Source organism: Schistocerca serialis, chromosome 8 (assembly GCF_023864345.2).
Source record: "Schistocerca serialis cubense isolate TAMUIC-IGC-003099 chromosome 8, iqSchSeri2.2, whole genome shotgun sequence".
NCBI classification, from domain to species: domain Eukaryota; kingdom Metazoa; phylum Arthropoda; class Insecta; order Orthoptera; family Acrididae; genus Schistocerca; species Schistocerca serialis.
In genome coordinates, this window is record NC_064645.1 from 248,808,604 (window position 1) to 248,880,692 (window position 72,089).

Here is a 72,089-nt window from a genome sequence, read left to right on the forward strand (position 1 = left end):
TGCGGGAGGCCGGGTGGACGTACCGCCGAATTGCTCAACACGTGGGGCGTGAGGTCTCCACAGTACATCGATGTTGTCGCCAGTGGTCGGCGGAAGGTGCACGTGCCCGTCGACCTGGGACCGGACCGCAGCGACGCACGGATGCACGCCAAGACCGTAGAATCCTACGCAGTGCCGTAGGGGACCGCACCGCCACTTCCCAGCAAATTAGGGACACTGTTGCTCCTGGGGTATCGGCGAGGACCATTCGCAACCGTCTCCATGAAGCTGGGCTACGGTCCCGCACACCGTTAGGCCGTCTTCCGCTCACGCCCCAACATCGTGCAGCCCGCCTCCAGTGGTGTCGCGACAGGCGTGAATGGAGGGACGAATGGAGACGTGTCGTCTTCAGCGATGAGAGTCGCTTCTGCCTTGGTGCCAATGATGGTCGTATGCGTGTTTGGCGCCGTGCAGGTGAGCGCCACAATCAGGACTGCATACGACCGAGGCACACAGGGCCAACACCCGGCATCATGGTGTGGGGAGCGATCTCCTACACTGGCCGTACACCACTGGTGATCGTCGAGGGGACACTGAATAGTGCACGGTACATCCAAACCGTCATCGAACCCATCGTTCTACCATTCCTAGACCGGCAAGGGAACTTGCTGTTCCAACAGGACAATGCACGTCGCATGTATCCCGTGCCACCCAACGTGCTCTAGAAGGTGTACGTCAACTACCCTGGCCAGCAAGATCTCCGGATCTGTCCCCCATTGAGCATGTTTGGGACTGGATGAAGCGTCGTCTCACGCGGTCTGCACGTCCAGCACGAACGCTGGTCCAACTGAGGCGCCAGGTGGAAATGGCATGGCAAGCCGTTCCACAGGACTACATCCAGCATCTCTACGATCGTCTCCATGGGAGAATAGCAGCCTGCATTGCTGCGAAAGGTGGATATACACTGTACTAGTGCCGACATTGTGCATGCTCTGTTGCCTGTGTCTATGTGCCTGTGGTTCTGTCAGTGTGATCATGTGATGTATCTGACCCCAGGAATGTGTCAATAAAGTTTCCCCTTCCTGGGACAATGAATTCACGGTGTTCTTATTTCAATTTCCAGGAGTGTATATTGTAATTTCACAGTATGTTCGTCCTGAATATGGCCCCTACGATGGGCTGAAACCAGTCGGCACTAAATAAACAAAAAACGCGATTAAGACTGTTTTCTTAATACCAAAAGTTTGATATTGCTCACAGCGTTGTTTCTCGCATATGGCGAGCGTTCCAAACTATAGGTACTGCTGCCCGAAGGAGATTAAGTGGTCGACCGCGGTAAACACAGCAGCAGGTGACCGCTGGATTGTGTAACAGGCAAGAAAGGACCCACGTCCAACAGCGGGTTACAATTGGGGCCATATTTGATGTGACCGGAATCCCATGCTCCATAGTGGCTCGGCGACTGCATGGGGGTGATCTCTTTGCCAGGCGACTAGGGCTTTGTATTTCTTTGACATCCGCACATCGACGGCACCGTCGACGATGGTCCCAAGACCATAGGGACTGGATCAACGAGTCGAGAGCTCTTCTCGAATGAGAGCAGATTCAGTCCGAATAGTGATGATGGGCGTACTCAGATCTGGCAAGATGTGATAACACGCAACGCACCCAGGAGCACTGTCGAATGTGGTCGTCTGCTAGTCCAGGTGGTATAGTATGGGGAGGAATAATTCTGCATGGGCCTACTGATCTCCAAATATTTGAACACGGTACGATTACCGGTCAATGTTGTTGAGGCGTTGTGCCCCCTCCCCACAGCCATCTTTTGAGGGGTAAATTTTGCCATGACTTCATTTTTATGGATGTCACTATAACAGCACAATCACACATCGCTTTGCCATTGGAAGTAAATTTTGCGCCTGCATGCCTGCGTGCTCTTGGTTTGAATAGAGATCGACTTAGAATCCCATGATAGGCTGCTAGTTCGCAGCAACTGACCAGGTTCCGTTGTCCGCAGGCCGGCACGAGTCTTAGAAGTCAGAGCATAGCCACCGCAGGTCCCCTGAGTATTGCTGGTATGACAAATATGCACACCCTGTGGGCTGATGGAAACAGGTGACACCACCATTTTGCTATCTACAGTGTGGGAAAATTTCAGAATCTTACATTCCGGACTTTGTCGGCCAATCATACGGCTCATCAAGATAGGTGCTGTGGCACGAATATCTGAATCAATGAGTGACGACATAGCAAATACAGAGTAACAACCTCTGGTCAGTTAACAGACATAGAGTAAACGATGGTGAAGAAATTCTGAGTGGCTTCCTCTGCGTTTTAGCGCAGAAATTCTTGCTCGTCACTGTGGTGGAAATTGTGAATCTTCGCCTCCAAGCCATGGATTCCTGAGAGCGGGGAGAAATGTTGGGACGGCAGGAGACGGAGTGGAGACGTGCGCCGTGACGTCATACCGACAGACAAAGGCGTCTGACTGCTACCTGGTGAGATTTTGCAGAGCCCTTTGAGCAAGTACCGCTTTTTATCGTTAGCGCTGTCTTTGCTCTGAGCGAATCACAATGTGCGAAGTCTATTCCGCAAGTTGTGTGGCTTCTCCACTGATTTTATTTTTTAGGACCTTTGAACCAATCACGGTTCTGTAGCAATCCTCCATATCGTCTGAGATATGGACCAGTTATTAATAATACAGTCTGTACCTGCATGAGCTTGACTCAAGGTTTCATTTATTGTACTTTTGCGCACTTCAACGTGCATCCCGTTGTGAGATTGAATTTATTAAACTCAGTTTTTTTGAAGCACGTAATTTTGTTTGTGCTTCAAAGAAGCAGTCTTTTGAGGTATAAACACATGAGTAGATAATCACTTTTTGTACAAATAGGCCGGCCGGAGTGGCCGAGTGGTTCTAGGCGCTACAGTCTGGAGCCGCGCGACCGCTACGGTCGAAAGTTCGAATCCTGCCTCGGGCATGGATATGTGTGTTGTCCTTAGGCTAGTAGTTCTAAGTTCTAGGGGACTGATGACCTCAGCGGTTAAGTCCCATAGTGCTCAGAGCCATTTGAACCATTTTTTTTTGTATAAATAGTCACTTGCACGTTATCCAATTGTGATTCAATTTCAAGAACTATACTAACGTTAAACCTTAAAAATGAATTTTTTTCCCCTACAACAGGCCGGGAAACCCTCATAAAAATATAAATGGGATCTGTTTCTTTTGCGTAACTGAACTGTGTTCTCACTGTAGCAACGTTCCATCGTAAAACAGGCAGCCCTACGTGGAACGTTTAAAATATGCGAAAGGAAATTTACTTCATTTACATTACTACTGATTAATAAGAATTGCTCTCATTTTGCATTTATCACAGTACTGAGATCACAGAAAATTTCAATTACTGTGACTAGCACTTTGTTTGTTTAACGTTATACAAGGCGTACACTAGCTTGTATACCATTTCTGTGTTGAGTTTGTAAGCGTGGAAGGGAGTTTGCACACTCCACTGCCGACCCCCTTCAGGTCAAGCTCGCTCGCTCTCTCTCTCTCTCTCTCTCTCACACACACACACACACACACAACCCTTAGCGCAAACAATTCGACATGCTCGACCGTATCGAACTGCGCGGGTAGAGGAGCTCTTCGGACGAGAGTTTATCGGCAAATGGACTGCTGTGCCGGTTACAACGACTTAAATCCCATCGAGAACTTGTGTAATTGGCTGAGGGACGTACTGCAGCACACCCATATGCACCTTCGACCATCCAGCATTTATCAACCACGCTAGTTCAGTTATGGAACGCCCTACTATAAGAACTCCTCACCGACCTTATGGCCAGAATGTGAGGATGCACTTGTAACACTACGCTACTGCGCACGATACTTATTAAAGCCTGTACTATGGTAAGTTAACGGGCTTCACCTTATAAGAAAGGATTTTGGTATATATGTTGACCGCGTGTACCTGAATGGAGACAAAATCAGACTTTCACCCACTCAGTAACAACAATGATACGTCAAGCAAGTCTGAAGTGCAACTACACGTTAGGACGGACAAGAAACAACACCTCAGATGCTACCAAATTGTTAATAACACGGTCGCCAGCCTAATTAGGCATTAACTGAGTTTCTTCCCAGTACAAGTTGATGTACGTTCATACAAAACAACACGTAATAACACTGCATACTATGGTAAATTTTAGAACCAGAAAATTTACTGAACTAATGATTTCACTTTCTGTACTAATATGGACGAGCCATAAATACACAACAATACACTATAATGTTTACTACAAACTTCGTACTGTCTATTGATCTGATTAAATTCGGGCATAGGTTACCCTAGCAATAGCACTTTCGAAACACACATACAATGTCAATTTTGAAAAGGGTAAAACACTAATAAATTTTGGTTTTATATTGACTTTAACTTTGCTGGTCAAATCAGTACAGTACACTTCAGAATTTAAATGAATAGAAAAGAAAAAGGGGGGGGGGGGACCCTGAAACTGTTATGATCACTGTATTGAAAATATTGATTAAAGGATTCATTAAGCACTCAAGATTTCCAATAGGTGAGTTACTACTCTTTTTAGCTTATTTCCTGCTCATTTAATTACCATTTTATCTGCCTCTAATAATTAAACTTCATTACTAAACCAATTTCAACATTATCTTCCAACTTTGCCAGACCTATATATTCATTAACAACAAAGTTCTTTAAACATCATTCTAACATAGATAGGTCTGCAGGTAAGTATTATTAACATAAACTTTAAATCTTCATTTCGGGGCACTCGGATTGCACAACATGTGGAAAGGACCCTGTCTAGGTTAGTGATGAGGATAAATAAACGATAGGACAGTTCTGGTAAAAGTTAAGTTGTTATTGAACAGTCAGGAACAAAGTAACACTGGTCCACACGAATACAGTACTAAAAGTTTCAACCTGTTCGTATCGAAGCGGCGGTTGGCGGGCGGCGAGATGACGAGGCGCAGAGCACAAATTCAAGCACAGCTATGGCTCTTGATGTATCGGCACTTTACTTCTTCATAGCGTCGCACTATTTTTCCGTTTAGTGCCAATGGAATACTGCCATGCTTATAGGCGTCGGAAACGGCACATCCGAGGCTCAACGAAATCACGTTTTCCAGGAGGGTCTCCTCGATCCAGAACGTGTTACTCAAACCGATGCCCAACTCAGACTACTACTGCTACGCTCGTTATGCTGTGCCGCGCCCGCGTGCATTTTCCCGCGCTCGCCTGCCATCCACCTTTTGCCGCTCCCCTACAGACAGGGTATTCACCAAAGGTTTTGCATTCTACATATCCTAATACATTGCCTACGTATGGACCAGGCGCACAATTACAACTTTAACATCTTACAACAGTTTCAACATTTCTTACATTTCCATTTTGTTATAATATTGCCTGCAATTTGACATGAACATTAATGTTCACATCGACAATTGTTTACAGTTTCTTTAACATAATGACATGAAAAGAAAAAAGAAATGAAATCAGAACATCGCTTACACTAACTTATCGAAAATCAGAAGAAAAAATTATTATATGTACAGTTGTTTTTGTTACACACTGACGTCCGTGGTGATTATATACCCTATTAAGAACCGTATCCTCTCTTTTGTAATGTTTAGGGGACCATCATAAATCGCGATGTCTGCAGTGCATTTACCGTTTTTGAATGAAGATGTCATTTCTGTTCGTCTCTGTGCGTATTTTCTTCACTCACCTTCGGTAGTACAATGTAACAGTGCTTTCTATGTATGTCCCAAGTTCTACCCATCTGTGTTAGTTGACAGTAACACATCATGCGAAAGTTACTTTCGGCCGTAAGTTTTGCACACCAATGTACACTACTGGCCATTAAAAGGCTACACCAAGAAGAAATGCAGAGATAAACGGGTATTCCTGGGACAAATATATTATACTAGAACTGACATGTGATGAGATTTTCACGCAGTTTGGGTCCATAGATCGTGAGAAAGCAGTACCCAGGACAACCACCTCTGGCCGTAATAACGGCCTTGTTACGCCTGGGCATTGAGTCAAACAGAGCTTGGATGGCGTATATAGGTACAGCTGCCCATGCAGCTTCAACACGATACCACAGTTCATCAAGAATAGTGATTGGCGTATTGTGACGAGCCAATTGGTCGGCCATCATTGACCAGACGTTTTCAATTGGTGAGAGATCTGGAGAATGTGCTGGCCAGGGCAGCAGTAGAACATTTTCTGTATCCAGAAAGGCCCGTACAGGACCTGCAACATGCGGTCGTGCATTATCCTGCTGAAATGTGGGGTTTCGCAGGGATCGAATGAAGGGTAGAGCCACGGGTCGTAACACATCTGAAATGTAACGTCCACTGTTCAAAGTGCCGTCAATGCGAACAAGAGGTGACCGAGACGTGTAATGAATGGCACCCCATATCATCACGCCGGGTGATACGCCAGTATGGCAATGAGGAATACACGCTTCCAATGTGCGTTCACCGTGATATCGCCAAACACGGATGTGACCATCATGATGCTTCAAATAGAACCTGGATTGATCCGAAAAAATGACGTTTTGCCATTCGTGCACCCAGGTTCGTCGTTGAGTACACCATCGCAGGCGCTCCTGACTGAGATGCAGCGTCAAGGGTAACCGCAGCCATGGACTCCGAGCTGATAGTCCATGCTGCTGCAAACGTCGTCGAACTGTTCGTGCAGATGGTTGTTGTCTTGCAAACGTCCCCATCTGTTGACTCAGGGATCGAGACGTGACTGCACGATCCGTTAAAGCCATGCGGATAAGATGCCAGTCACTTCGACTGCTAGTGATATGAGGCCGCTGGGATCCAGCACGGCGTTCCGTATTACCCTCCTGAACCCACCGATTCCTTATTCTGCTAACTGTCATTGGATCTCGACCAACGCGAGCAGCAATGTCACGATACGATAAACCGCAATCGCGATAGGCTATAATCCGACCTTTATCAAAGTCGGAAACGTGATGGTACGCATTTCTCCTCCTTATACGAGGTATCACAACAACGTTTCATCAGGCATCGCCGGTCAACTGCTGTTTGTGTATGAGAAATCGGTTGGAAACTTTCGTCACGTCAGCACGCTGTGGATGCTCTGAAAAGCTAATCATTTGCATATCACAGCATCGTCTTCCTGTCGGTTAAATTTCGCGTCTGTAGCACGTCATCTTCGTGGTGTAGCAATTTTAATGGCCAGTAGTGTATATAACTGATCCGCAGAATCAGCTCAACTCTTGTGCGACTTAGAGTAATGTACGGCAGACTTCACACACATCCTGAAAGGAACGGGAAAATTTACAGCTCGTCATTTCTAACAAATATTCACATTCAGTTCAGGTTTCCCTGGAATAGCACCGATGTGAATTTTGGTCCCATTACATATTCGCATATGTTTATTGTTTTTCAGAGTAACACCACCAACGATATTGCGGCACACAGCAATTTGGCTCTTGAATTGCCCATTCAAGAGTCGCTTTTGGTCAGAAGTACATTCGCAAAAGACCACGCTTATATGGCCTTAATTAGCGTGAAAATCTCAGAAAGTGTTGCAATTCGTGAACAACGTAAAAACAGGATTAAATAAAAGCAAAAAAGAAATCTCTGCAGGCCATATAGTTTACGCGAGCGAAGCAGCGGGCTCTAAGCAAGTAGGTATACATGTTTGTATGTGTATGCAGATGCGTGTCAGTGCCTCGTTTAACGGTCATTCCAGTATTAATACAGCTGCATCGATAGTCCGGTTGGGCTCCATCATCAGAACAAACGCCGCAGTCTCTGAAACAGCGTTACAAACTTATTGCTTCAGACGCATCTTGACATCAATATCTGTTCTAGGTTTCCTTATAACCAAGTCAATGAAGACCAAAAAATGTCGATTGGGGGAAGAAGTTTGTGTAGTCGCAAGTTTTTGTACGCTGCCGGAGGGACTGCCATGACCAACATATTTAATCCTTCACAGTGTGAGCTTGCGGGGGGGGGGGGGGGGGGGGGGGGGGGGTTGGGCAATGGGGAGGCGTTTAAAGAGTCACTTATTTACAGTTTTTCTAGATTGTCTCGAAAACCGTGGCTTCTAGAGAAAATGTTTCTCAATACGGAATGAAACTACATTACATTTCCTACAAAAAATGTCTTATTCATTTTTTCTCAGCAACTAATAGTTTCCGCGTTGCAGGGGTGGAAAATAAGCAGATTATTAAAACCCCAGTTTCAATGGCATAAAACTGATGTTTATTGTCAAATGAAGGGGGTTAAGAAAAAGTATTAAATGTCTGTACCATACGTAAGTGCAATAGAACCGTAGTAAGCCATAAATTGTGTCACAGGCACGTAACATGGTGGAAAGGTGGTAGTGGAGGGACGTTTTAGTGAATGTACGTCGTCGGACTGCAGTCAGGCACATCTCTCCTTCAGAGGTCTGCAAAATGAAGAGTGAGTAGGCAGTACTTTAGTAGTCACAAAATGCAACTGCAGGGCGTTTTACAGAGTTATGCCGAACCTTCCGGAGCTCGCCTCGTGAAACATTGGCGACACAGTGTGTATACAGCCCCAAAAGGGATGAGGGGGGGGGGGGAGTGTTTATTTTCCAAACAGTGTGTTAACACTACACTGAATACGGAATACGGATATGAGCTGTTAATAATACAAACGCAAGAAAAGCCTATGGAGAGAATCTACATTAATCTCTGCACACTATTCTACACTGCTACTGAGGAAATTGAGTCTTGGTCATCCTGCACATATATAGCAGCTGCAGTTTTCTTCATCTTCCACGAGCGCTGCTCACTTTTCAGTTTATAGACAGCCTATATTTCTCCACCATCTACTGTCCAGTTCTTCTATGTTAGTAGACAATTTAACTCCGTATAGCTCATGTTCATAGACTGAAGTCGTTTTCAGTTTATTGAGTATTTATTGGCAGGTATTAAGTGAACTTCTAAGTAAAACACATTCCTACAAAAATGGCACTGTTATCCTTATTTGGTAAATGTAATATTGTCAGTGACCTATGTAGTGTTGGTGGAAAAGGGATTGGATTGCTAAATGACGCATCTTGCTGCTTTCTGTCATCGACAGCATATTGTAAAGCTGTGCTACCATTTTGTCACTCGTTGATGATTTCATGAATGGCGAGGAGGTTACAGCACTTCTCTCACTATTAACTGTGTTACTGGCAGACTGTATAAACCTCTTTCCCATTCAGGAACTGCTGGAACTTGTAGATTGTGCTGCAATCAGTGGGTGTCAATATATCTCATGGAATACGACTCACCATGTTTAAATCTAGAACAGCAACCTGCTGTAATGCTTTACTTGTGTTGACATATCTTAACTTCCATAACACGTAGGTAACCTACTTCTTTTATAGAGAGAGCCAATTCGGCCTTTGGGTTTCTTCAGTTGTTGGAAGAACTGAGACTGGAATGATGCATTTGATAACCTCGAGCTGCCACAAGTACACTGATCACCCAGAACTTTATGACCACGTACCTAACAACCGGTATGCCCATCTTTGGCATGGATAACAGCGTCGACGCGCTGTGGCATGGAAGCGGAGAGGTCTTGGTAGGTTGCTGGAGGGAGTTGGCACCACATCTGCACACACAAGTCACATGATTCCCGTAAATTCCAGGAAGGGGGGCAATGAGCTCTGACGCCACGTTCAATCACATCCTAGATTTGTTCGATCGAGTTCAGATCAGGTGAGTTGGGTGGTCTGCACATCAACTGGAACTCCCCAATGTGTTCGTCGAACCACACCATCGCACTCCTGGCCCTGTAACAAGGCGCACTGTCTTATCGAATAAATGCCAGTGCCATAGGGAAACATTATCGTCGTAAGGGGGGTACGTGGTCTTCAACCAGTGTACGATACTCTTCAGCCTTCATGACGCTTTGTACGAGCTCCACTGGATCCATGGGTGCCCAAGTTAATGTTCCGCACAGCATAATGGAGTTGTCGCCAGTTTGTCTCCACCCCGCAGTGCAGGTATTAAGGAGCTGTTCTCCTGGAAGACGACGGATTCGCACCCTTATATCGTTATGACGAAGAAGGTATCTACATTTATCAGACCATCCAACGCTCTTCCACTGCGCCGACGTCCAGTGCCGATGGTCACGTGTCCATTTCAGTCATAGTTGCCGATGACGTGGTGTTCACAGTGGCACATGACATGCATGCTCTGTAGGTTGCGGAGGCCCATCGTCAGGAATGTTCGGTGCACTGTGTGTCCAGACATACTTATGCTCTGCCCAGCATTAAAGTCTGATGTTAGTTCCGCCATAGTTCGCCGACTGTCATGTTTTACCAGTATGCCCAACCTAAGACGTTCGACATTTGTGATGAGGGGTGTCCGCCCAATCGAACGACGTCTGGACGTGGTTTTACCTTGATTTCGCCACGTGTTGAAGACACGCACCACAGCAGTCCTCGAACACCCAACAAGTAGTGCAGTTTCCGAAATCCTCGCGCCGAGCCTCCGGGCCACCACAATTTGACCTCGGTCAGACTCTCATAGATAACCCGTCTTCCACATTCTACACACTCACTGATACTACATGTGCTGTGTGTGTGTCTGACTAGCAGACAAGTTTATATCGATAGTAGGTGGGTGGTCGTAATATTCTGGCTCTTTATTGTGTTCGAGTGTTTGATAGCAGAGACAATGAAAACGACGTTATCAAATACATTATGACAGCATGTTACAGTTAGGACAGGCTGTTGAGTGTGATAGACAGTTAACAGCTCCAGAAGTTAAGCTTTTTTACATAATACCTCATTTAACAGCAAATGAATACGGCTTAATAAACTGAAAATAACTCCAGTATATAAACTTGAGCTCAGTCAAGTTATTTTGTTTACTCCCATGAGATAACTGGACAGGAAATGCTGGTGACGTACAGTCTGTCTATAGATTGAAAAGCGAGCAGCACTCTTGATTGGGAGGTTGCCTTTCCCAGGAGAACAGCACAGATGCCGTGTAGGATGACTAAGAATCCATTTCCCTTCATCATTGTGGAACAGTATGCAGATATTTGAGTAACTTCTGTTCATACGCGTTTTTTTTGCTCTACTGTTATCACCAGTTCATAAGAGGCTACCATTTTAACGAATTTTGCGGAATATAAAGACACCCCCCTCCCCCCAGCATATCTGCCACTGCTTCGCCAGTGATTCAGAAGGCGAGTTACTGAAATGTCAATTACGACTTTGTGAAACACCCTGTAATTGCATTTTGTGACGTAGTGCGGCAGAGAAAACGAGGAATTGCCTGTCAGATCTTCATTCTACAGACCTATGAACGAGGGAAGTGCATGACTACAATCCAGGGACTTTAATATCTCACTTGAATCTAATCTCCACCCCTCCCCTTCCCCCCTGTTACATCCCCAGAACACAATTTATCCTTTAATACGGTTCTACCGCACTTAGATGTGGTACAAAGATGCAAAATTTGTCCTTTACCTACGCAATTTAACAACATACATCAGTTTTATACGATTAAAACTATTTTTAATAATCTGTCATTTTTCCTTCCCCTGCAACGCGGAAACTATTAGTCACAGAGAAAAAATGAATAAGACCTTTTTAAAGTAATTTATAGTGTACTTTAGTTCTCTACTTCAAAACATTTTTCTAGATAGTCTACAGAAACAAAAAAATGACCTTTAAACGCCCCACTCCCCAATCCCACCCCACCCTCAAACCTCACCGGTCAGGATTTTTAGTATGTTATTCATTACACTCCTCTCTACCATTGCACAAAAATGTGCGATTACAAGAATTTTCACCTAATTTTCTTTCGTTGATTGGACTATAATGACTCTACTATATTGTAACAACTTTATGAAGAAATTCAGTACAGCCCAAATTCTTCACCCTAGAAACATGTGTATGTCTTACTTTTATGAGCTATGTTACACTTAACTTCGCATTTAGTAATTTACTCATTTAAACAATTCAGATGGCTGTAATTTCTGAGATGTAGGGATGAGATTCGCAAATTTTAACGGAGAATGAAGGTGTGGTAAAATTAAAGTATTCTGCGGAAAAGGATACTTAATCTGCACGGTTTGAGACAAAATCGGGGAAAATCGATTATTTCAATAATTGTCCATATATTGTAAACTGAATTTAAACTGATGTTTTCTTGTGATTAGAACTTGACTGTTCTACATTTGTTCTCAAGCCGATATAAAATTTCAATAAAATATCGTGTTTATGTGAAACTATCACCCTCAAACAACCAGATGTCAACAGTGATATTATGCTATATTATATTCCTAGATAAACACTCAAGCATGGTTACTGCCTGTCTAGCGTGAAAAATTCTATCTATGCGAGCACTGTACAAACGCATTGCTCCAGTCGGGAGTTTGTCTTACGGAAACAGCTCCACGTCTCTCCACCATCAAGATGCTACGATAGATCCCGAGCTCAACTGCTTCCTCACACAGTGGATATAAACTTTTAATTAAATATATTTCTATGTACATTCTTTGCTAGCCGTGACAGCGTTTACCCAGTGAAAAGAGTGAAACATGGCGCTTTTAGTATTTCAAAGAACCTCTAGATAACAAAAGTCGTCAAAGTCTTATGTAATGGGAAGAGAACTATACAAAGTGGTTAGTATAAGCTCAGGTAACCAACAGCTTTCGCTTTATAGAAACTACTGTTCCTTAATGGAAGAAATTACTGAAAATTAAAAATCTTGCACATTACGCTAGAAATGGTAATTTTAAAAATAAAGCGAAAACAAGGAGAGTACTGTGAAGGGAAAGTAGAAAGTCAAGGAACAAAATTATCTAGTAATTAATGGTAACGACCAATTAAGTTATGATACACTTAATTGGAGATAAATTCACACAGGTGGTCTGCGACTATGAGGTAAGCTTGAAAGGACTTACGTCAATGCTCAATAGGTTTGTCAGAAATGAATTGTTCGCTTGTTCAAAAAAATTTGGTACGTTGGCGCATTTCGGGCGAAATCCATTGTAAGAACGTCTGCTACGACAAAAATATAGTTATAAGCACAAGCGTATTCACAAAAACCTTCAAGGATTAAGATACGGAAGTTATTACAGCAAATGTTCAAAAAATAATCATGTCAAATAGAATAGCCTTTATACAATGTGTAGGTCAATGAGTCCGCCCTCACCATCAGTATTCAACTGACAGTGTTGTCGATACAAAGATAACTTCCGGAAACTGCCACCAGGTGACGTGGCTGTATTGGCACAGTGATACAGATATAAATCAACAATTTGATAAATTGAAAATAGTTCGGAAATAGGTATAGAAATATGAATATAAAACTAAATACAAAAATTCAAAAAAGTGTAGCGGCAGTGCACAAAACATACAAGATTCAGTTACGGTCGTTAGGGAAGAGGTCTATGAGTAGCGTCTTTCACTAATAACCAAAACGTCCTGAGTCCCGGGTTCGAACCTAGCCAGTACTTAAATATTGAGTAAAATTCATCAGCGATGGCGACCGAAGGCTTCCGGCATAAGAATTCTCCTCCATTCTGCCAACGGACGCAATTAAGAGGACGTAAGGATGGATTGAGGTTCAACGACTTTCTTATCGTTGCGGTGGCAAACTGCTAGTAAAAGATGAACAAATCAGCAATGATCAACGACATGACGATGCAGAAGGCAACGAAACCACTGCATTAAAGACACACAAGAAAAATGTATAATGGGAATAGCATTCGTTGTGACTAGGAAAGTAGGACAGAGAGCGAATTGCTGCGAACAGTTCAGTGATACGGTGGTTCTCATCAGAACTGATATCAAAACTAACGCCGACAGCAATAGCTCAGTTATACATGCCGACATAGCAAGCAGAAGAGAGATAGAGAAAGTATATGAGGATATTGAACGGGTAATTCAGCGCGTAAATCTAATAATCATGGAGGACCTGAATGCGGTTGCAGAGAAAGGAGTAGGTTAAGAGAGAATTGGGCTTGGTAGTAGCAAGGGAAGAGGAGAAAGAGAGTTAAGCTTGACAACTCATGGATCCAACTTGCTCACAAGCACACTATACAAAAGACTGGAAAAAAACTTGAAGAGTTGTTAGGTGAAGATGAGTTTGGATTTAAGAAAGGCCAAGGCATTTACAAATTCTGAGAAAAATGGGAATAAGCTGTAGGGAAAGATGTAGTATGTGCTGTGCACAAGAACGAAGAGGAAACATTAAGACTCAAAGACCGAGAACGAATTGCTCGGATTAAAAAGGTTGTAACACAGGGGTGCAATCTTGCGCCCCTTGTGTTCAATCTACACATAGAAGAATCAATGACGGAAATAAAAGAAAGTTTCAAGAGTGGTATTAAAATACAGGGTGAAAAGATACTAGTTACAAGAGACGCTGATTACACTGTTATCGTTAGTGGAGGTGAGGAAGAACTACAAGATGTTTCTACATCTACATCCATACTCCGCAAGCCACCTGACGGTGTGTGGGGGAGGGTACCTTTAGTACCTCTATCAGTTCTCCCTTCTATTCCGGTCTCGTATTGTTCGTGGAAAGGATTGTCGGCATGCCTCTGTGTGGGCTCTAATCTCTCTGATTTTATCCTCATGGTCTCTTCGCGAGATACACGTAGGAGAGAGCAATATACTGCTTGACTCCTCGGCGGAGGTATGTTCTCGAAACCAACAAAAGCCCGTACCGAGCTACTGAGCGACTCTCCTGCAGAGTCTTCCACTGGAGTTTATCTATCATCTCCGTAACGCTTTCGCGATTACTAAATGATCCTGTAACGAAGCGCGCTGCTCTCCGTTGGATCTTCTCTATCTCTTCTATCAACCCTATCTGGTACGGATCCCGCACTGCTGAACAGTATTCAAGCAGTGGGCGAACAAGCGTACTGTAACCTACTTCCTTTGTTTTCGGATTGCATTTCCTTACGATTCTTCCAATGAATGTCAGTCTGGCATCTGCTTTACTGGCGATCGACTATATATGATCATTCCATTTTAAATCACTCCTAATGCGTACTCCCAGATAATTTATGGAATTAACTGCTTCCAGTTGCTGACCTGCTATGTTGTAGCTAAATGATAAGGGATCTTTCTCTCTATGTATTCGCAGCACATTACACTTGTCTACATTGAGATTCAATTGGTATTCCCTGCACCATGCGTCAATTCGCTGCAGATCTTCCTGCATTTCAGTAAAATATTCCATTGTTACAACCTCTCGATATACCACAGCATCATCCGCAAAAAGCCTTAGTGAACTTCCGGTGTCATCCACAAGGTCATTTATGTATAATTTGAGTAGCAACGGACCTACGACACTCCCCTGCGGCACACCTGAAATCACTCCTACTTCGGAAGACTTCTCTCCATTGAGAATGACATGCTGCGTTCTGCTGTCTGGGAACTCTTCAATCCAATCACACAATTGGTCTGATAGTCCATATGCTCGTACTTTGTTCATTAAAAGACTGTGGGGAACTGTATCGAACGCCTTGCGGAGGTCAAGAACCACGGCATCTACCTGGGAACCCGTGTCTATGGCCCTCTGAGTCTCGTGGACGAATAGCGCGAGCTGGGTTTCACACGATCGTCTTTTTCGAAACCCATGCTGATTCCTACAATTTCTAGTCTCCAGGAAAGTCATTATACTAGAACATAATATGTGTTCCAAAATTCTACAACTGGTCGACGTTAGAGATATAGGTCTATAGTTCTGCACATCTGTTCGACGTCCCTTCTTGAAAACGGGGATGACCTGTGCCCCTTTCCAATCCTTTGGAACGCTGCACTCTTCTAGAGACCTACCTACGGTACACCGCTGCAAGAAGGGGGGCAAGTTCCTTCGCGTACTCTGTGTAAAATCGAACTGGTATCCCATCAGGTCCAGCGGCCTTTCCTCTTTTGAGCGATTTTAATTGTTTCTCTATCCCTCTGTCGTCTATTTCGATATCTACCATTTTGTCATCTGTGCGACAATCTAGAGAAGGAACTACAGTGCAGTCTTCCTCTGTGAAACATCTTTGGAAAAAGACTTTTAGTATTTGGGCCTTTAGTCTGTCATCCTCTGTTTCAGTGCCATTTTGGTCACGGAGTGTCTGGACATTTTGTTTTGATCCATCTACCGCTTTGACATAAGACCAAAATTTCTTAGGATTTTCTGCCAAGTCAGTACATAGAACTTTACTTTCGAATTCTTTGAACGCCTCTCGCATAGCCCTCCTCACACTACATTTCGCTTCGCGTAATTTTTGTTTGTCTGCAAGGCTTTGGCTATGTTTATGTTTGCTGTGAATTTCCCTTTGCTTCCGCAGCAGTTTTCTAACTCAGGTGTTGTACCACGGCGGCTCTGTTCCATCTCTTACGCTCTTGCTTGGCACATACTCATCTGACACATATTGTATCTGTACAAAATATGTATTGAGAGTAAACCGAAAATGCGAAACTAATGAGGAATATCAGAAATGAGACGATAAATAAGTTTATATATGGATGACAGCAGTAACCACAAATAAACGTCTATTAAAACGTCCATTAAATGATGTATACAACCAATGGGTTTTATAAAGTTTATTATAATAAGTCCTATAGCCTTACTACAGTAAACTTTATGCAGTCGAATGGCTATATACTTAATTTATTGAACAGCGATAAACTTAACATCAGATCTGATGACCACGCATTAGACTGAGTTAAGGAAATCTGCAACTTTGGAAGCAAAATGACCCATTGAGGACGGAGCAAGGAGAACATAAAAAATAGACTAACACAGACAAAAATGGTATACTTGAGACGGAGAAAACTACTAGTATCAAAGATAAGCCTTAATTTGCGGAAGAAATTTTCAGAATCTACATTTGCAGCATAGCAGTGTATGATAGTGAATCATATATTGTAAGAAACACGGAACAGGATAAAATCGAAGCAACTGAAATACGGTGCTACAGAGGAATGTTGAAAAGTAGATGGGCTGGTAATGCAAGTAATGAGTAGCTGCTCCACAGAATCATCAAAGAAAGAAACATATGGAAAACACACCAAGAAGGGTCAGGATGATGTGAAATATGATAAGACAACAGAGAATAACTACCAGAGTTCCAGAGAAACCTGTAGAGGACAACAGTTCTAGAGGAAGACAGAGATTAGAATACATTCAACAAATAATTGAGAACGTAGGGTGCAAGTGCTACTTTGAGATGAATAGGTTGGCACAGGTGAGAAATTCGTGGCAGGGCGCTTCAAACCAGTCACAAGATTGGTGATTCAAAAGGCTCCTATCACGTTCTTGACAGCCAAAAAGTTGCATTATGTTACATCATGTAGCAACACACTGCAGCGCACTGCAGCGGCCTGAAGCGGAGTTACATCAATGGGATGCGCATATATCCCTTATTTGGCTGCAAACGTCTAACCAAAAACAAAAACAATTAACAACTCCCATATCTCTCTCTCTCTCTCTCTCTCTCTCTGTGTCTGTGTGTGTGTGTGTGTGTGTGTGTGTGTGTGTGAAGTGACAATGCTGCTCACTCTATACTTTTGCTACGGAGATTTACAATAGAAAGGCATTCACACTCAAATTAGCAGTACTGCCCAAGGGAAATACAGTGACCATCTTTATAATCTTTTTGCTTTTTGTTGTAGATTTCAGCCTCAGATCAAACAAATAGTACCATAAGCAGAATCGACTGATTACCAAGTCGCCATCGGATGATTTCATAGCAATTCGTCAACACTTTTTTGACCTGAGTTTGAAGTATATAAATTAAAAAAAAGGAAATTCTTTTTTTGCCATGTATGGCAATATTTTACAATTCATTGTACCTTATCCGAGAAATGAAATTTCTCAAATGTTAAGACATGGAGGTGGTTAAACACATAAATACGCATAGTAATTAATAATATTCTGATAATGTACACGTTTACATTAACACCCACATATATATGATCATTTCACAATTTACAGTTAAGTGCTTGGCAGACGGTTCATCGAGTCAACTTCAAGCAATTTCACTACCGTTCGATTCTCGAACGGAGAGTGGGAAAAATAAGCACTTACATATTTTTGTGCACGCTCTGATTTCTATTATTTTATCATGTTGATCATTTACTCCTATGGCCGGCCGCTGTAGCCGAACGGTTCTAGGCGCATCAGTCCGGAACCGCGCTGCTGCTACGGTCGCAGGTTCGAATTCTGCCTCGGGCATGGATGTGTGTGATGTCCTTAGGTTACTTAGGTTTAAAAAGTTCTAAGTCTAGGGGACTGATGACCTCAGATGTTAAGTTCCATAGTGCTTAAAGCTATTTGAATCAATATATCCCCATGTTGGTGGGTGCCAACCGAATATTTTTGCAATCGGAGGAGAAAGTTAGTGATTAAAATTTCGGCAGAAGATCCCGCCGCAACGAAAGACGCATCTGTTTTAATGATTACCACCCCAATTTACGTATCCTGTTCCTGGCACTCTCTCCCCTCTTTTGAGATAATACAAAAAGAGCTGCCCTTTTTTTAACCTTTTCTATATCCTCGGCGAATCTGATCTGATGCGGATCCCACACCACGCAGGAATATTCCAGAAGAGGGCAGACACGAGTAGCGTAAGCCCACGCTTTAGTAGACCTGCTGCATTTTCTAAGGGTCCTGCCAATAAATCACAGTCTTTGGTTAGATTCCCCTACAACAGTAAGTTATTCGCAATCGTTATTCGTAAATATTTAGTTGAATTTACAACCTTTAGATATGTGTGGTTTATCGTGTAACCGAAATCTGGCGTATTTATTTTCGTACTCAGTTGGATGACATCACACTTTTCATTATTTAGGGTGAATTGCTACCTTTCTCAACATACAGATATCTTGTCTAAATCATTTTCAATTAGTTTTGACTATCTTATGACTTTACAAGACAGTAAATGGCAGTCTCATTTGCAAACAACCTAAGAGAGCTGCTCAGATTGTCTATTGAGTCATTTATATAGATAAGGAATGGCAGAGGGCGTGTAACACTACCTCGGGAAAAGCCGTAACTCACTTCTGTTTTACTCGATGACTTTTCGTCAGTTATTACGAGGTGTTCACTTTCTGACAAAAAATCACGAGGTCACTCAATTTGATTGTGTGAGAAACGGCGTCAAAACCTTCTGGAAAAAAAATATGGAGTCAATTTGACATCCCTTATCTATAGCCCTCATTACCTCGTGAGAATAAAGAGTTAGTTGGGCTTCACAAAAATGATATTTCTGTTTCCGTGATGACTATTTGTCAATAAATCGTTTTCTTCGAGGTATTCAAAATGTTCTGACACGGTATATGCTCCAAAATCCTATTGCAAACTGACGTTTATGATATGGGTCTGTAACTCAGGTGATTAACACCATTTGCTTTCTTGGGTATTGGTGTGACTTGTGCAACTTTCCATTCTTTAGGCACTGATCTTTCGACGAGCCAGCGGTTGTATATGATTGCTATATATGAAACTGTTGTATTAGCATACTTTGAAACAAACCTGACTGGTATACAATCTGGACCGGAGACCTTGCCTCCATTGTTTTAAGCTGCTTCGCTACACCGAGGGTATCTGCTAAGTTACTTATGTTGACAGTTGTTCTTGATTCGAATACTGGAATTCGTCTTCTTTTTGAAGGAATTCGGAAAACTGTGTTTAGTAAATCTGTCTTAGTGGTACTGTCCTCAATAACATCACCGTTGTTATCCCGCTGTGAAGGAATTCATTGCTTCTTGCCGCTAGTGTAACATACGACCAGAATCTCTTTCGGTTTTCTGCCAGATTTCGAGACAGAGTTCCGTCGAGGAACCTGTTAAAAGCATCTCGCATTGGATTCCATGCTAAGTTTTTAGCTTCTGTAAAACTTCGCGAATCCTGGGCATTTTGCGTTCTTTTAAATTAGCATGCCTTTTTCGTTGCGTCTGAAACAGTGTTATGACTCGCTTTGTGTAGCATAGAGAATCAGTATCATCGTTCATTAATATATTTGGTATATATCTCTTAATTACTGTCGATACTATGCCTTTGACTTCAAACCAATCTAATCTATTCTTATATAGTCGCAGAGAAAGGAGAGGAGTCAAGCGAATTTTTATCTGCTCTTTTTTTAAAATAGATCAACTTTGTGTTTACTTTTGATGATTTATGGATGCTACGGTATTCATTTATTACGAACATAATATGAACTAACGCTGTATACGTTATAGTAAACTTGACCTTGAAGATTACACTGTGCTTCTTTCAACTTCTTAAATGGGAAATTTCCAATTGATCTCTTATCTAACAACATACACTTTAATGAGGAGTAACATCAGATGCGTACATCCAGAAGGTGGCAAGAACAACAGAAGCATAGTAATTTTAGACTAGTTTTTATGTTCTAATTATTAGTAATTCTTGTGAAACAGTTATCACTTTAAATTTGTATTAAAGGGAATAATGGTTCCATTCGAAACAAGGAAGCTTTTATCTCAATGAGCAGTCAAGTTATGAAACAAGTTCCTTATTATACTAATCCGTTGAGTCTATTCGTCAAGGTGAGAAATACCACCACTATCATTAACAGCCAGTATATATTCCACGTTACAAATTTGAATGGGACTGAATTTACTTACATTAGCGCGAAAAACGAATAGCGAGCTTGTGATTCACAACGAAGCGTGTAAGACATGGCGCTATTTTAACGGAAACTTGATCAGGGTCAGCAGTTTCAGCCGGGCCGTTAATTAATCTTCGCATAAACGTACACGTAGCACATCTGCGGTATTTCCTGGCGCAGACCATCTTTTTAGAGCTGAGGAATGAAGGAACTTTGTTATTACGTTGCAGAAATTTTCTCCTGAAACATCTCAGACTCCTGAAGGTTAATTACCTCGAAAAATAACTTTAAAGTTCTTGTTTCCTTTTTTTGCCTTCGAATTTTATTGTCAATGTCTTTTAGTCTTACAGTTAGCAGGCTAAATCCAGGATTGAAGGGTATGTGACATTTTCTTTGAAAATTTTAACCGGCATAGAAAACAATATAGATTCTCTTAAGTTTTATCTACAATTGTAGGGTCACTACACAATTTTGGTTGGCTTGTGTGATCCTTAGTAACGATGGCTCGCAAATGATAAGCTGTGGTCGGATCACACTACCTAATATCTGTTCTACAAATAACAGCACACAACTTGTAAGAGCATATGGCACAGCGTGAAAGCTCGAATAATCGAATTCGTTCGTAATTTTTATCGCTGCAAACAATTTCTAATCAAATAAATGTCATTACCTATATTTGGTTGCAAGTCTGTAAGCAGTTTGGTCGGATTATACTAAGTTACGGTTAAAGAACCGTATTCCAGAACACCCAGTGAGCGTCACTTTTGTAACACGGTGTAAAGTTTCTGATGTAGTCACAAACCAGAGTGAAATCCCTGGGCTAGCAGGACAGAGCGCATGCGGTCGTATTTGTGAAAAAGGGCCGACATAAGTTACTGTCAGTTGCACTCATCATATAAATTTTCTTTCTTTAAACACACAATCACACAAGCAAGAATCAAACTCTCAAGGTTTTAACGAAAGACCTCCTTTGATTTAATTTAGATCGTCTGAAGGCCACATCGAAAATCCAAGGCGCAAGGCCTAAGCAAGGAATTGAGGTACAGGAGTTCTTCTAGAGGTTTCACTTCCTTAGAAAAAAATTTATCTTCAATACGAGGGCTATCCAGAAAGTAAGGTCGCGAAATGGAAACGACTATGAAAATCCGATAAAGCTTTGCAAAGATGTGTTGGGCAGTGTCTCTAGTATGACTCTAGGTAGAATTATGCAGCTCTTTTCATTCCTGAGCTCTTAGTGAGCGCGTAAAGATGTTATAGAAAATAGTGTCTCCCGCCAAGTACGAGGGCCTGGTGAGAATTTTCCCCTGAAGCTATGCAACCAACATTACATAACTGTCGTGCGGTTTCTTCTTCAAGACAATTCTCAGCCTCATTCTGCAGGGGCAATGAAGATGTTCCTGCATCGTTTCAATTGGAAATGTTTGGTTACCCACAACACAGCCCATAATTGTCTCCCACTGAGTTTCATCTCTGCTCAAACGAACCGCTGGCTATGAAGACAACATTTTGGCACAGACAACGAGCTTTAGGCCAGCGTAGAGAATTGGCGGAAAGCACTGGCGGCTGCCTTCTATGATGAGGGTATTGGAAACTTGGTACAACGTTACGACGAATGTCTGAGTCAGAACGGCGACTACGTAGAGAAGTAGCTGAAATGTGTAGCTAACTGTTACAAATGAAACATTTCTGATTTTCATTTCGCGATCAATCGTAACTTACTTTCTGGACAGCCCTCGTATAAATAGGCTAAAAGCCTTAGCTTAAATTTCTCCCATAGAACTCGGCGGAAGGACTCACATTAATCAAGAACAGTGTTGTGGCTTAAGGCCGAGACAAAGATTTTCAAAGTTTAGTTTAGATAGGCTGAAAACTCGGTTGAAGGCCGCATATCAACAAAACAATTGAACGGCTTAAGGCCTAGGAGGAACGGCTTTCAATTTGCAATGGTTGAAGTCCTTATCTTAAAATATTTCGTGTGAAAGACGGCTGAAGGCCTCATACTAAAGAATAACAATCTTATGACTTAAGGGCAAGACAAGGATTTTGAATTTTTCACTTAAGAGAGCATAAAACACTGCTGAAGGCCACACACCATGCATAAAACAATTTTACGGCTTAAGGCCTAAAGGGAAGAGCTTCTAAATTTCAACTAAAAAAGGATAAAGGCTTTATCCTAAAATGCTTTACATAGCTCTGGGATGAAGTCCACATACGAATCTCAAACAATCTCATGGCTTAAAGCCCAAACAAAGAAATTTCCAATTTTTAATTTAAGCTGGAAAACTCAGCTGAAGGCTACGTAACGCGCTGATAACGGACTTTGCAGTCACCAGCGAGAAATAGTTACATTTTCAAAAAAATGGCTCTGAGCACTATGGGACTCAACTGCTGTGGTCATAAGTCCCCTAGAACGTAGAACTACTTAAACCTATCTAACCTAAGGACATCACACAAGTTACATTTTCAGCAAGTACACAAAGTCCTTTGATCCATACATGTAATTTCTCATCATTAGAAACTTTCCTACAAGAACGGGTATACAGAGTAAATCGAGCGAAAAAGCGAGAAAGCATTATCCCGGACGCGTGCAGTAGACGTTCTAGCAGCACGTGTCGGCTGGTGCGCCGGCCAAGCGCCGAGCCAAGCGGGTTGCATAACCAGCCGTCTAGGCGCCCAGCGGACAGTGCGGCACTATGCTTTGTTAATTTTTTCAAACTATTGCATCCTTGAGCCCCCGGTTCGCGATGTACACTCACCGGTTAATGGCTGACGCTACAGATCACACTTTATTAATAATTACAATACAGGGTTACATTACCAGTTACAGTTACATTTTCAGCAAGTACACCAAGTCCTTTCAACCGTACAAGTATTTTCTCATCATTAGAAACTTTCCTACAAGAACGGGTATACAGAGTAAAAGACATATTACTATAAACAAAACTAGGTCTACTTTGCGTCTTCGGGTCGATTCCACAGTGCTATGCCTTGTATGCGATCTCGGTCGGCAAAAGATTCTAGTCCAGGTAGAGATGCATTCTCACAGCGGACAATTGTGAGTGTAAACCACCCACTGCCAGCTGCCCCAGTTGCAACATCGAGTGAAAAATTAACTCGACATCCACCGCATGCCATGCTCAAGGATGCAAAAGTTTGAAAAAATCAACAAAGCATACTGTCGCACTGCCCGCTGGGCGCCTAGCCGACAGCTTACGCAACCCGCTTGGCTCGGCGCTAGGCCGGCGCACCAGCCGACGCGTGCTGCTAGAACGTCTACAGCACGCGTCCGGGATAACGCTTTCTCGCTGGTGCCCGCAGAGTCTAAGTCCATTATCAGCGCGTTACGTAACGAAGGTCACGCGTTCACTATATAAGCGGGCAGTGCACGCCAGTGGAATCATTCCGCTGTGAGCTCTATCTGCAACAGCATTGAAGCAATATGCCTCGTCGACGTCTCTATCGTCATCGCCGCCACCGCATGCCAGTTTACAAACACATAATAGAAAATATTTCTTCCTGCTTAAGGCCTAGACAAAATTTTTCAACTTTTGATTTGAAAAGGCTGGAAACTCGCCTGAAGCCCACATACCAATTTGAAACCAATTTACGGCCTAAGGCTTAAGGCACAAGGAATTTTCAATTTTAACTTTGAAAGGTTCAAACTCGGCTGGAGGCCACACAGAGTACTTAAGACTAAAAAGGAAATCACTATGTAAAACACAAGAAGCGGCGCTCAGAAGGTTACAAGGATCGGCCTGGGAAGGTAACACTAACGCACGTTTAGGTGAGACAGGCAGCCAGACCGACAACCTCTTAATCGGAAGGCAACCCAACCGAAAACCAGCCAACGGACCAACCAACAAGATTATTTCTGCTCCACTCGACCATAAAAACGACAATAAGAGGTCAATAGCTCAACGTTCTGGATACTCGTGCCCAATCCAGCCAAGTCTGAATAAATGCCCAAAACTACAACACCTCAGCTGTCGAACTGCACGCCGTGCTGGACAGCATCAACACGACGAGGAAAATACACTGCCAAAAACTACTTCAGCGACCAGGGCAGGTCACTGGAACGTCAACGGCCATAAGGCAGAAGATACCGCTGGTACACTTCATTAATGAGGGAATGAATTAAATTAAGTTAAACACATGAACATCAAGAGCTCAGATGGAAACCCAGTTCGAAGCAAAGAAGGGAAAGCAGAAAGGTGGAAGGAGTATATAGAGGGTCTATACAAGGGTGATGTATTTGAGGACAATATTATGGAAATGGAAGAGGATGTAGATGAAGATGAAATGGGAGATACGATACTGCGTGAAGAGTTTGACAGAGCACTGAAAGACCTGAGTCGAAACAAGGCCCCTGGAGTAGACAACATTCCATTGGAACTACTGACGGCCTTGGGAGAGCCAGTCCTAAGAAAACTCTACCATCTGGTGAGCAAGATGTATGAAACAGGCGAAATACCCTCGGACTTCAAGAAGAATACAATAATTCCAATCCTAAAGAAAGCAGGTGTTGACAGATGTGAAAATTACCGAACAGTCAGTTTAATAAGCCACAGCTGCAAAATACTAACACGAATTCTTTACAGACGAATGGAAAAACTAGTAGAAGCCGACCTCGGGGAAGATCAGTTTGGATTCCGTAGAAATGTTGGAACACGTGAGGCAATACTGACCTTACGACTTATCTTAGAAGAAAGATTAAGGAAAGGCAAACCTACGTTTCTAGCATTTGTGGACTTAGAGAAAGCTTTTGACAATGTTGACTGGAATACTCTCTTTCAAATTCTGAAGGTGGCAGGGGTAAAATACAGGGAGCGAAAGGCTATTTACAATTTGTACAGAAACCAGATGGCAGTTATAAGAGTCGAGGGACATGAAAGGGAAGCAGTTGTTGAGAAGGGAGTAAGACAGGGTTGTAGCCTCTCCCCGGTGTTATTCAATCTGTATATTGAGCAAGCAGTAAAGGAAACAAAAGAAAAATTCGGAGTAGGTATTAAAATCCATGGAGAAGAAATAAAAACTTTGAGGTTCGCCGATGACATTATAATTCTGTCAGAGACAGCAAAGGACTTGGAAGAGCAGTTGAACGGAATGGATAGCGTCTTGAAAGGAGGATATAAGATGAACATCAACAAAAGCAAAACGAGGATTATGGAATGTAGTCGAATTAAGTCGGGTGATGCTGAGGGTATTAGATTAGGAAATGAGACACTTAAAGTAGTAAAGGAGTTTCGCTATTTGGGGAGCAAAATAACTGATGATGATCGAATTAGAGAGGATATAAAATGTAGACTGGCAATGGCAAGGAAATCGTTTCTGAAGAAGAGAAATTTGTTAACATCGAGTATAGATTTAAGTGTCAGGAAGTCGTTTCTGAAAGTATTTGTATGGAGCGTAGCCATGTATGGAAGTGAAACATGGACGATAAATAGTTTGGACAAGAAGAGAATAGAAGCTTTCGAAATGTGGTGCTACAGAAGAATGCTGAAGATTAGATGGGTAGATCACATAACTAATGAGAAAGTATTGAATAGGATTGGGGAGAAGAGAAGTTTGTGGCACAACTTGACCAGAAGAAGGGATCGGTTGGTAGGACATGTTCTGAGGCATCAAGGAATCACAAATTTAGCATTGGAGGGCAGCGTGGAGGGTAAAAATCGTAGAGGGAGACCAAGAGATGAATACACTAAGCAGATTCAGAAGGATGTAGGTAGCAGTAGGCACTGGGAGATGAAAAAGCTTGCACAGGATAGAGTAGCATGGAGAGCTGCATCAAACAAGTCTCAGGAGTGAAGACCACAACAACAAGAACAAACACCACACAGGAAGACGGCTGAAATTCTAGGTGACTTCAATGGACACATGTTGTTGCTCACGGGAATCTTTCAGAATTTGACAATCAGGATCAAAATAAAGGGATGTGACAGCAATTGAGGCTTTATAGTAGGTTAAGTGAGCACTCAACTTTAGTGTCCAGGATCAGTGGGCGACGAACTTCGAACCCTCAGAAGAACTCCAACCACGCGTGCGCGCCACCAGCGGCCCCGGCCCGACTGTGCACCATGGAGACTACCTCGCTGCTCTGCCCCAACCGACCACCTCCTCTGCTGGTCCGTCCGCGACTGCTGGTCCGTGCCAGACTGCACGTGTGGTCCGTCACAACTCACTTCCAGACACACGTTGGCCCGGAAATACTACCGGTCGCTCCAGAGATGGTACGTCAGTGCACTATTGATATGCACTGCTGCTGCCACTCACAGGCAAGTAAGGCAGGAAGTTAGCGACGCCAGTAAATGGAATAAGAAAACGAGGCGGCAGTACCGTAATAGAAGATGACAAACAATAAGTGGCATGAACACGAGCCATGCACGGATCACAGAGCTTAATGTCAAGTGTTGTACAAGTTCACCTGCACCGGTGCACATTGTTCAGTACACCTATTAGCATCTAAGAAGCCATGTTCTACATTATTCTACAGAATTCTACACAGTCAAGTCACATTAATGTTATCACCTGTCAAAAGCCAGAAAAACCACCTTTTGTAACGCAGATCACTGCAAGACATACAGGAAGAGTGTCAGTGAGATTCTAGAAGGTACCGCAGGCCTGTGGAGCCGTGCTGACTCTCAGTGTCGTGGTTCAAATGGCTCTGAGCACCATGGGACTTACCATCTGAGGTCATCGGTCCCCTAGAACTTAGAACTAAAACCTAACCAACCTAAGGACATCACACACATCCATGTCCGAGGCAGGATTCGAACCTCCGACCGTAGCGGTCGCACGGTTCCAGACTGTAGCGCATAGAATCGCTCGGCCACCCCGGTCGGCTCAGTGTTGTGGTGCCGACAGCCCAGCCCAGTCGAGGTGATCCCAAACTTTCTCGATTTATTTTGAATTCGGGTAGTCTAGTGGCGATAGGAGTACAGTAAAGTCGACCAGTGCTTTTTGAAACACGCACTAGAGCCGTGTGACACGTTGCACTGTCCTGCTTGTAGATGCCATCGTTCCAAGGAAAAACAAGCTGCGTGTAGGGATGGACATGGTCGCCGAGGATAGATGCCCACTTGCGTCGATGTTTTCTGCATTCCAGACTGACGGGCTCACCCAGGGAAAGCCCATCGGCCTGGACCATTCCGACGATTGTTGCGTATTGTTTGCTTTCAGACGGTACACGTCGTACACGCCAACAGCCATCTGTCCGATAAAGTGTATGAATCCTGGTAGTCAAGGGAAGGAAGGATTCGGTTACGATTGTGGACGGGGTTGTAATCAGTTACTATTGGTTGCCTTTTACAGTTACACACAATTTATTGAAGAGTACTGAGGCAGATTACACCCGCAAAAGACGTGGGCTAAAGGAACGTTACACTGAACTACTGGGCATCAGACCACCTTTTAGAACACACATGTCTTACAAGAACCAAGGGCCACAGACGGTGCTCCAGTAATCGACCTCTGAGAAGGGCCGGCAACAAATACTTTCACGAGCGATGAGATAGGCAGCCAAGAGTTGCATTCACTTCACAAGATGGTAACTCAGACTAGTGGCAGTCTAACGAATGACTGATGATAATCTTGCTGAAGCTAGTAAGGTCCGATAAACCAAATGCAATTATGCAACAATACGCCAAAGCCAGAAACAGCGGTCTGCACTACGTCCCCAGAATACTGTGTTCAAAGCCCCCAGAGTGAGAAAGGAATCACTACCTCCAGAGTAGAAGAATCACCAACCGGCCTACAATAAGCTGTCAAAACTACACACCTTACCGGACAGCAGCGGCAAGGCGAGGAAACGTACACTGCCGTTACATACACTAACTCCTAGGGCAGGTAACTGGGGCGTTATCGGCCACCAGGCAAGAAAAATTACCGCTGGTTGAACTTAACAAATTGTAGTAAGTTGAACTCAGTAAATAGTAACAAGAAGTCGAGGAAACCTAATCAGATCCGCCTTCCCCCAAGCACTCTAGTGGCTGCTCCTCGCCTCAGCGACACTACGAGCAGCAACACGAACCCAAGTCACTGGAGAATGGCGAGATATCCCATGGTGGAGGTTTCTCCACTTCGATTGAAATGCACTCATCTTAAAGCTTGCTGGATCCGGTTTACAACGACGTCGTGCACCTTCGTGACTACAGGCCTTCGATCCGGCAGTCCATGCGAGCCACCAGCGGTCCCGGCGTGTTCTGGCACTGTGAGGACCTGGCTCCGCCTGAGTTCCCAGCCGAACTGCCCCCCCTCACCCGACGCGGAAAAACAACGACGTCGCCCCAAAGATAGGGCAACAGCTACTAGACATCGATAACCGCCGCCACTAGCGAACAGGCAACGCTTGCGAAACCGAGTGGTGCCAGTCAACACGAGAAGAAGACAAATAACCGCAACCATGCCAACTAAACGATACCGTCTGGCCTCCAACAGAGGACAGAAACCTAGAAACAGCACCAATACGAGCCGCAGCACGGCTCAGTGTGATTCATCCGAAAGGCCACTTGTCACCACTCAGTGGACGTACAGTTTCGGTATTGGTGTGGAAATTCCAGCCTTCGTCGCCGATGAGCAGCAGCCAGCTTGCGTGCATCAACCAGGCGCCCGCTGTCGAGGCACATACGCAGCAACGTTCGCTGAACGGTTGTTGATGAGAAGCTGTTGGTAGCCGCTTGGTTCGACTGTGCGGTCAATTGCACGGCATTTCCACGTGTGTTCGCCGGTACTCATCTCCGCAAGCCGACGTTCACTCCTGACATCTATAGCCGGTGGTGCACCATTGATGCATCGGCGCCGATTTTGGATTGTACCATTTACCCATGTACGCCGTATTTTAACCACGGTGACATGCGAACAGTTTACAAATGTAGCTATTTCGGAAATGCTTCCATTCTTGGAACGAAAGGGAATGGCTGTGCCCTCTTGGACGTCAGATAAGTTCTCTGTTTCCGCATTACGACAACGACTGCATTGTTTTCGACGTCCCCCCCCCCGCTCTCCGAAATGCTCCATACATCATCCACCGATAGTACCGCAACTTTCCGTCTGTGAGTGGCCATTGCAGGCTGACGTCGAACATTGTGAGTGGTCACATTAATATGACTGCACCATTTATTTTCACGCCCTTAGCTGATGAAGTATGTGTTCCTGAAACAAAAGGTTCTCAGCTACAGTTTGTTTAGATTTCACGCGTCATGTTGTTCGCGTCTTGATTTGGGGGTCGCAGTTCCATCTTCCGGCGATTAAGAAAGGGGCTGCGACTCCTATACTATTAGGAAGAAACAAAAAAAGAAAAAAATGTTAAATAAAATTCAAACGAACTGTGACTGGGAACTTCCGTTTCCATGGAAGCCACAACTTTTGTTTTCTGCCTGCGAGTGTAAGTCCAAATCCCTGTATGAAAATACAGGTTCCCACACATGATACAGATTGTTGCCTACATGAAGTCCATCTCTCGCTAAAACTCCACAGTTCAGCAACCTCACACGATGTTACAAGCCTATGCTCAACTACGACACTCTGGAAAAGTACTAAATTGAACCACCCAACAATCAGACCGGAAACAGAGACTGTGTCTGCCTGTGACACACGCTCCAATTTTACCATATCCCGTAGCCGAACACATGCTGCCACTTACAAATATGTCTTCCTCAGTGAGTGAACATGGTCACGCCGTGAGACAAAGAACGGAGCCCATTAAGTATGCTCACTTCCTACCCACTGCTGGCTTGGTTCCATCGACCACTGAAACTTAGCAGAAGACCATTGATTTAAATGTAGAGAATAATTACATTAAGCCTACTTCCTTCCCCTCTCCACAACGGTCATTTTGAGGCTTTGCCTTCTATTCTATATCTACTGGTCCTCTTTTAGCCAAAAACTGGTAAATTTTCGATAAATGACGTATATAGTCAATCGCTTGCAAAAAGTTTATTGCAATAAGCTTTGATCGGGCTTCAGTACTACTAAGAGTACCTTCTTCAGAAGACCTGGTTAACAGAACTCTTGAAGATACACGTTCACTGTGGATATTGTATCACACACACAGTCCCTCTTACTGTTCAGAGATGTCACTAAACCCTCCCAAGGATGTAAACAACCATACGTGCGCAACTATTAGACGGAGGGGTCCGACGGCCGATCAGTTCCAGTCATTTCACCAGGAAGGAGGTACACGGCTGGTGTTGTCCGCAGTACAACCATGCCCAGGCGGTCAACACCGCGGTTCGATCGCGTCCGCTCTGTTACTTTGTGCCAGGAAGGGCTCTCAACAAGGGAAGTGTCCAGGTGTTTCGGAGTGAACCAAACCGTTATTGTTCGGACATGGAGGAGATACAGAGAGACAGGAACTGTCGATGACATGCCTCACTCAGGCCGTCCAAGGGGATAACCGCTACCTACGGATTATAGCTCGCAGGAACCCTGACATGGTGATGTTGAATAATGCTTTTCGTGCAGCCACAGGACGTCGTGTTACGACTCAAACTGTGCGCAATAGGCTGCATGATGCGGAACTTCACTCCCGTCGTCCATGGCGAGGTCCATCTTTACAACCACGACACCATGCAGCGCGGTACAGATGGGCCCAACAACATGCCGAGTGGACTGCTCAGTATTGACATCACGTTCTCTTCACCGATGAGTGTCGCATATGCCTTCAACCAGACAATCGGCGGAGACGTGTTTGGAGGCAACCCGGTCAGGCTGAACGCCTTAAACACATTGTACAGCGAATGCAGCAATGTGGAGGTTCCCTGGTGTTTTGGGGTGGCATTATGTGGGGCCGACGAATGCTGCTGGTGGTCATGGATGGCACCGTAATGGCTGTACTATACGTGAATGCATCCTCTGATCTATAGTGCAACCATGTCGGCAGCATATTGCGGAGGCATTCGTCTTCATGGACAACAATTCGCGTCCCCATCGTGCACATCTTGTGAATGACTTCCTTCAGGATAACCACATCGCTCGACTAGAGTGGCCAGCATGTTCTCCAGACATTAACCGTATTGAATATGTCTGGGATACATTGAAAAGGGTTGTTTATGGACGACGTGACGCACCAATCACTCTGAGGGATCTACCCCGAATCACCATTGAGGAGTGGGACAATCTGGACAACAGTGCCTTGATGAACTTGGGGATATTATACCACGACGAAAACAGGCATTCATCAATGCATTCATGACGACGTGCTACTGGGTATTAGAGAAACCGGTGCGTACAGAAATCTGGACCACCACCTCTGAAGGCTTCGCTGCATGGTGATACAACATGCAATGTGTGGTTTTGATGACCAATAAAAAGGGCGGAAATTATGTTTATGTTGATCCCTATTCCAGTTTTCTGTGCAGGTTCCGGAACTCTCAGAGATGGCGCTGCCATAGAGACGGGCCAAATTCTGCTTCTGCCGATTCGCGCATTAATATGTAACTCAGCCAATGAGATTGCTGCTAATGTAGAACCTTTTCTCCTCACGGATCACACTCGCGCAGTGATACATGAATGCGCCAGGTATTATAACGAGTGTACAGACCTCCGATTAGTCAGTCTGTATTTGTCTGCACGAGTCTGTACCAGTCTGAATTTGTCTGTACCAGTCTGTACGAGTTCTACATATGTCTGTTCCAGTCTATAGTCAAGTTTCAGTCTGCGCCTAATAAGATTACCATATTCCTGTACATAGCTATGAAGATAAATGTATAGACACTTTTGTCAAGTATCAGAGATATATGTGAGACTAAGATTAACGTAACAGTACCAAAGAAACTTCAGATTGACAATTGTAAATAGCATCCAGAACCAAGTTAAGTAATTTTTATGCTAGTTATTATTTTAATAAATGTGTGTGAAAATTAATCAAGTTCTGTTTAAAGTTGGTCACCGTCAATCTGCTACTCTAAGCGTGCAAGTGGCATTTCCATCATCTGACCAAACGGCAAAACATAAACACGCCACGATAAGACCACGAGACATATTGCTGACACTCGCCTACTTCGTTAGAGCGACATGTCAAATAATCTGATCGTGTGTGTACTGGAGGTCTTACAGTATGCACACCACAGCAGATTGGTCCCTTAGGAATTAACCCACATTTGAACGTTTTGAAACGGAAGAATATTATAGAATACTGAAAGTGGCTGTTTAACAGGTGCTTTCCAACAGTAAGGCGCTAGAAATAAGTAAAGCGAACTCCGGGAATAGGTGTAAATGAGACAATGGATAAATGTGGCCTGTGTCGCTTCGATAAACATGTTATAATGACAGTCCCTTTCCTACTAAATTTGATTTCCTTCTCTGTGCTGACATATAAATAATTCGTAGGCGAAAGAAAAAAATGGAAATAAAGAAGAAAAGCTATGTATGAGGCCAACAGAAATCATAGCACACGGGAGATGAAACGTGGATAAATAACTACTCATATGTCTTCGTGACAAGTCCTTCACTTGTAGCTACAGTGGCGCCAGTACGGTGGTCTACTAATACGTCAAAAGGCCTTCCTCTTCCTGTGTTCTCCGGAAGTGAGGACTGCTTCGAGGCTTCGGGGAGAACGCGAATCACATTAGCGGCAGGCAGGTCGTTGTAAAGGGAACGGCAGGATATTTGGCTTGCTTCGGCGGCTAACGCATCCTACTCTCGCCCCGCTCGTCCATCATGTGTGTCAGAGGCACGTTCCGGGAACGCGAGAGAGCTTTTTGTGCCACGCGCGCGGATGCCGCGGCCTTTCACGTATCCATTACAGCCGCCATCCTCAAACTGACGGGCGACTTGTAACCCCTGAAACTGTTCAGCTCGCCAGAGGTTCATAATGAATCACCAACACCATTCATGAAGGGGGATGGGGGGGATGATACACAATTCTCGATTTTTTTTCGGAAATTTGTTCCTTATCTACTTTCTCCAGGTAAATATATAGGTAGATAATTTTTGTAAACAAATTGGACATAGCAGCGATCACAATGAACAGTAATAAAATATTATACAGGTCTTGATCCCAGAAAAACTTTTATTCATAAGTGGTGACCGCTTTCGGCCCGATGTGGGTCATCTTCGGACTATAATTCAGTGTACAACAGGCTAGAGGGAAACGTTAAGTTAAAAATAAATCATACGATGTTGTACCGAGGTGTCCTGACGATGGCACAGAGCAGGAACTGTGGTTACCACACACTGATGTTGACTACTGACTATGTTTCGGAGTCATGGAGTTAAATAGCAGATAAACCGCCCCTTGCACGTCACCCTACGTCTCTTTAGCCAATAGGATACAACGTATGCCATATACGTCAGACATCATGAATATAAATCCTAATATCATGCTGCATACTATCGTCACTTACATCTAAATAACAATTTATATGTTATACAGTTTAAATTTTACGTAAAAAAGGGTGAAAAATACAATTGACAGCCAATGGCACCAGTCAGTGGCTGCCCTCTTCAGGACTTTGTGTACACTATACAACGCTGCCGGATGCCAGTGGTTATCTAACCACGCTGACTACTTATCACTAGTAATCAAAGATTCTATACCGCTGCAATACTGCATTCGGTTCGGCCTCGTGTGGTCTTTATACTTGCGTTGGATGCAAGTCGCCGTTCAGTGTCGAGCGTTTGTTAACATTACATGCCGTGTTATGCTTCGCAGAAGACTTATATAGCCATGTCCAGCATCACTAATATAATAATATAGACACCTAAATAATAAGTACAGAATTCCTTATAGTAAATGTTTTGAATCTAATTACAAATGCTGACGATCATGTATTTAATGAAATATTTTTAGACTTTTATGTTAAGCTACTTCCTATATATTTTAGCCCCAATGCAGAAAATTTTTTCAAACAGCTATTTGTAATTATATTCAAAACAATGACCACACAGCATTCTTTATGTATTGTTAACGTGTCTTCATTACTGGTGATGCCGGCCTATGGTTACATAAATTTTCTGCAGCGTATAACATTGCATGCGAAGGACAGCGATGAAGGACGACCTTCAAGTAAGACAAATATAATGGTCATATGAAGCCAAACAGAACGCAGTATAGCAGCGACATAGCGTCTTTGAAGAGAGACACACACGCACATAGACATACACACACACACACACACACACACACACACACACACACACGAGCGCGCGCACGGACGGACATACACATGTGTTGTGTCTGTTCTGTGGGACATACTATACACCGCTTAAACAAACTATAAAATTGTCGGTAGTGGAACATTACGAGAACCATGGCCTTGAATCGATTTCAATAACGTACATATGATGGCTAAGGAAACTAACATTTATAGAAGAAAGTCCGAGAAGCGATTGAAATTACTAAGAACGTTTGTAACTTCAATAGACAAGACGTCTATAGGCTTCCCTCATCGTGGCTCCCCGTCACCGAGGAAGTGATTATGCGGCGCGGCGTGCGAGCAATACAAACACCTTGGAAGCCTCCTCTATGGACAATAATATTTTTGAAAATCAATCTCCCCTTCATGCTCTGCCCGTTTCACTTCTGTTCAACGATGTGGATCGACCAATAGCAGCAGGATAAATTTTAACTAATAACTCTCCTCCATCATAAGTCCGGGAGAAACCCCTTTCTGACCAATGACGTCAGGCCACCAATGGTAGCCACAAGAGTTTTAGCCAATAACCCCTTATTCGGCATTAGCGCGGAAATACTTCTCTTAGTACCCAATAACGATGGCGTACCGTTGGTACCCCAAGGCTTTTCTCCCAATAACTAATTTCTTCCACATTGTCAGCCACCAGACAGTAGTACTTCTACCCCCTTCCAGTGTTAGTCAGAGACTACTGGACGGCTGGGGTATATTACAACGCTCTCTCTTTCGGGAGGGCAATGCTGTCCCTATGACGCAGTCACAACCTGCGTCACCGGGCCCTGAACCCACTACCGCCGCTGACCTCCTGGGCACAAGGCATCTATGCAGTCTTGTGCTTCCACGGGTGTTTGCGACTGGGATCTAATCGCTTTGCAGGCTTCTAGGCGCAAACTATGAACCACGGACCTTGCCGTTGGTGGGGAGGCTTGCGTGCCTCAGCGATTCAGATAGCCGTACCGTAGGTACAACCACAACGGAGGGGTATCTGTTGAGAGGCCAGCAAAACGTGTGGTTCCTGAAGAGGGGCAGCAGCCTTTTCAGTAGTTGCAGGGGCAACAGTCTGGATGATTGACTGACCTCGCCTTGCAACACTAACCAAAACGGCCTTGCTGTGCTGGTACTGCGAACGGCTGAAAGCAAGGGGAAACTGCAGCAGTAATTTTTCCCGAAGGCATGCAGCTTTACTGTGTGGTTAAATGATGATGGCGTCCTCTTGGGTAAAATATTCCCATTCGGATCTCCGGGCGGGGACTACACAGAAGGAAGTCGTCATCAAGAGAAAGGAAACTGGCGTTCCACGGATCGGAGCGTGGAATGTCAGATCCCTTAATCGGGCAGGTAGGTTAGAAAATTTAAAAAGGGAAATGGATAGGTTAAAGTTAGATATAGTGAGAATTAGTGAAGTTCGAAGGCAGGAGGAACAAGACTTTTGGTCAGGTGAATACAGGGTTATAAATACAAAATTAAGTAGGGGTAATGCAGGAGTAGGTTTAATAATGAATAAATAATAGGAGTGCGGATAAGCTACTACAAACAGCATAGTAAACGTATTATTGTGACCAAGATAGACACGAAGTCCACGCCTACTGCAGTAACAGAGGATCAAGTAGGTAAAAAGACGAGGTCTGATAGAAATCCTGGGTAACAGAAGAAATATTGAATTTAATTGATGAAAGGAGAAAATATAAAAATGCAGCAAATGAAGCAGGCAAAAAGGAATACAAACGTCTCAAAAATGAGATCGACAGGAAGTGCAAAACTGCTAAGCAGGGATGGCTAGAGGACAAATGTAAGGATGTGGAGGCTTATCTCACTAGGGGTAAGATAGATACTGCCTACAGGAAAATTAAAGAGACCTTTGGAGAGAAAAGAGAACCACTTGTATGAATATCAAGAGCTCAGATGGAAACCCTGTTCTAAGCAAAGAAGGGAAAGCAGAAAGGTGGAAGGAGTATATAGAGGGTCTATACAAGGGCGATGTACTTGAGGACAATATTACGGAAATGGGAGAGGATGTAGATGAAGATGAAATGGGAGATACGATAATGCGTGAAGAGTTTGACAGAGCGCTGAAAGACCTGAGTCGAAACAAGGCCCCGGGAGTAGACAACATTCCATTAGAACTACTGACGGCCTTGGGAGAGCCAGTCCTGACAAAACTCTACCATCTGGTGAGCAAGATGTATGAGACAGGCGAAATACCCTCAGACTTCAAGAATAATATAATAATTCCAATCCCAAAGAAAGCAGGTGTTGACAGATATGAAAATTAAGGAACTATCAGTTTAATAAGTCACAGCTGCAAAATACTAACGCGAATTCTTTATAGACGAATGGAAAACCTGGTAGAAGTCGACCTCGGGAAAGAACAGTTTGGATTCCGTAGAAATGCCAGAACATGTGAGGCAATACTGACCTTACGCCTTATCTTAGAAGGAAGATTAATGAAAGGCAAACCTACGTTTCTAGCATTTGTAGACTTACAGAAAGCTTTTGACAATGTTGACTGGAATACTCTGTTTCAAATTCTGAAGGTGGCAAGGGTAAAATACAGGGAGCGAAAGGCTATTTACATTTTGTACAGAAACCAGGTGGCAGTTATAAGAGTTGAGGGGCATGAAAGGGAAGCAGTGGTTGGGAAGTCAGTGAGACAGGGTTGTAGCCTCTCCCCCATGTTATTCAATCTGTATATTGAGCAAGCAGTAAAGGAAACAAAAGAAAAATTCGGAGTAGGTAATAAAATCCATGGAGAAGAAATAAAAACTTTAAGGTTCGCCGATGACACTGTAATTCTGTCAGAGAGAGCAAAGGACTTGGAAGAGCAGTTGAACGGAATGGACAGTGTCTTGAAAGGAGGATAAGATGAACATCAACAAAAGCAAAACGAGGATAATGGAATGTAGTCTAATTCAGTCGGGTGTTGCTGAGGGAATTAGATTAGGAAATGAGACGCTTAAAGTAGTAAATGAGTTTTGCTATTTGGGGAACAAAATAAATGATTATGGTCGAAGTAGAGATGATATAAAATGTAGACTGGCAATGGCAAGGGAAGCGTTTCTGAAGAGGAATTTGTTAACATCGAGTATTGATTTAAGTGTCAGGAAGTCGTTTCTGAATGTATTTGTATGGAGTGGTGTCATGTACGGAAGTGAAACATGGACGATAAATAGTTTGGACAGGAAGAGAATAGAAGCTTTCGAAATGTGGTGCTACAGAGGAATGCTGAAGATTAGATGGGTAGATCACGTAACTAATGAGGAGGTATTGAATAGAATTGGGGAGAAGAGGAGTTTGTGGCACAACTTGACAAGAAGAAGGGACCGGTTGGTAGGGCATGTTCTGAGGCATCAAGGGATCGCAAATTTAGCATTGGAGGGCAGCGTGGAGGGTAAAAATCGCATCGGGAGACCAAGAGATGAATACACTAAACAGATTCAGAAGGATGTAGGTTGCAGTGAGTACTGGGAGATGAAGAAGTTCGCACAGGATAGAGTAGCAAGGAGAGCTGCATCAAACCAGTCTCAGGACTGAAGACCACAACAACAACAACAACAATAACAACAGGCGCAAACTGACGACGCCCCAGATTTATTGACTGCTGTCCCAGTTCTTGCTTTCCCAGACCATCATGTGACCCCAGCCTTTGGGTTCAGTCATAAGCCAGTGACAGGGAAAGAATATAAAATATCACATGCAACAACACAATAACACAGAAAAGGAATGTTAGCTCTAATTTACGGAGTCACATATTTTCACTGTTAGTTGTACAGATGATGTTCCAGGGTAATAACTGATCACACACCGTTTATATGGCAGTGGATTTAATATACACAAGAAGTTGTTTAAAAGGATGGGGATTAAGATTAAAAGTTTAATGCGGTATGTCAACCAGGTAAATCATATGTGAATGTGGATGGAGTAAGCCAAAACACATGCCATGGACTGCACTGTTGTAGACATGGAACAATGAATAGAAGCACAAAGCGCTAATGCAGATTGTCAAAGCTTCGCAAAGCAACCACAATTTGTTAATGTAGACAGTGTTCTGCATAGAAGGAGAAGATGTGGTTTTCGCCTAGTGATACTAGCAAAATTACGAAATCAGGTGTTGAAGCAGACTCCTGATTCAATTTTAGTCAGACAGAGTGGCCGCGAAGCCACTGAACACCAGGTGAAGATAGTTAAACATGTTGTGAAACGTTAATTAAGGAACTGTATCCCATGCGCACAGAGAGAGGAACTCAGTCATCAACGAATTGCGTTAGGAGATTACCAGAAACAGACAAATCTCTTCGGATATTTGCCATGTACGTACTCGGACCATTCACTCAAAGATCAGCAGGGAACCATTGTGTACTAACTGTAATAACTGATCATTGAGCCAGGTGGCACAGCAGTTAGCACACTGAACTCGCACTTGGGAGGATGACGGTTCAAATCCATGTCGAGCCTCCCAGATTTATGTTTTCTGTGGTTTCCGTATGTCCCTCCAGTGATGTGCTAAGATGATTCCTTTGAAAGGGCATGGCCGACTTCGTTCCCCGTCCTTGAAACCTTCACATCCTGGGCTTTGTCTCTAATAATCTCAGTGTCGTAGGGATGTTAAACCATAAATTCCCTTCTTCCTTTATGGTTTGGTTTACCTTGGGGAGGAGACCAGACAGCGAGGTCATCGGCCTCATAGGATTAGGGAAGGAAGTCGGCCGTGCCCCGTCAAAGGAACCATCTCGGCATTTGCCTGGAGCGATTTAGGGAAATCACGGAGAACCTAAATCAGGATGGCCGGACGCGGGATTGAACCGTCATCCTCCCGAATGCGAGTCCAGTGTGATAACCACTGCGCCACTTCACTCGGTCTTCCTTTATGATTGATTGTTCTTTGATATAGCATTTCCACGAATAAATAATATAAGTTTTTGACTATTATCACCGTCATTAACCCGTCTTCTTACATGTTCTATAGTAGATAATGCTGCTGGTACAGAGTTTTGTGTCCATTGTCTCCACAACTAACTGGCAGACAGAAACAGCTGCACAGGCAATGGTTAATAACTCGATAAAGTCTGGACTGGATGAGACAGAGATAGATCTAGGCACAAATTTTATACGACGTTTAATAAATCAAATGAGTTAATCACTAAACATTAAAAAGCTAGTGCATCATACCTGCAGTTAATAGTCAGAGTGCACTGGACAACAGGAAAAATTTTGCGTTACTAAGCCAATAGTCACCATAACAACAGGGACACCCTACTCTCTTATGTATTACTGGCATATAACGCAAAGGTCCACAAGAGTATAGACTTGTCCCCATATGAAGTTTTTTGGTCAAAAGATGCCCTCTCCCTTCGAGGTACGCAAACCCCCTCCAGGAAAAGATACATCATAAGATGGAAATTTTTCGAAAAGTTAAAAAGACATCTGACGTCAGATCAACAAAAGACGAATACTGAGGCCTTGGATCGACAGGAAACTACCCATAATACAAAAGCAACATTAGTGAAGTACTTTGTCAGACAATACGTAGGCCAACTAATCCATATGTGCCACACGAGAACACTGAAAAATCTTTTTGGCGTTACTGAGGACCCTACGAAGTACTAGAAGTGATATTATCTGTTAATGTTAAATTACAACTTTCAATACGAACCATTATAGTGCATAATGACCATATCCGTCCATTTATAGGAATCCCAGAGGCGCTGCCTCCAATACCAGCAGCACATTTGGAAGAGGAAAGGAAGGTGCGTGGAAGTAAGGGAAAGAACGGTAGTATCAGGCAAGTGAAACAAGATACACAATTATTCCCAGCACCCAATACGCCTCAAGATGACGAGACTGCCTACCAAGATAACTGAGGAAGCAATACATAGATGATTTTTTTAAGGGAAATATATGTGCAGTCATTGATCAGATAAGTCATTCTGATCACCTACCTAATGGCCAGTATGTCCATCTCTGGCACGGATAAGGGCGGCGACGCGTCGTGGCATGGAGGCAACGAGGCCATGGTAGGTCGCTAGAGGGAGTTGACACCACATCTGCACACACGGAGGATTCTATCGCATTTGTATTAATAACATTATTATTAATTATATCATGCCTAATTAATCCCTATCTACTAGGACTTTGTACCTGCCAATCCATTTCCCGTAAATTCCGGGGAGGAGGCCGATGAGCTCTGACGTCACGTTCAATCACACCCCAGACGTGTTCGATTGGGTTTACATCTGGCGAGCTGGGGGACCAACACGTCAATTGGAACTCACACTGTGTTCCTCGAGCGCCTCCATCTCACTCCTGGGGTTGTGACACAGCGCATTATCTTTTTGAAAAATGCCACTGCCGCCGAGATACATGAACGTAAGGAAGGGATGTACGTGGTCTGCAGCCACTCTATGATACTCCTTGGCCGTTATGGTGCCTTGCATGAACTCCACTGGACCCTTGAATGTCGACATGGATGTTCCCCAGAGCATAACTGAGCCGTCGCCAGCTTGTCTCTCACCTCGCAGTACAGATGCTATGGAGCTGTGCCCCTGGAAGACGACGGACTCGCGCCCTCCCATCGGCATGATGAAGAAGGTATTGAGATTCATCAGACCTTACAACCCTCTGCCGTTGCACCAACGTCCAGTGCCGATGGTCATATGCCCATTTAAGTGGTAGTTGCTGATGTCATGGTGTATACTTTGGCACGTGCATAGTTCGTTGACTACGGAGGCCCATCATTAGGAGTGTTCGGTGCACTGTGTGTTCAGACACACATGTACTCTGCACAGCACTAAAGTGCGACGCTAGTTCCGTCACAGTTCGCCGCCTGTCCTGTTTTACCAGTCTACCCAGCCTACAATGTCGGAAGGGTGGCCGCCCAACCCCCACGACGTCTGGACACGATTTCATCTTGGTTTGGTCACGTGTTGAAGAGATTAATCACCGCACTCTTTGAACACCCGACAAGTCGTGCAGTTTCCGAAATGCTCTCACTGAGCCTCCGGGCCATCACAATCTGACCTCGGTCAAACACAATACGCACATCGTTCGCCATCCCTTTTCTGCACTAGGACAGCACGCTCACTGATACTACATGCACCCTGTGTGTGTCATTCCTCGCCAACTGGCGCTGCTATCGCCTGGACAGGTTTATACCGACAGCAGGTCGGTGATCATAATGTACTGGCTGATAAGTATATACAATCCTGGAAATTGAAATAAGAACACCGTGAATTCATTGTCCCAGGAAGGGGAAACTTTATTGACACATTCCTGGGGTCAGATACATCACATGATCACACTGACAGAACCACAGGCACATAGACACAGGCAACAGAGCATGCACAATGTCGGCACTAGTACAGTGTATATCCACCTTTCGCAGCAATGCAGGCTGCTATTCTCCCATGGAGACGATCGTAGAGATGCTGGATGTAGTCCTGTGGAACGGCTTGCCATGCCATTTCCACCTGGCGCCTCAGTTGGACCAGCGTTCGTGCTGGACGTGCAGACCGCGTGAGACGACGCTTCATCCAGTCCCAAACATGCTCAATGGGGGACAGATCCGGAGATCTTGCTGGCCAGGGTAGTTGACTTACACCTTCTAGAGCACGTTGGGTGGCACGGGATACATGCGGACGTGCATTGTCCTGTTGGAACAGCAAGTTCCCTTGACGGTCTAGGAATGGTAGAACGATGGGTTCGATGACGGTTTGGATGTACCGTGCACTATTCAGTGTCCCCTCGACGATCACCAGTGGTGTACGGCCAGTGTAGGAGATCGCTCCCCACACCATGATGCCGGGTGTTGGCCCTGTGTGCCTCGGTCGTATGCAGTCCTGATTGTGGCGCCCACCTGCACGGCGCTAAACACGCATACGACCATCATTGGCACCAAGGCAGAAGCGACTCTCATCGCTGAAGACGACACGTCTCCATTCGTCCCTCCATTCACGCCTGTCGCGACACCACTGGAGGCCGGCTGCACGATGTTGGTGCGTGAGCGGAAGACGGCCTAACGGTGTGCGGGACCGTAGCCCAGCTTCATGGAGACGGTTGCGAATGGTCCTCGCCGATACCCCAGGAGCAACAGTGTCCCTAATTTGCTGGGAAGTGGCGGTGCGGTCCCCTACGGCACTGCGTAGGATCCTACGGTCTTGGCGTGCATCCGTGCGTCGCTGCGGTCCGGTCCCAGGTCGACGGGCACGTGCACCTTCCGCCGACCACTGGCGACAACATCGATGTACTGTGGAGACCTCACGCCCCACGTGTTGAGCAATTCGGCGGTACGTCCACCAGGCCTCCCGCATGCCCACTATACGCCCTCGCTCAAAGTCCGTCAACTGCACATACGGTTCACGTCCACGCTGTCGCGGCATGCTACCAGTGTTAAAGACTGCGATGGAGCTCCGTATGCCACGGCAAACTGGCTGACACTGACGGCGGCGGTGCACAAATGCTGCGCAGCTAGCGCCATTCGACGGCCAACACCGCGGTTCCTGGTGTGTCCGCTGTGCCGTGCGTGTGATCATTGCTTGTACAGCCCTCTCGCAGTGTTCGGAGCAAGTATGGTGGGTCTGACACACCGGTGTCAATGTGTTCTTTTTTCCATTTCCAGGAGTGTATGTTGTGGTAAAGATTATGTTTTAAGAAGTTGCTTTTGGGAAAGATCCTTTGAGTTAATGTAAAAGAGGTTTTTTGTATAAGTACTACGTTGAAGGAACTTCTGGGTGTAATTTTTATTTGCAGTAATGTTGGAAACATAGAACGTTTAGTTTTATGGGAAGATCCTTGTTATGCAGTATGTTAATTATTTTGTAAAAGGTGTTCATTTAGTTGACGTGCAAGCAGTTGTCCATTCTGTGCTGAATTTTAAGAGTTGTCACTGAGTGGAAATGTATATTTGTGTGTGCATTAGTTGTGCTTTAAAATGAAATATTGTTCATAATGAATGTTTGATAATATGACGATTAATATTCGACAGAAAGTCCCACACACTGCTCTCCACGCAGGAATCATTTCACTGCCAAATCAGGCCAGTCACAACTTCGTTCACGCATCTTCTCATCGGTTACGACGTCATTACTTGATTTTCGTGGTAAACCCAGTGGTCATCCTTTCTGCTTGTTACTAGCCGAGGCGTTTTAGTGGCGCATCCCTCAAAGAACTACGGGGAGAATGGTTATTGATCATTTGCACACAATGCGACATTTCTGAACCTTGCACTACCCGCCACCTTTACTATAACGACCACATTTAATATCACGTATACCTTAATTTACCCGCCCGACTTATCCTCTGAGAGGCTACCAACTGAAATCGTTCTACCTGAACAACAGCTTAGACCCAATCCACCTTGCATCTCTAAATCAGATGTTAGCCACGGGAAACGATTGCATATCAATGGAAAACCCATCAGGGCACGTGGAAAGGTATCATACAGAATATCATCACCAGCTCCTAACACAGAAACCACAACCTTAACCCATCTCACGCTTCTAGTTGTAATATGTATTACTTACTACCAGTTCAAGCGTAGAGTTACCCATTCCATCCCCACCAACCTTCAACCTACAGGTTCTTAACAGTACTTTTGCCACCCAGTAAGAATTTACTGACCTAATACAGCGCAAGGTACGAGCAAAAAACTCTGTATGTGTGCCCAGTATTAGTGAAACAATGAAGAAAATGTAAAAGTGAAAAGTGAAGGGCATCCCCAGAAGTGTTCACAGAGTTCAAGTAGGAGGACACTAAACGTACAAAATGCAAATATTACAGTGCTTCTGTTGCAGTCCGCTTTTAAAAAAGAAATTCAAGGAGTGGACTGAACTAAGGAGGTAAGACTGTATTGAACTAGCCAGAGTTATGGGCATTGCCTTTATTGAAATCAGCACCATCCGTCACGTGCTCTGCTTCCGTAAGGCAACGACCGAGGTCCAGAACACTGACCACCACCTTCGAGAAGGTTCCGTGATAGGAACGGAGTAGCATTCCTTCTGCAGCTTCAACCGTCAGACGGTAGTATTTATACCTCCCAGGGCCAGCTAGTGATCGTTGGACAGCTAGGCAATAGTATGAGACTCACAGACAGACTCTGTCGGGAGGACAATGACCTCCATGATGCAGCCACCACCAACGCAACCAGGCAGCACCTCCTATAGAGGTGCTGAACCAGGCCTTAAACCCCTGACTGTTCACTGACCATCTGAGCGCTTCGCAGCTCTGCCCTGTGGTGCCTGCGTGGGTCTTCGCCTTTGCAGATTCCAGGGTACAAACTGAAGACTCTCCAACCCTGTCTTAAACGCGCCTGACAGTTTGCTGCAGCTGTCCAACCTCTGGTACGGAGTACCTTGAAGTTGTAACATGGACATAAACTAAAGTAAAATAATTCAACGTGGTGTAGTCGAATCAGGCGATACTTTTAGGATTAGATATAGAAACGAGATTTTAAGACTAGTACATGCTTCCTGCTATGTGTGCACCAAAGGGGCTGAAGTACAGGGAATATAAAATCTGCGTGGCAATAGCGATAAATGTACTTTTGAAAAAGTGAAATATTTTATCATGTAACGTAAATGTAAATGTTTGGTAATTTTTTCTGAGAGAATTAATCTGGAGTGTAGGCTTGTACAGAAGTGAAACATGACATAAATAATACAGACCAAAAGAGCACCTTTTGAAATATTTTGATACAGAGGACTACTGAAGATTGGTTAAGTATATTGGATAACCAATCAAGAGGTTATGAATCAAACTGAAGGGAATAAAATGATTGAACAACTTGACTAAAGCAAGGGACGTCTTCTGATGATGTAAACAAACAAACACCGTCTGAACAGGCCTACCGGACACCATGTCATCCTGAGCCCTTGGGCGTCACTGGATGCAGATAAGGAGTAGTGCATGGTCACAGTACACTGCTCTCCCGGCGGTTGTCAGTTTTCATGAATGGTGTTGCTACTTCTCAGTCAAGTAGCTCCTCAATTGGCCTCATAAGGGCTGAGTGCATCCCACTTGCCAACAGCTCTCGGCAGACCCAGATAGTGACACATCCAAGTGCTAGCCAAACCCGATAGTGCTTAACTTCGGTGATCTGACGGGAACCGGATCCACCACTGCGGCGAGGACATTGACTCTGAAGATGCAAGGAATCGTCAATTTTGTAGTGGAAAGAAGTGTGCGTGGGTGCGTGTGTGTGTGTGTGTGTGTGTGTGTGTGTGTGTGTGTGTGTGTGTGTGTGTGGTGTGCTAAAATATTTTTGACAAACTACCTATTGGCTTCTGTCTCGGGTTCCTCGGCCGACGTTCATCAAAGAAGAACCCGAGACAGAAGCCAATAGGCAGTTTGTCAACAAGTGGCCACGAAAGCCATAACAATTTTGTAAAATATTTTTATTGGCACGTCATGGTCTCTCTTTTAGCCTTCTCTCGTTACGTATTACACTACTGGCCATTAGAATTGCTACACCAAGAAGAAATGCAAATGATAAATGGGTATTCCTGGGACAAATATATTATACTAGAACTGACATGTGATTACGTTTTCACGCAATTTGGGTGCATTGATCCTGAGAAATGAGTACCCAGAACAACCACCTCTGGCCGTAATAACGGCCTTGATACGCCTGGGCATTGAGTCAAACAGAGCTTGGATGGCGTCTACAGGTACAGTTGTCCATGCAGCTTCAACATGATACCACAGTTCATCACGAGTAGTGACTGGCGTATTGTGACGAGGCAGTTGCTCGGCCTCCATTGACCAGACGTTTTCAATTGGTGAGAGATATGGAGAATGTGCTGGCCAGGGCAGCAGTAGAACATTTTCTGTATCCAGAAAGGCCCGCACAGGACCTGAAACATGCGGTCGTGCATTATCCTGCTGAAATGTAGGGTTTCGCAGGGATCGAATGATGGGTAGAGCCACGGGTCGTAACACATCTGAAATGTAACATCCACTGTTCAAAGTGCCGTCAATGCGAACAAGACGTGACCGAGACGTGTAACCAATGGCACCCCGTATTATCACGCCGGGTGATACGCCAGTATGGCGATGACGAATACACGCTTCCAATGTGCGTTCACCGCGATGTCGCCAAACACGGATGCCACCATCATGATGCTGTAAACAGAACCTGGATTCATCCGAAAAAAATGACGTTTTGCCATTCGTGCACCCAGGTTCGTCGTTGAGTACACCATCGCAGACGCTCCTGTATGTGATGCAGCGTCAAGGGTAACCACAGCTATGGTCTCCGAGCTGATAGTCCATGCTGCTGCAAACGTCGTAGAACTGTTCGTGCAGATGGTTGTTCTCTTGCAAACGTCCCCATCTGCTGACTCACGGATCAAGACGTGGCTGCACGATCCGTTACAGCCATGCGGGTAAGATGCCTGTCATCTCGACTGCTAGTGATACGAGGCCGTTGCAATCCAGCACGGCGTTCCGTATTACCCTCCTGAACCCACCGATTCCATATTGTGCTAACAGTCATTGGATCTCGACCAACGCTAGCAGCAATGTCGCGATACGGTAAACCGCAATCGCGATAGGCTACAATCCGACCTTTATCAAAGTCGGAAAAGTGATGGTACGCATTTCTCCTCCTTACACAAGGCATCACAACAACGTTTCACCAGGCAACGCCGGTCAACAGCTGTGTGTGTATGAGAAATCGGTTGGAAACTTTCCTCATGTCAGCACGTTGTAGGCGTCGCCACCGGCGCCAACCTTTTGTGAATGCTCTGAAAAGCTAATCATTTGCATATCACAGCATCTTCTTCCTGTCGGTTAAATTTCGCGTCTGTAGCACGTCATCTTCGTAGTGTAGCAATTTTAATGGCCAGTAGTGTACAATTTAGGTTAATTTCTGTACAGTGTGTATCGTATGATTAAATTGTACTAATATCTGTATGCAAATCATTATTGTATATAATTATAGTGAGTAATGTGAGTGCCCGTCACGGAATGAAGTTGCCTTCTCCTTGCCAAATAGCAAGGGCGGCCCTAAAGAGCAGCGAATAAGTAGCTGGGCATTATAGCAGCGACCGGCGGCTTCGATCGAAAATGCACTTATTTTTACAAAGGAAGGAAAGCGCTCTTTTATCCGTTTAATGGTCCGCTAATGGGGTCTACACTGAGTTAACTGAGTGGCTGTCCTTAAATTTCCACCGCTGTATCTGGATTTATTGAACATGGGTAGCATCCTTTATTTACCTAGTTAGCAGAAGACCGATGCTACGCGGAAAACCTTAACTGGATGAGAGCAGGAATAACTGACTATCTTGTGAGAGGCGGTTAAAGACGAGCGGATAGTTTTGACAGTCTAGACCAAGATGACGTTGGGTTAATTTTATTCAGGATCCGATTCGTTAATGTGAAACACAGATTATTGTGAGTGGTGGAGGCAATATTGAACTATGCGCAAAATTTCATGGTCTCTGAGTACAGACCGATACATAAGCCACTGCTTCTCACACCCTTTTGTGGCCTCTAGCCCGCTATGTTGGTTCCCTTGGTTCTGCGCATGAGCTACTGTGCGGTCTTCCAAGGATAGGTCTGCTTATTCAATCTATGTTCCGCTACTCTTCATGACCGCTTTCCCTGAGAAGACGTACCACGTATGTCCGGTAACCTCGCTTAGCTGTGGGTTTCTTTTCTACGTTTTATGATGTCGGTTCTTGTTTACTGATTCTTGTTTCTAGGATTACGTTGTTCTCTAGTTCCACGGGTAATTTTAGTCGTGACGGTGGCGCACTACGTGACACATATTTTGTGCTGGAAGACAGGGTGCTTGTATTATGTACCCTTACGCAGTTTTCAAGGACGTTATGTATTTAAAAGTCCGTATATTCCGACATGGCAACCAGAATTGTACGAATTCTGTTGTTCCTGCTTTTAAATATTTCTAACTACGGTTTTTGTGCCTTCTTTAGGCTAACACATTGTTATTTAAATTTGTGACTACATTGCCGTGAAACAGGTCGTGATTAATAAATCATTTTGACGCAGCTTCTTATCAGTCGAACTGTAACAGCAAAACGTACGTTATGAGCAACGCCCCTCTTGCGGCATCTCTTACTGGAATGGGGTGAGCGCTCTCGTGACCTTTCTCTCTTACTTAACACATCCGTGACGATAAGCGCTGCTCTTCTTTGAACCTTCTCTATTTCTTATATTTTGTAACGTCCTTCTTGAGCGTACTACAACTTCTGAGAATTTTATCCAATTTCAACCATGACTCTGAGCATTTAACTTTCTTACGATTAGTTTTATGTAGTCATCCTAGATTAAATACATATATATACTCTCAGATATTTATCGGATGCGGTTGTTCCAAATGATTGTTCGACAGAAGTATCATCAAACAATAAAGGTTTTTTCCTGGTATTTCCAATTCTTTTAGCACGTGTCGATTATTTGCAGGTCTTCCTACAGTACACTGTAGTGTAACAGCTTTGCGACTTCACTACGTACAACTGCATCATCGGCGAACTGCCTCATGCAGCTTTCGAAGTTATCCGCTAGGTTATTTACATATACTGGCAACAGGGAACTTTCAATAACATTCTGCTGAGGTACTCCTGAAGCTAGTTTCACATCTGAAGATTTCTCTCCGTTAAAAATGACATCCTATGCTCCGTTTGCTGGGAGCTCTTCATTGTAATTGCAAAGTTGTTCTATTATTCCTTACCTTCGTATTTTATTCATTAGTCTACAGCGCAGAAATTTGTAGAATATCTTCGGCAAGCAAAGGGACACGGAATCAGCTTGGTAGCTGGTATCTAGTTCGTTCTGAGAATCATAGGCAAACAGATCGAGTTCAGTTTCACACGATCGTGGTATGCAACCCTCCTTCAAAACGGTAATAACCAGAACATTTACTCCAGTTGTTTTTAATTCTTCGTACTTGAGCAATCTGCGGTCAGATGCTGCTAGGGGACGAACGGTTTCTTTTGCACACTCTTTGTAGTATCCATAAATGTATCCCATCAGGTCTAGTCGTCAGTCTTCTGTTAAGCACTTTTAGTTGATTTTCTACCCTGTGGCCACTTATATCGTTGTTTCTCATTCTGGTGTTTCTACATTTACATCTACATCCATACTCCGCAAGCCACCTGACGGTGTGTGGCGGAGGGTACCTTGAGTACCTCTATCGGTTCTCCCTTCTATTCCAGTCCCGCATTGTTCGTGGAAAGAAGGATTGTCGGTATGTCTCTGTGTGGGCTCTAATCTCTCTGATTTTATCCTCATGGTCTCTTCGCGAGATATACGTAGGAGGGAGCAATATACTGCTTGACTCCTCGGCGAAGGTATGTTCTCGAAACTTCAACAAAAGCCCGTACCGAGCTACTGAGCGTCTCTCCTGCAGAGTCTTCCACTGCAGTTTATCTGTCATCTCCGTAACGCTTTCGCGATTACTAAATGATCTTGTAACGAAGCGCGCTGCTCTCCATTGGATCTTCTCTATCCATTCTATCAACCCTATCTGGTACGGATCCCACACTGCTGAGCAGTATTCAAGCAGTGGGCGAACAAGCGTACTGTAACCTACTTCCTTTGTTTTCGGATTGCATTTCCTTAGGATTCTTCCAATGAATCTCAGTCTGGCATCTGCTTTACCGATGATCAACTTTATATGATCATTCCATTTTAAATCACTCCTAATGCGTACTCCCAGATAATTTATGGAATTAACTGCTTCCAGTTGCTGACCTGCTATATTGTAGCTAAATGATAAGGGATCTTTCTTTCTATGTATTCGCAGCACATTACACTTGTCTACATTGAGATTCAATTGCCATTCCTTGCACCATGCGTCAATTCGCTGCAGATCCTCCTGCATTTCTGTACAATTTTCCATTGTTACAACCTCTCGATATACCACAGCATCATCCGCAAAAAGCTTCAGTGAACTTCTGATGTCATCCACAAGGTCATTTATGTATATTGTGAATAGCAACGGTCCTACGACACTTCCCTGAGGCACACCTGAAATCACTCTTACTTCGGAAGACTTCTCTCCATTGAGAATGACATGCTGCGTTCTATTATCTAGGAACTCTTCAATCCAATCACACAATTGGTCTGATAGTCCATATGCTCTTACTTTGTGCATTAAACGACAGTGGGGAACTGTATCGAACGCCTTGCGGAAGTCAAGAAACACGGTATCTACCTGTGAACCCGTGTCTATGGCCCTCTGAGTCTCGTGGACGAATAGCGCGAGCTGGGTTTCACACGATCGTCTTTTTCGGAACCCATGCTGATTCCTACAGAGTAGATTTCTAGTCTCCAGAAAAGTCATTATACTAGAACATAATACGTGTTCCAAAATTCTACAACTGATACACGTTAGAGATATAGGTCTATAGTTCTGCACATCTGTTCGACGTCCCTTCTTGAAAACGGGGATGACCTGTGTCCTTTTCCAATCCTTTGGAACGCTACGCTCTTCTAGAGACCTACGGTACACCGCTGCAAGAAGGGGGGCAAGTTCCTTCGCGTACTCTGTGTCAAATCGAACTGGTATCCCATCAGGTCCAGCGGCCTTTCTTCTTTTGAGCGATTTTCATTGTTTCTCTATCCCTCTGTCGTCTATTTCGATATCTACCATTTTGTCATCTGTGCGACAATCTATAGAAGGAACTACAGTGCAGTCCTCCTCTGTGAAACAGCTTTGGAAAAAGACATTTAGTATTTCGGCCTTTAGTCTGTCATCCTCTGTTTCAGTGCCATTTTGGTCACAGAGTGTCTGGACATTTTGTTTTGATCCACCTACCGCTTTGACATAAGAGCAAAATTTCTTAGGATTTTCTGCCAAGTCAGTAGATAGAGCTTTACTTTCGAATTCATTGAACGCCTCTCGCATAGCCCTCCTCACACTACATTTCGCTTCGTGTAATTTTTGTTTGTCTACAAGGCTTTGGCTATGTTTACGTTTGCTGTGAAGTGCCCTTTGCTTCCGCAGCAGTTTTCTAACTCGGTTGTTGTGCCACGGTGGCTCTTTTCCATCTCTTACGATCTTGCTTGGCATATACTCATCTAACACATATTGTACGATGGTTTTGAACTTTGTCCACTGATCCTCAACACTATCTGTACTTGAGACATAACCTTTTTGTTCACCCGTCAGTTACTCTGGATTCTGCTTTTTGTCACTTTTGCTAAACAGAAAAATCTTCCTACCTTTTTTATAATTTCTATTTACGGCTGAAATCATCGATGCAGTAACCGCTTTATGATCGCTGATTCTCTGTTCTGCGTTAACTGTTTCAAATAGTTCGGGTCTGTTTGTCACCAGAAGGTCTAATATGTTATCACCACGAGTTGGTTCTCTGTTTAACTGCTCAAGGTAGTTTTCAGATAAAGCACTTAAAAAAATTTCACTGGATTCTTTGTCCCTGCCACCCGTTATGAACGTTTGAGTCTCCCAGTCTATATCAGGCAAATTAAAATCTCCACCCAGAACGATAACATGGTGGGAAAATCTACTTGAAATATTTTCCAAATTATTCTTCAGGTGCTCAGACACAACAGCTGCTGAGCCATAAGGCCTATAGACACATCCAATTACCATGTCTGAGCCTGCTTTAACTATGACCTTCACCGAAATTATTTCACATTTCGGATTTCTGTCAATTTACTTCGATACTATTGCACTTTTTATCGCTATAAACACACCTCCCCCTTCACTGCCCATCCTGTCTCTGCGGTATACATTCCAATCTGAGGTGCAATTTTTTGAAAGAAGGGCTCACAGTACCACCTTTCTCAGTGTTAAACTTACTAAAATTTAGTATTTCGGCCTTCACCCCTTCTTCATGGGAGGTTTCCTGCCCGTTTCGAGCTATAGATCGTTTGGATAAAGGAAAGTCCATCATATAGTCTCCCTTCCAGACTTCATCAGAGTTGTTATATTTTCGGCTAATTAAATCGTGGGTGGTCAAACACATGAAATGACAAAAATACGTTTCCCTTCTTCCATTGGCTGTCCGGAGAACCCCCTTACGCGGTGAGTTTTCTGGCATTTCATTGGCTCTCATCTGAGAACAGAGACTCCTTAAAGGCCTGAAGCCAAGAGGTAGCTAGACAATCTGGAGGTGAACGTGCATGGAGAACGATGTATGTAGTGTAGGCAAGTGCAGTAAGTAGTACTGATCTTCATTATCTTTTATTTCAGTTGTGTAAGGGGCAGTCAAACGTAAATGCGACACATGCAAAAAGCAAGTGAACTTTTCTTTTAAAATAAATCGCCGTACTTTTATCCCACAGTGGGACAAGACGGCCTCTCTCTTCATGGCTAAATGTTTGTGGTTGCCCACGGTGCCGTAAGTGTACCCAGACTTGCGCCTCTTCGTCCGAAGCAAATCGACGGCTGCAAAAGTGTCTCCTCAGGGCTCCAAAAATGTGGAAATCGCAAGAAGGGAGATCGGGAATGTACCGTGGATGTGTATTTCTCAGCCGGCCGGGGTGGCCGAGCGGTTATAGGCGCTTCAGTCCGGAACTGCGCGACTGCTACGGTCGCAGGTTCGAATCCTGCCTCGGGCATGGATGTGTGTGATGTCCTTAGGTTAGTTAGGTTTAAGTACTTCTAAGTTCTAGGGGACTGATGACCTCAGATGTTAAGTCCGATAGTGCTCAGAGCCATTTTAACCATTTTGTATTTCCCAGATAAACTTCTGCAGCCTTCTCGAAAGAACTGGTACATCAACTCCGGGAAAGTCTGGATGACCATTTTCTTTTAATGCAAGGACCGTCTGCTCATTGACTTTCTGTAACACGGCACCATAATTAACGCACACTTCGCAAGACTTGAAACGCGCCATGAAGTCAAAACGCGCGGGAATGTTGACAGACGACATTTTTCTATTGTGTGCCCGCACACGTTTTGCAAAATTTTTGCATGAAGATATCGTCCACCTTGCCTCACAGTGGGATGCGTGTATTAACAGTTATGGCAATTACATTAGAAACAATGAACAGTTTACTTATTTTTTTCCACCTGTCTCGTTTTGATTTGACTGCCCTTATATGCAATTATTATTCAAAGTGATTATCAGTACACTACACATCCCACGAGGGAAGTCCTAGCGAAAATATTAAGTGTACTGCTGTCCCAAAAATGATTCACTACTCATTGCCAATAGCCAGGCAGTCTGTTAATAATTTGTAGCGATGCTTGTTGCACCTCAAGGCGAGTGCCATCAACAGACGTACGACCGTGCGATATCTTCTGCACAAGGGACACATCAATAAAAGCTGCAGGGTTAGTGGTAAGAAAATTCGTGAAGTGTACATAAAATGTACATATTGATCCGCAACGTCCAACTGAAATATATGGTTGCTATAAGCAGCCCAGTCATCACGTTTTTGGCAGTATTGACTGGTACAGGTATTGCGAAGTGACCACCAAAGAACCGTTTTCGAATGGCCATGTCCGTAGTTAAGGGTGGTAAATGTGTGTATTTTGTGTAATGATCTTCAAAAACTTACTTTTATGTGAATAGAAGATACTGTGACGATGTTCAGGGGTTTGAAATCAAAAATTCTAGCTGAACGAATTGTAAAGGTGGCTGAAAACCTGTACATTCCGCACTAATGCGTTTCATAGATGTTGCACCCACTCTGACCTGGATGAATAAGGTGATTAAGTAGGGAAGGGTGTCATAAAGTCGCTGTATGTTATATCCTCTACTGGAGAAAGCTGGCCCACAACTTCTGTAACACATCTTTGACATCCTCGACGTGGCACTAGGATGGAGTTCTCCGAATTGGTGCCGCACTTGTTCTACCGGGAGCAGATCTGAGGCTCTCTCTGGTGACGTAAGTACCTCAACATCACGCAGACAGTTCACAAAGAAACGTATCAAGTGTGGGCGAGCATTGCCGTGTTAAAAAACGACACCACGATTCTGTCTGATGAGAGGTAACACATAAAACAGTTTTTAGAAACTGATTGAATTTGTGAGACAGTTTGTATGCAGTGCTGTTCATCCTGTTTACCAATAGTCTATCTGGGAATCCTTCCTTGTATACATACGTATTTTCTCACCCATGTTTTACTTCTGTACAAGACTACACTTCAGACACATACCTTCAGAAAAACTTCCTGATATTTAAATTTATATACGATGTTAGCAAATTTCTAGTATTCAGAAATGCGTTTCTCGCTGTTGCAGGGCTGAATTTCATGTCCTCTCTACTTCAGCCTTCATTTTTTTCTGTTCAAATGAAACTCATCCACTAAGTTTGTGTCTTATTTCCTTGTACAGGATTTTACGCGGTTTGGATTGGAAGCTGGGGTAATTAAGTGACGAGACTGTGCTGAATACCATTTATTAAGGAAAACATTTCTTAGATAAAGCCAGCACTCTTGGCCGGCTACAGGGCTGCCGGCCTTTCGGTAGCAGACCAGCAGCTGAGTGGGGCACGCTGGGAACCACGGTTTCTCCAGTCTTAAGCACCGATCTCAACCTGCAGCTAAGGCAGGTATAAGGCAACGACCCACTTACAGTGTTACCAGAGCCTTTAACCTCAATGAACAGTAGTTAATGCAACAGTAATGCAGACTGACCGCGAAACTACTGCGGATAGTTAAAATTAAATTCAAATAACGAAAGCAATTTCATTTCCTCTAAGAGCTCTCAATAACTCAGATAAACAAAAATTTTGAACTATCTATCCTGACTGACTGATTTATACTACTATCTTTGAGGTGTAACCATTCATTACAAAAGCTTTATTCGACAAAACATTAATTAATGAAACTGGTCAGAAATAAAATCTGAGTTCAATTACTGGGGCCCCGTGAACAAGAATCACTCACAATGCACGTAAACCAAATACAACGAATATACACACACACTGGACATCGAGCACTACAAACCACTCACGCATAACACAATTACTAATGCCCACTTCACCGGCTTATCACGCAGCATTGCGCTTTAACTCGTTACTGCCCAAACACCACAACCCTAACAAATCGCGCAGCGTTATTTGATGGCTGAGTGAAGCTTAAGATAAAGTTATGCTAAATAATTCTTGGCCGGTTGGTTGGTTTGGGATGTAAAGGGACCAAACTATAGGGTCAACAGTCCCTTCAGTATTCTTGCTTAACAGCTTTACTTCTGATTTAAATTATCTTAAACCGAAAAACAGGTAAACACAGTAATTAAAATTACTGTCGTGCACCACTTCTAAGATTAAAGAGGTGGCCATTTGAGGCGCCACCAACGATTGTAAAAATCTTTTTTTTTTTTTTGTTTGGATACACACTGACCAGTAGTGAAACAGGACGCTGGCATGCCGCCTCTTAAATGGCTCTCAGCACTATGGGACTTAACAGCCGCCTCTTAACGGCACTGTTTTACTTACTCGTACAAGCTAAACTCCCCATCGCATGCTCCTCAGATTTAGTGGTAAGATGGCCCAGTGGATAGCCTGTTAAAAACTGAACACAGATCAAGCATGTAAAGCGGAAGAAGGCGTACTGAACTGTGGAAAGAAAGCAAAATAGAAGCAGTGAACGGTCGAAGCGTAAAAAGTACAATATTGAGCGCACACGAGCTGCCGCTGCGTCGTGGATAAGTGGTCACGGTATTGGACTGTACAGCGGATTATCCGTGGTCCAAATACCCTTATGTTTTTTCTTTCTTTTTCATAGCATTATGAACTGTCCGTCCCGTCATTGAAATATTTGATCCCTTTCTATAGTCTTGGCAGTTGTCGTACTATACATTGGTTACAGAATATGAGTCTTGTGGTAAGAATACATTACCGTCGCAAGCAATGTGATGACTAGTGAGAGTAGGCGAGGCACCACATATATGTCTCACAGAAATGAAAACAACGAATAAACGGGTGTGAACTGTGTTACGACAAAGAGTCAGTACTTCCAGAATGGAACATATGATTTGACAGAGCACAGAGAAACTATTATGTTCATATGTTGCACTATTACCAGGGCTGTCCGACATTGGAATAGCACCCCAGCATTGGACGTAATTGGGAAGTGCTATACTACATTTGATCGTATAAATCTTAAATTTTTCCTGAGACATTTAAGTCTCTAATTTATCTACCACAAAGTCGGACGCTGAAGTAGTGAATTAAAATTTGTGCCGCGGCCGGGAGTAGAACCCCTGTATTCTTGTTTATTTGGCACATATGCTGACCATTACACCACCACAGCATTATTGTCAACAGAACTGCATAGTCAGGGAAGGCATTTGACTTGGGTGGTTCGTGCATCTATGTTGACCATAATGCTGTAGCGATGTAATGATCAACATATCTGCCGAATAATGCCTCTATAATTAAAAAAAAAAAACTGAGTGAAGCCGGCACGGTAGCTCAGTGTGTTCGGTCAGAGGGTTAACTACTCTGTAATACAAAACTGAGTGAACGGATCAACGAAGAACCTAAACGGGTGTAATCGGACGTCCGCCCGAGAACAAATTTAACGAACACTATAGAAAAAAATGAGATAAAAAAGTAAGCAAGAAGACCTAGCTTCGAGTCCCGGCCGCGGCACAAATTTTAATTCACTTATTCAGCTTCCAACGTTATCGTAGATAAATCAGAGACTTAAATGTCTCAGGGAAAATTTAAGATCATTTGTTGCAGTTTATCAGACGATCTATTATGTTTTCGTCATTTCCTTAAGAGTGATCACATTCACATTCAAATGAACAACTAAATCGGGCAAGGAGGCGTATGTCACTCACCAGTCGTACAAATTAGGTGTGTCGATAAGAGTTTATTATCATGTAACACACGTTTTGTCGTGTGTGACACACCAGACGTGTTATTCGGTGGAGGATTCGGTTGACTTGTCGCCTTGTTATCAAACATTTGCGGTTCCCATTCGAAAGCTACTTCTTTTCCGCTGCAAACGAACGTTACATAACGATACAGACACAAATTTGAATAGAGCGTGGAAAAGAATACTTGCACGAGGAATGTTTGAACACCTTGACTCCTTAACTAGGACGCTGACGCTTTTTCGCCCTGCTCTGTATTGCACTTCTTGTTCGTGGAACGACCACTGCTTTTATTTTGCTTTTTTTCATAGTTCATTACACCATCCTCGTATCTTCCTGTTTTCCTGTTTTAATGCTTGATCTGCGGTCAGTTTTTGACGGGCTGTCTACAGGGCCTCTTACCACTAAATCTGGGGGGGGGGAGGGGGGGAGGGAGAGGGTGCGATGGGGAGTTCTCCTGGTCAGCCATGCGGGACACCATTATCACATCTTTAATGTTCAATCCCTACAATTCTTACGTAAAGCAACACTGCCAGCCCTTACCGCCGTGAACGGAGGAAAGTGAACAAAACACAACTTTCCATAACCTCGGCAAACCAGACCAGTAGCACCAAGTGTGACACGACAACGACGGAACAGCTGAAAGGGCCACACTTCGTGATGGCACTTCTCATCAGACTCAGACAACGCTGACCTCTTTCCGCGCCTATCGGTGCTGCACAAAACCCTTAATGCCCAGCAGTGTTTTTGTTCTGTAGTGTCGACTGTCCATCAGTTTAAGCAATTCTCAGCGTTGGCTGTCGGTAATACCTGTACATTGCTGGTCCCAATTCTACATCAAAAGTGTACACTTGGAGAAACTGTAAGACTATTAAGGCTTCAGTAACGGATGACAATGTACTTGAGCTGTGTTACTGCTCAAGTTAGGTGCTAAAGAAACTAGAATTGCAATTTAATCACAGCTACTCAAAGGAGATAGGAAGCTAGGGATCTTTGTTGATGGACAACTTGTGGTTGGTACACAATTTTAATTTCAACTAAAGAACAAATTTCATTTTTACAGAATTACAGAATCAGAATAAAAATTTAATTCGGATCTTTGTCCTCTTACGAAAACATACAACTGACTTTAACCGTCTTTCTCTTTTATTTTTATTTTTTTAAAAGAAGATACAGATGGAATTACCAAAGATCAAGTCTTTAAATTTCTGACGCTTGTCCTTCACCAAACTTAGAAAAACTATGTGATTAGATCATAAATTAATATAACAAACAGTATTTTAAAGAAAATAATTAGATCTGATTGCAAAATGATCACAGACAGTCACCACCATAAGCGCACTATTAAGTTCATTGCTTACGTAACCAAAATTTACACAACACTAATGATTCCTCTTGAGTTACTTATGAAAAGATCTTGTCTGTCCCTCCGGACAGGCCGGAAATTTAAGTAAAGGATGGAAGCGCAGCTTATACACGGTAGTACTCGGAATAAACGAGTAGAAAGCAACCGCCAAGCAATTTCGAAGATGATCAGGCTGCAAGCCAGGGCAGAAAACACGCCGAACATACACACGATCTCAGCCTGCCCGCCAAGGCGATAAACCCCATCTGCTCCATATACCAGACCATTTCTGCAACAGCAAATAATTCACGCGGCAGACAAATTCAACTCGTGATTCACCTTTTTCAAGACCATGTAAGGCTTACTAACTATGTGACTATCCCTAACATAACTCAAAATCAAACAGACATTTACCGAATAAAAGAATAATTGAAATTACATTGACTTATCAAAAGCTCTGCCATTCATATTAAAAGAAAGTCTAAAACCAAAACTGGGCGAAGAGCACACTAATTAGCATACTACATCGAATTAAGACTGCAAGGATCCTTTAAAATAAGCAGTAAAACTCTATTCCCTATTGCATTTGCCGAAATACTTAGACTCCGCTCCGCGGAAGCAACGCTTCGAAGCCTTAGACTTCCTAAGTCTCATATACCACTCTCTTATTCAGAACAATCCTTCACTGATTTCCGGTAGATACAACATGCCACCATAAGTTACACAAATCTTCACAGATTAACAGCAGAATATGAATCATACGTAACTTCGTGCTTCCAGTTACGCGACGAGAAGGTATCCAGCATGAGATGACGGACCCGCCACCGTTTCGCACGCAAACGCGCCGAGTAATCAGCACCGTACACCCGGCGCACGGCAAAACGGCGAGGCCCAGGCACAGAGGATAGAGACGAGGGCCTGCCTTCAAAACATGTTGCCTCGTTGAACGCCGGCCGGAGAGAGATCCCGGCCACACGCCAAGCCGGAAAACCAAAGGCGGAACACTCAGAGATACAAGACCAAACGGGTGTCGATATCAGCGACGCAAGGGGAGCATAACTGGCGGCAGTCGCCACGGCTCAGTAGTAAATTCTTCTGTATGCATCACCCGATGTCGCCTTAGAAGGATTGCATCGACACATCCGACGGACTGCTACAACGACGTTAAGAACTTTCACCGACAAACAGCATAAATAACTTGTCAACTACAACAGCCGGCCGGTGTGGCCGTGCGGTTCTAGGCGCTTCAGTCTGGAACCGCGTGACCACTACGGTCGCAGGTTCGAATCCTGCCCCGGCCTGGATGTGTGTGATGTCCTTAGGTTAGTTAGATTTAAGTAGTTCTAAGTTCTAGGGGACTGATGACCACAGATGTTAAGTCCCATAGTGCTCAGAGCCATTTGAACCATTTTTGAACCAACTACAACATTAAAAAAAAAGTCTACTATTACATTATCAGCACTACAGACGTAATAAAACAATTCCTTTAGATGGATAGTTGAAAGAACGAGGTGGAATTTGCAGTTCATTAATGCCGGCCAACGCTGTGTTCCCAAAGGAAAAAACATTTAACACTCCATACTCCGACGCCGTGCTACCGTACACCACGTCGGCGGTTCACAAACAGGAGATGTTAGGATAAAAAAGTCCCAGAGCCAACTGACGCTATTCGCTAGCCCCAGGCACTCCAGACTTCTCATAAACGGCGTTCTATGGACAACGTAGAGGCGAGATTGTCACCAAGTTCGCCGTCGGGAGGACGGGAGCGCGAGTTCATCCTAATATAATCCTCTCAGTATAAGCTGAAATAGTTCGACTACTCTCTATTATCCTTCTTTTATTTTTATTGACCTTTATCTTATTATCACTTTCCGAGACACAATCCATTCCGTTCAACTGCACTTCCAAATCCCTTAGCGTCTGTGACAGAATTAAAAAGTCATCGGCATATCGTAAAGCCTGTATTTCTTCTTCCTGAAATTTTGTCAATGTAAAAATCGAATAACACCGGGTATATGCCATAATGTTGGTACTGTCTCGCTTCCTCATCAGTCACTGCTCCCCTTCCATGTCTTTCGACTCGTAACTACAATATGGTTTCTATCAAATTGTAATAATCTATTGCATATCTCTCTCTCTCTCTCTCTCTCTCTCTCTCTCTCTCTCTCTCTCTCTCTCTCTCTCTCCCTTCCTCCCTCCATCCCTCCCTCCCTCCCTCTTTCAGACACACTCACACAGTCACTGACTCACTTTCCATTGGTTTCAAGACTTTGACGATACCTCGGCTGTAACGAATTCTTCGTGTTGTCCCCTTAGCGCGTCTGAAAAAGTGATGTTGAACACAAGATAATGAAAAGAGACTATACGAGTAATTATCCCTTACAGGTTCTGGGCACAGGACTTTGCAGTAACACTCGTAGAAATATAACAGTTTACTGTAGGAGACAGCTGTTTGTCGTTAAATAAAACTGGTTTTTTTACCATTCCCTCCTCTGTGTTATCTAAATAATCCTAATATGAATTACTTTAGAGGTATGTTTTCACCGATTTATATAAATCTGGATTTTAGTTTTCTCTTCAATGTACGATGGGTAGGATGTACTAAGCCTGTGGCATGGCCTTTTCCTTCAGAGGATCATAACAAAAGGAAAGTTTTCTTGTAGAGACGTAGCAACGAATTATGTAGCTCCAGTGAGCAATAAAGGTGAGGAACATGGTCGGGTACTGATGACTGTCACAGATTTCATGGTGTGCTTAGAGAGTTAGTGCTATTATCTGCGAATGTGATACGATCAGTTTACGTAAATTACGCTTCTCTGTTTGGTTCTGGAATCCCAAATAGGTTGTTTAAATTATTAATTATCTCATATACTGTATAGTTCATCCCGTGAAACAGATATGTAGGTAATACTGATTTAAGAAATATGGTCCATAAAAACTTTCAGATGCAAATGAACTATTAGGCATACGCGGTAAGTAAAAGTTCTTGGTAATTACTGGATAGCAATAGATTGATGAAATTAAGATGAGCAGTTCAGTAAATGAAACGTACCATATGATTCAAAGAATGTCAGGGTAAGAAGGTGATACTTAATTTTTTGGAATAACGCCGGGATAATGTTAGTTTACAACAAAGGTAATCGAGAATATGTTGGGAACATCAAGTCGATTAGTTTTAGTAGTATAAATATTCTAGCAGTATAAATATTTTTCAGGCATATTTTTTTTCCAAAATTCTTGCAAGTTTGCTAGAGAAGACAATATGTTATAAGCAACGAAAACAAAAATAATGCATTTTAGAAACAAAAATAAGAAAAGAGCCAACTGCAAGGCCTAAACGACGTTATAGAGACCTCAAGAAGTAACAGACAGGTTTGCTTCTCAGTTCGTTAACACTAATGTTGACAGATTTTGAATATCAATAAATTTTAGTTGTTGTGGTTGTTATGATCTTAACTTCTGTGCAATTTTTTTCTTCGTCTCTGCCTTAGTACTGTAACCTAACCCATGTCTTGTAGACTACTGCAAGTCTGTATATACACTCTCTGCTTCATTTTTGTATTTTTTTAGTTTTTGAAGTACCAATTGAAAATCATCCAAAGACCGAAACTGCAGTTGTGAAATAAATAATTTCTGTAGTTAACGCCGAATATGATAACACGTAACTGTTCTAGCATTACCTACAGAGTCATTCTGTAGAATAAAGCTGACTGATGTTGCTCCTGTGTATACTTCCTTAAGCGCCAGTTCTATTGCCAAGGACATAAGAGTCTTTTATATACAGAAAACTGCCGAGAAAGACTTCGTGAATGAATTTAAATTTTAAACAACTTTGTGCCAAACATAAGGTTTCGTCTGGGTTTCTTGTTTTGTTTATTTACTGAACGGGGATACATGTTTGTAGCAAGAAAAATGGCATACTGAAAAGTGTCTTTTTTTGTCACAATCGAAGTTCGTTAGATTTGATTCGCCATTTCACTGACATTGATGCGATATATTACAATGCTATCAACGGCCACATGGAGAGGCAGTTTTACCTCCCTATGTTAAGGCAAGCAAACAGAATTTTACTCTGTAACAAGAATCCTTCGCTTTCTCGCTCCGACAACTGAAGATATAATATTATACTTACGGACACACAATTATAGCGAGGTTGTTGACAAGATTGCAGGCTCTGGAAATCCATGTCTATTTGAGATTATAGCCGAAATAATACTTCCGTTGTTACGTTTTCAAATATGATCCGAAATGTGTTCAGATTTTCTAGAGGATATTAGAATTTTAAGCAGGGTTACACGTTTTAGTGGAAATAATGCGTTTATATTTCTTCGTACCAGATTAAATGTTTCATGAATAATAAGTAAATCTCTAGTACATTCTAATTCCGGAAGTTTAAATTAACTGTCATAAATATATTCTCATGCATAATTCATAGGGAAGGTAAGCCCCTATCGTATCTTGCTTTTAGAAAAATGAAGAATACTTCGCCGGATATGTTCTTTGTTTATCGACTTGGTAAAAGAGCCCCATTAAGGGAAATTTATTCTGGAGTGTACACAGGCGTCAACACAGCCGATAAAGTTCTGTCAGTAGAGAAGCCGAGACTACGAGAGTACTTCCGAGTTATGCTGATCGCCTTGTGTTCGTGTAATGGAATAATAAAGACGCGTCTTACTGCTACTGCTGATCGTCTTGTGTTCGGGTAATGGCGTTCTAAAGAGGCGGCTTATTGCAACGGCTGTTAAGAAACTTCATGTAAAGATAACTGTTAAGAAGTATACTTGATAATCACAAACTGAAATTCGAATTTCCGAAAGCACGTAAAGCACTGTGACATTTGGAGACGATACTTCTTAAGCTTTAACTGTCTCCTGCGTATGTCATTTGGGACTTAAAAAAGGGAATCTCATTTAGTCCAAAAATTTACGCATATTTACAACTAACCTAACTCTCTAATTTCTCTTGCAAATTAAATAGTTCTCTTAATTCTATTATACAGTTTTATTTATTTAATAAACTGTAAGTTCAATTTGTAGTTCATAATATTCGCATCAACATTACAGCGCGCTTTTTAATGCAGTGTCAGCCGCAAGATTTAACGACTGAGGTCTGTTATAACCTAAAGATACAGTACTATCGTTTACAAGTAGACAAGTACTACAGCCATATGAGTGAATTCCGTGTAACAGAATTAATTAAACAATGTGTTCAGCGGATTATTTAATCCTTAGTCTGGTCTCGGCTATTTTCTGAGTAATAAATACATACGTTTAGCCAGTCTATCCCCTCCTCCACCCCGTCCCCTTTAACGGCATTTTCCACCAGATTAATTGTCAACATGACATCATAATTTATATCTACATTTATACTGCGCAAGCCACCCGGCGGTGTGTGGCGGAGGGCACTTTAAGTACCGCTGTCATTACCTCCTTTCCTGTTCCAGTCGCGTAGGGTTAGCGGGAAGAACGACCCCCGGAAAGCTTCCGTGCGCGCTCGAAACTCTCTAATTTTACATTCGTGATCTCCTCGGGAGGTATAAGTAGGGGGAAGCAATATATTCGATACCTCATCCAGAAACGCACCCTCTCGAAACCTGGACAGCAATCTACACCGCGATGTAGAGCACCTCTCTTGCAGAGTCTGCCACTTGAGTTTGCTAAATATCCCCGTAACGCTATCACACTTACCAAATACCCCTGTGACGAAACGCTCCGCTCTTTGGATCTTTTCTACCTCCTCCGTCAACCCGACCTGGTACGGATCCCACACTGATGAGCAATACTCAAGTATAGGTCGAACGAGTGTTTTGTAAGCCACCTCCTTTATTGATGGACTACATTTTCTAAGGACTCTCCCAATGAATCTCAACCTGGCACCCGCCTTACCAACGATTAATTTTATATGATCATTCCAGTTCAAATCGTTCCGTACGCATACTCCCAGATATTTTACAGAAGTAACTGCTAACAGTGTTTGTTCCGCTGTCATATAATCATACAATAAAGGATCCTTCTTTATATGTATTCGCAGTACATTACATTTGTCTATGTTAAGGGTCAGTTGCCACCCCCTGCACCAAGTGCCTATCCGCTGCAGATTTTCCTGCATTTCGCTGCAATTTTCTAATGCTGCAACTTCTCTGTATACTACAGCATCATCTGCCAAAAGCCGCATGGAACTTCCGACACTATCTACTAGGTCATTTATACACATTGTGAAAAGCAGTGGTCCCATAACACTCCCCTGTGGCACACCAGAGGTTACTTGAATGTCTGTAGACGTCTCTCCATTGAGAACAAAATGCTGTGTTCTGTTTGCTAAAAACACTTCAATCCAGCCACACAGCTGGTCTGATTTCCGTAGGCTCTTAATTTATCAGACGACAGTCCGGAACTGTATCAAACGCCTTCCGGAAGTCAAGGAAAATGGCCTCTACCTGGGAGCCTGTGTCTAATATTTTTCTGGGTCTCATAAACAAATAAAGCGAGTTGAGTCTCACACAATCGCTGTTTCCGGAATCCATGTTGATTCCTACAGATAAGATTCTGGGTTCCCAGAAATTGCATGATACGCGAGCAAAAAACATGTTCTAAAATTCTACCACAGATCGGTGTCAGAGATATAGGCGTATAGTTTTGCGCATCTGCTCGGCGACTCTTCTTGAAAACTGGGACTACCCGTGCTCTTTTCCAATCATTTGGAACCTTCCGTTCCTCTAGAGACTTGCGGTGCACGGCTGTTAGAAGGGGGCAAGTTCTTTAGCGCACTCTGTGTAGAATCGAATTGGTATCCCTTCAGGTCCAGTGCACTTTCCTCTGATGAGTGATTTCAGTTGCTTTTATATTCCTAGGACACTTATTTCGATGTTAGCCATTTTTTCGTTCGTGCGAGGATTTAGAGAAGGAACTGCAGTGCGGTCTTCCTCTGTGAAACAGCTTTGGAAAAAGGTGTTACATATTTCAGCTTTATAATCCGTTAAATGTAACTCTTATGGAACAAATCTACGACCTTTTATGAGGGACTAAGGCTTTAGTAACTGACACCTCCTACAACTGCATCAAAGTCATTAAAATACTTCTCGATATACTATCACATCATCATGTAAGATGAGTAAAATATTAAAGTAAACGACGTTGCGGCTGAGGTGCGCGGTCATCTTCGGGATGTGGGTGGAGTGAAAGCCTGCAATATAAACAAAACATGCTGTTTTTCGTAATTTTAGGATTTAATATTATGATGTCGCAGTATATTAAGAACGATTTTGAAGAAATTGTCCGCTCATACTTTACGGAAATGTCGTTCATTGTTCATGGACATTCAGTACTAACCATCATCGATCTCGTACGAATGAGGAACAGCCTTGGGAAAAAAGAACTGCAATTATTTACGGAACTAACGATGAGTCAACACACAACTACTTGAACAATGCTAGGATATAAGAACTGCAGTTGTTTACGGAAAGCCGGCCGAAGTGGCCGTGCGGTTAAAGGCGCTGCAGTCTGGAACCGCAAGGCCGCTACGGTCGCAGGTTCGAATCCTGCCTCGGGCATGGATGTTTGTGATGTCCTTAGGTTAGTTATGTTTAACTAGTTCTAAGTTCTAGTGGACTAATGACCTCAGCAGTTGAGTCCCATAGTGCTCAGAGCCATTTTTGTTTACGGAAACAACTATGCATCAATACACTACTTCACATATGGCAATAACATTCTGAGTGATCAGCACCTTGTGAGATAGGTAGGCACTACAAGCGAGGTAGTTCCAGATGTATCATTCTTCTGTCTTCAAACCAACTAAAGTTATTTAGATTTCTCTGCAACGCTGTGATGGTTCCTCTAATTTTTTCCGTCGGAGCTATACCCTGTCCACAATTACTTTAAGACTGTGAGAATTACGTGGGGGACCGTAACAGTAATGTCAAGTAAAACCCAGATCACATTCTTAATCCTAACTTTTATTCCTCTCACTCAGTTACGGTGTTCTGTGTACAAAGATATAACTGACATCAGTGTGATATGGAAGAGCTGTACTGTGTTTTCATTTCATATACTAAGTTTTCATTCCTGTAGCATTTTTTTGCTTAACTATATTTCCTGATGACGTGACCGAAATTAGGACACAGTGGGAATTGCTAAATTAAAATTATGTCATTACATTACGAGCAGAATAAATGATTTTTTTTCGTCTCCTTCAACTGGAATCCTGTTCTCCTGTTTAAAGTGGGATATGGAAGTTTGAAATACTGGTAATCTGGTAAAATCACTGACAACGGAATTGTTATAATATTTTTACTGGAGTTCACTGTCGTAATTATTTTTGCAATGATGAGTGGTTTCGTTCTTTTTACATCAGTTTCAGGTTGTAGTCGGAGGTTAGTCAATAGGTTTAACGTGAGTAACACATGCCCATAAGTGATTTAAGGACGCTGTGTAAGTACATGTGATTGATCTGCAACTATGTTTGATCTACAGCTGTTCCGATAGGAAACAGCCCTTGCATCACTATGAAAAACATGTGCTATAAAAGAAATTTACCGCGAGTTAATTACGTGAAATATGTCACGAAATGTAAAACCTACACGAGCAAAATCTAAGTTGGTACTCGGTCTGTTTTATTTAGAGCAACAGATTTTCGATTTGCAGTTAACATACTCATATCAGACTAGATACTGTAGATAAAATAAATATTGACACTGATAATTCTCTCATTTCTTGAAACTTCCTGGCACAATAAAACTGTGCGCCGGATCGAGACTGCAACCCGAGGCCTTTTCCTTTCATGGGCAGGAGCTCCACCGACTTCTTTTTGTTATTCCTTCACTTTGATCGCCATTGTTCTCACATTTTGTCTGAACGAACGTGATGTAACATCTGATAAAGTTGATTGTTGAATACTTCACTCACTTTCTTTATTTTACAGAACACGCTGAGCTACCGTGTAAGGTGTCAGGCAAACCCAACACCTTCCATGAAAACCCTGACATGATAAGCAAATCCAGTAGTATGTCACATAGCTCCGAATAAATCGTGACATTAAATTAACCAAAGTAATACGAGTAACGAGTGAGCAAATGGAATACCACAGACTAACACAAGAATGCCTAAATGCATGTCATACTTTCCCACTGTGAGACAGACGCAGTTCCGAGGGGAGAAACGAGAACAGAAGCCGAAATCAGAACCGTGTTAAGCTGGAAGGCCCTACGATAAGGGACGGACGGACACCCACGTCGTCAGCTAACTGCTAGGACCACACCACCCGCAAGTTTTTAGCGTGAGACTTTTTCGCGTCTCTGTTACGTTAGAACCACCCACCAGCCCATGTTAAAAGCTAGAGCCCTCCAGAAGAACAGTATAGATCTTACGATAACTCAAGAAGGGCCACACCACCCACAAGTTTTAGCGTGAGACTTTTTCGCGTCTCTGTTACATCAGGACCACCCCCCAGCCCATGTTAAAAGCTAGAGCCCTCCAGAAGAACAGTATAGATCTTACGATAACACAAAAAGGGCTACACCACCCGCAAGTTTCAGCGTGAGACTTTTTCGCGTCTCTGTTACGTTAGGACCACCCCCCTGCCCATGTTAAAAGATAGAGCCCTCCACAAGAACAGTATAGATCTTACGATAACACTAAAGGACCATACCAGCTGCAAGTTTTAGCCTGAGACTTTTTCGCTTCTCTTTCACGTTGCAAACTTTAAAAACATTGCCCCACCACGAAAAGTATAATGTTTCTCATTGGACAGACAGAATTTTTATAGGCGGAGCTGAAGGTTAACATTCAGACCCTGATTGGTCAGATGAAAACACAGCCAGATAGTTTTTTTTTTAACCAACTTCGGTAAATTGTAGTAAGGAGAAGTTAGAGAAGAGTTCCTTCCAAGAGGGCGAGCTGGACGGAGCTGCGCCGGCCGCCGCCCCCTAACGAACACCGACAAGATAATGAACGCACGCGATGCCGCATTTTTGAGCGCATAAGGCCTCACTCAGAACTGCAGAAGTCTCATCTATTACATCCCCTTTTTGCGTAATACTAATGTCGATCGTCAATTAAAGCTCATGGTGTTCACATTTGCCACTTGAAGTAGAAATCTGAAACGCGATGATTTTTCTGTTATATAGTTATTGAGAAGCCACATCAGCCACTATAATTTACAACAAGTTAGATAAGTAATTAAAGGTAATTGAGGGTCACTGTAGACCATTTTGATAGTTTTCTCTCTTGTGAAACTTAATTTAAACCTAGATTATAGATGTCATATGGCATAGGTCATCCTTCGATCCATTGTAGAACTTGGAAACCCAGTCAGGGAATATTCGTTCACATTTTTGTTGAACGCAATTGGTTTTTACCATCCTGTATTAAAACATTTCCTTTTATCAATAGTGCAATTTATAAACGATATTTTGTGAGTAGAATAAAATTTCCAATGGTAAAATTAACTGCTTTTTCGACGTTATTTTACCAGATAACTAAAAATAGGAAAGCCTTGAACCCCTTCCACTAAATTTAGTTAGTATTAAGATTCTTTTACAAGGAGTGCAGTGGAGCTGACGCTGAAATCATTAAGTATTTGGTTATATCATGGCTAGTCTCACTGAACTCTTCTGAATTCTACATGTCATGTGTGGTCTGGCGTCTCCTTACCAGCAACAGGTCCCAGGTTCAAACTAGTCAATTCCCTAAAAAACACGCTCAGAGCGTCGTTGCGCTAAAGTGGTAGGGAGACACGATATAGAACAAACAGAAACCACGCAGAATGTTTAGAACCGTGCCGGTAAAATGAAATTATCGTATGGGGTAAGCGAGCGCAGGGTGGAAGCCTTTTAATTTGAAACCACTTCGGTAACTTGCATAGCTGCGATGACGATAGGATGATGAGGGCAACACAACACCCAGACCCCAAGCTAACCCGCTCGGCACCTGCCACCTGGCCGAGAATCTATCCCAGGCGTCCTGCATGGTAGTCAGCCGCACTGACCACTCGGCTACCGAGGCGGATCATCTGATATCCAAGCACGATCCACTCACGACCCGTCCTCACAGCCTTGCTTCCGCCAGTACCACGTCTCCTACCTTCCAAAGTTCACAGAAGCTCTTTTGCGAAACTTGCAGGACTGGCACTCCTGGAAGTAAGGGTACTGCGGAGACATGGCTTAGGCGGAGCCTGGGAGATGTTTCCAGAATGAATTTTCACTTGCGGAGCATTTGGGTAGCTCAACCGCTAGGGAACTTGTCCGCGAAAGTCAAAGGTCCCGAGTTCCAGTCTCGGTCCGGCACACACTTTTAATCCGCCAGGAGGTTTCATGTTAGTGCGCCCTTTGCTGCAGAGTGGAAATTTCATTCTGGCTCTTGTTTCTTCTATACTGTCGCCGAGCGTTACAATACTTTTTGTTTGTACGCAAATCTCAAGCAGTAATTTGAAAATTTTATTAAGACCACTTTGATAGTAAAGGTATTATAAGAAAATCGGTATGTCATACCGCAGCTGCCACACAACTACATGTGATACACAATAAAAGACATTATATCGAAAGTAAAGGTTATTTAAAACAAGCTTGAATGCATGAAATATAACTTCGTGCATCACACATTATCAAAATGAAGTTGTGTGGCAGCTGCATTGCGAAATACCGATTTATGTGTAACATCTTTAAAATCCAACTACGTAATAACAGCTTTCAAGCACTATTTAAATTGGTTTTATACTTTTAACTATTATCGTGTATTATACATTACGTTCAATCATCGCACGTGAAACACAAAATTTATTTTTTTTTTTTTTTTTTTTTTTTTTTTTTTTTTTTAGTGCGTATTATAGCAACGAAAACTGACAACGACCGGAAGAGCGATGTGCTGACCACGTGTCAAGCATCCGATGACACCTAAGAGCTGACAATGACACGGCTGCCGGTCGGTACCGTTGGGCCTTCGAGACCTATACAGACTGTGTTTGTTTTATACAGGGTGGTCCAATGATAGTGACCGGGCCAAATATCTCACGAAATAAACATCAAACGAAAAAACTACAAAGAAAGAAACTTGTCTAGCTTGAAGGGGGAAACTAGATGGCGCAATGGTTGGCCCGCTAGATGCAGCTGCCATTGCTCAAATGGATATCAACTGCGTTTTTTAAAATAGGAACCTCCATTTTTATTACATATTCGTGTAGTACGTAAAGGAATATGAGTGTTTTAGTTGGACCACTTTTTACGCTTTGTAACAGATGGCGATGTAATAGTCACAAACGTGTAAGTACGTGGTATCACGTAACATTCCGCCAGTGCGGACGGTATTTGCTTCGTGATACATTAAAAGCGTTAAAATGGACCGTTTACCAACTGCAGAAAAGGTCGATATCGTGTTGATGTATGGCTATTGTGATCAAAATATCCAACGGGCGTGTGCTATGTGTGCTGCTCGGTATCCTGGACGACATCATACAAGTGTCCGTACCGTTCGCCGGATAGTTACGTTATTTAAGGAAACAGGAAGAGTTCAGCCACATGTGAAACGTCAACCACGACCTGCAACAAATGATGATGCCCAAGTAGGTGTTTTAGCTGCTGTCGCGGCTAATTCGCACATCAGTAGTAGACTAATAGGGCGAGAATCGGGAATCTCAAAAACTTCGGTGTTGAGAATGCTACATCAAAATCGATTGCACTCGTACCATATTTCTATGCACCAGGAATTGCATGGCGACGACTTTGACCGTCGTGTACAGTTCTGTCACTGGGCACAAGAGAAATTACGGGGCGATGACAGATTTTTAGCACGCGTTCTATTTAGCGACGAAGCGTCATTCACCAACAGCGGTAACGTAAACAGGCATAATATGCACTATTGGGCAACGGAAAATCCACGATAGCTGCGACAAGTGGAACATCAGCGACCTTGGCGAGTTACTGTATGGTGCGGCATTATGAGAGGAAGGATAATTGGCCCTCATTTTATCGATGACAATCTAAATGGTGCAATGTGTGCTGATTTCCTACGTAATGTTCTACCGATGTTACTACAAGATGTTTCACTCCATGACAGAATGGCGATGTACTTCCAACACGATGGATGTCCGGCACGTAGCTCGTGTGCGGTTGAAGCGGTGTTGAATAGCATATTTCATGACAGATGGATTGGTCGTCGGAGCTCGATACCGTGGCCCGCACGTTCACCGGATCTGACGTCCCCGGATTTCTTTCTGTGGGGAAAGTTGAAGGATATTTGCTACCGTGATCCACC